Source organism: Rutidosis leptorrhynchoides, unplaced genomic scaffold (assembly GCF_046630445.1).
Source record: "Rutidosis leptorrhynchoides isolate AG116_Rl617_1_P2 unplaced genomic scaffold, CSIRO_AGI_Rlap_v1 contig403, whole genome shotgun sequence".
Lineage (NCBI taxonomy): Eukaryota > Viridiplantae > Streptophyta > Magnoliopsida > Asterales > Asteraceae > Rutidosis > Rutidosis leptorrhynchoides.
In genome coordinates, this window is record NW_027266636.1 from 1 (window position 1) to 70,065 (window position 70,065).

General features: G+C 33.8%; 11 protein-coding genes and 1 pseudogene across 11 annotated transcripts in view; 8 read left to right on the plus strand and 4 right to left on the minus strand.

The window, feature by feature from the left end:
- Positions 1-7: 7 nt before the first annotated feature.
- LOC139883452 (LEAF RUST 10 DISEASE-RESISTANCE LOCUS RECEPTOR-LIKE PROTEIN KINASE-like 2.4) lies at positions 8-1,965 on the plus strand (the record flags this gene model as incomplete). Its single annotated transcript, XM_071867628.1, has 4 exons — positions 8-192; positions 384-571; positions 712-750; positions 836-1,965. Coding segments are annotated over 4 exons (1,542 nt in total), but the record flags the coding sequence as incomplete, so codon positions are not given.
- Positions 1,966-3,059: 1,094 nt separating this feature from the next.
- LOC139883453 (LEAF RUST 10 DISEASE-RESISTANCE LOCUS RECEPTOR-LIKE PROTEIN KINASE-like 1.2) lies at positions 3,060-6,794 on the plus strand. Its single transcript, XM_071867629.1, has 3 exons — positions 3,060-3,597; positions 5,484-5,783; positions 5,869-6,794. Exons 1-3 carry the CDS (start codon positions 3,060-3,062, stop codon positions 6,792-6,794), a joined length of 1,764 nt encoding a protein of 587 aa, XP_071723730.1.
- A 973-nt stretch (positions 6,795-7,767) lies between these two features.
- On the minus strand, positions 7,768-10,348 carry LOC139883454 (protein SAR DEFICIENT 1-like). The gene is made up of 7 exons (XM_071867630.1): positions 10,248-10,348; positions 10,076-10,151; positions 9,381-9,924; positions 8,613-8,773; positions 8,315-8,500; positions 7,989-8,085; positions 7,768-7,856 (listed from the first exon to the last, which is right to left on the minus strand). Exons 1-7 carry the CDS (start codon positions 10,346-10,348, stop codon positions 7,768-7,770), a joined length of 1,254 nt encoding a protein of 417 aa, XP_071723731.1.
- Positions 10,349-12,759: 2,411 nt separating this feature from the next.
- LOC139883455 (glycosyltransferase BC10-like) lies at positions 12,760-14,960 on the minus strand (annotated as a pseudogene).
- Positions 14,961-16,564: 1,604 nt separating this feature from the next.
- On the plus strand, positions 16,565-18,220 carry LOC139883464 (U-box domain-containing protein 38-like). The gene has a single exon (XM_071867639.1). It carries the CDS (start codon positions 16,565-16,567, stop codon positions 18,218-18,220), a length of 1,656 nt encoding a protein of 551 aa, XP_071723740.1.
- A 1,199-nt stretch (positions 18,221-19,419) lies between these two features.
- LOC139883456 (photosystem I chlorophyll a/b-binding protein 5, chloroplastic-like) lies at positions 19,420-21,681 on the plus strand. The gene is made up of 6 exons (XM_071867632.1): positions 19,420-19,637; positions 19,770-19,902; positions 20,915-21,027; positions 21,125-21,232; positions 21,341-21,429; positions 21,536-21,681. Exons 1-6 carry the CDS (start codon positions 19,420-19,422, stop codon positions 21,679-21,681), a joined length of 807 nt encoding a protein of 268 aa, XP_071723733.1.
- A 6,749-nt stretch (positions 21,682-28,430) lies between these two features.
- Positions 28,431-34,357, plus strand: LOC139883457 (zinc finger protein BRUTUS-like). Its single transcript, XM_071867633.1, is given in 14 exon segments — positions 28,431-28,787; positions 29,067-29,276; positions 29,582-30,153; positions 30,418-30,646; positions 30,891-31,059; positions 31,162-32,400; positions 32,506-32,677; positions 32,823-32,937; positions 32,939-33,045; positions 33,125-33,262; positions 33,501-33,735; positions 33,817-33,876; positions 34,032-34,103; positions 34,214-34,357. Coding segments are annotated over 14 exon segments (3,819 nt in total).
- A 1,250-nt stretch (positions 34,358-35,607) lies between these two features.
- Positions 35,608-37,488, plus strand: LOC139883458 (uncharacterized). The gene has a single exon (XM_071867634.1). The coding sequence runs from the start codon at positions 35,608-35,610 to the stop codon at positions 37,486-37,488; it is 1,881 nt and encodes a 626-aa protein (XP_071723735.1).
- A 5,264-nt stretch (positions 37,489-42,752) lies between these two features.
- LOC139883459 (protein AE7-like) lies at positions 42,753-48,008 on the plus strand. The gene is made up of 6 exons (XM_071867635.1): positions 42,753-42,849; positions 46,240-46,351; positions 46,677-46,772; positions 46,863-46,975; positions 47,604-47,636; positions 47,905-48,008. Exons 1-6 carry the CDS (start codon positions 42,753-42,755, stop codon positions 48,006-48,008), a joined length of 555 nt encoding a protein of 184 aa, XP_071723736.1.
- Positions 48,009-60,490: 12,482 nt separating this feature from the next.
- LOC139883460 (uncharacterized) lies at positions 60,491-61,231 on the minus strand. Its single transcript, XM_071867636.1, has one exon. It carries the CDS (start codon positions 61,229-61,231, stop codon positions 60,491-60,493), a length of 741 nt encoding a protein of 246 aa, XP_071723737.1.
- Positions 61,232-65,579: 4,348 nt separating this feature from the next.
- On the plus strand, positions 65,580-68,041 carry LOC139883461 (uncharacterized). The gene is made up of 10 exons (XM_071867637.1): positions 65,580-65,597; positions 66,063-66,149; positions 66,646-66,741; positions 66,912-66,996; positions 67,088-67,209; positions 67,320-67,344; positions 67,457-67,540; positions 67,654-67,683; positions 67,778-67,883; positions 67,978-68,041. Exons 1-10 carry the CDS (start codon positions 65,580-65,582, stop codon positions 68,039-68,041), a joined length of 717 nt encoding a protein of 238 aa, XP_071723738.1.
- Positions 68,042-68,849: 808 nt separating this feature from the next.
- Positions 68,850-70,065, minus strand: part of LOC139883462 (small ribosomal subunit protein eS7z-like) — a 1,268-nt gene continuing 52 nt past the window's right edge. Inside the window, exons 1-5 of the mRNA XM_071867638.1 lie at positions 70,043-70,065; positions 69,875-69,948; positions 69,658-69,781; positions 69,057-69,239; positions 68,850-68,966 (exon numbers count right to left, since the gene is read on the minus strand). The exon at positions 70,043-70,065 is cut by the window's right edge and continues 52 nt beyond it. Coding sequence (XP_071723739.1) covers positions 68,850-68,966; positions 69,057-69,239; positions 69,658-69,781; positions 69,875-69,948; positions 70,043-70,065 — 521 coding nt within the window. The remainder of the gene's footprint in view (positions 68,967-69,056; positions 69,240-69,657; positions 69,782-69,874; positions 69,949-70,042) is intronic.

Genomic DNA, 70,065 nt, shown 5'->3' on the forward strand with positions numbered 1-70,065 from the left:
AGAGAATTGTGGCAACTTGGGATTCAAACTCACCTGCCAAGAAAACAACTACTCTGTCATAGAAATCCTAGGATCGAAATATCGAGTCATGGAAATCAATCAAACAGCTTATACAATGAGAATCGCACGAATCGATCTATGGAAATCTCCATGCTCCAATAACGGATATGGGAATACCACTTTGGACGATAGGTTTTTCGGTTATGTTGATTCCGCGGACCAGAACCTTACTTTGTTCTACAACTGCTCTAGTTTCCAGAATCTAACTCTAAACGCTTTTAACGCTCCGAAAATGGTCAGAACAGTCGAAATCACTACTTAAATGACTCACTTCTCAAAAGTTATCGACAAATTGACTGGTTTGATGCTTGTTGCGCGGATAGCCTCAGAGTTCCTATTCTTGACACCAGTATGAACTTGCTGATCTCTAAAGGGAATCTCCAGGAATCTTTGAATGAGGGGTTTGATATCGAATTTAGTGCAATTGGGCAGATGTGCCGTGACTGTAAACATTCTGGTATGGTTTGCATTTATGAAGGAATGTTTCGCTGCGTTCCTTTGGATGGATTTGGTATGTGAATTTCTTCCCATCCATGACTCTTTTTTAGTTATGTCTTCAATTCCACTAGTTAAAAGTACAGGGTTATATGCCACATGGATTATGTCTGATTGAAGCTTAGTTGTCATTTAATCATCCGATTTCTCATGCAGACTTTTCGTCTTCAAAACGGACAAGAAACCTTGCAATAGGTAATATTTTCATCAAAAGTATTATGAAAGTTCGTTTTTCGTTTTCCTTTTTTTGCCCCCCTAAAAAATATATTGAATTATGCAGGTTTGGGTGTTGGCTTGGGTGGCATTTTAATCAGTTGTGCGGCTTATTTTTGTATTACAAGGCTGGTTTCATTAGGGACATTGTTGTTTTTTTGGAAAGAAACAGAATCAGGTCGAAAAGCTGAGGCTGTTTTGCGCCAGCACGGGTTCCTAGCTCCGAAAAGATTCAGCTATTCAGAAGTCAAGAAAATGACCAATTCGTTCAAGGAAAAACTTGGTCAAGGAGGTTATGGTTCCGTGTGCAAAGGAAAGTTTCATGACGATCGTCTTGTAGCCGTAAAGATATTGAATGAGGCCAAAGGGAATGGAGAAGAGTTTATCAACGAGGTTGCGAGCATTAGTAGAACTTCCCATGTGAATGTTATCACTCTTCTAGGATTTTGTTTACAAGGACAAAGGCATGCACTGATTTACGAGTTCATGCCAAATGGATCCCTAGAAAAATTCATATACTGCGAAACTCACCACTTGGGTTGGGAAAAACTTTTCCAAATTGCGACTGGCATAGCTAGAGGACTCGAGTACTTGCACCGCGGCTGCAATACTAGGATTTTACATTTTGACATCAAACCTCATAACATTCTTCTAGACGTCGACTTTTGCCCAAAAATTTCGGATTTCGGGTTGGCAAAACTATGCACGACCAAAGAGAGCAGCACTATATCGATGCTAGAGGCTAGAGGAACCATTGGCTATATCGCGCCGGAAGTGTTTAACCGTCATTTCGGAGGTGTTCCGCACAAATCCGATGTTTATAGTTATGGAATGATGCTATTAGAGATGGTCGGAGGAAGAAAAAACTTTGACATAGGAGCCGATCATAGCAGTGAAATATTTTTTCCCCAGTGGCTTTATACGCATCTTCAGGGAGACGTAGAATTTCAATTGAGTGGTGGTATGACAACCAATGAAATCGAGATTGCCAAGAAAATTATTATGGTAGGTTTATGGTGCGTGCAGACAATTCCATCAGATAGGCCATCTATGAGTAAGGTGACTGACATGTTGGAAGGGAATTTAGGAGCCCTGGAGGTCCCACCGAAGCCTTTCCGAGAATCTTCTCCTTCGATTTCATCTATTCCGAGTTCAATGTCGGATTCTTCTTCTACTCCATTGACATCAAGTTCATGACTCCATTTTGTCTCAAGCTTGATTGGTCGCTAGGTTAACGCGTGAAGCAGAACAATTCCTATGTACATAAATAAGAACATACCAACAATAAATTTATGTTACAGAAGTCATGAATTTGTATAACTTTTTTTTTTTTTTGAAGTTAAATTTGTATTACTTGTCCAACAAATGTAACATGTACTGATACATACTAGGGAATATACAGAAATGCATATCCATGGTTTTTGAGTTGACAGAATGTTGTTAGTAATATTTACATGACCTGATCAAACACCCAATACTAATAAAATCATATCCTAACCCGAATTTCCAACCGGTGCATGACCTAATGGTGATGCATTTCCTCCATCGTGAAGTCATGGGTTCGACTTCACGGGGAGGGGACTTAGGATGGATAGTTTGTATTAGTAATTTATAAAAGAAAAATTATATTCTAACCTGAATTAGAGATCACCGTGGTTTGCGATTGCGACCTACCATTGACTGTCATCTAGGAAAAAGATAATGTTTTTTGAAGGAGCAGAATGTATTTTGTGAAAAACAGAATGGGGCAAGGAGTAGAAAATGTTTGTGCAAGGGAATTATTCTTTTTTTTTTTTAATTTTATCCAAAAAAGTAATAATGAAGCTTAAATTGAATTAAAAATTACCTAGTCAACAACATCCATCTCCAATTGTTATTTTTTATTTTATATAGATATACATCATCTGGCATTTGCCAACCTTTCTTAGTCAAAATTAAGACACTAAACGAAAGTAAGTTGTACTGTCTCTTTCAAATTCATTGAATATTTATTAGTCTCCCACAATTTTCTTCTATCATCACCATTATTAATAATTTCTTCCTAACAATCTCTTTCTCTCTCACATGTTTTGTCAGCAATGAAACTCTGTATCTCTCTGTCAACAATCTTCTTCATCCTAAGCTTACTCCACGAATCCATCGCCAAAGACTATGAAGAGTGTCGGAAACCTTATATTTGTGGAGAAATCACGGTCGGATATCCTTTTCGAGGAAATAGTCAACACGAATTTTGTGGACATCCAGGTTTCAACCTCACCTGTGTAGGAGAAGAAAATATTACTTACATCGACATGGAAGGATTGCGATTTCGCGTGCTGTATATCAATCCGAAACATTATATGATGAGAATTGCTAGAAATGATCTCTGGGGAAATCTTTGCAATCACAATGGATATGGATTTACAAATCTTGATTATTCGCTATTCGGTTTCGTCGACAAAGCCAACAAGAATCTCACTTTGTTCTACGACTGCTCCGATTTATCGGGACTATTCTCTGTCGCGTCTTTCAAGTTCAATTGCTCGGTAAATGGTGATGGGGTTTATAGTAAAAATTACTTTTTAACCGACTCACTCGTGGACAGTTTTAGAGGGCATTCCTGGTTCGACAAATGTAATGAGAAGAGTGTCAAAGTTCCTATACTAAATATTTCTAGTGAGCCAATATTAAGTGTTCAAATGGCTTTGAATGGAGGGTTTAACGTCGAGTACAGTAGCATCGGAACGAGATGCGAGTTTTGCCAAGAATCTGGTCAATTGTGCATTTTCGACGACAACGAGTTCAGATGCGGACCATCGGCTAACTCCACTGGAACTGGCAGCACTAGTGGTACGCAAATTCTTTCCCGACTATAGTTAAATTCATATTTAGAATGGTAGGAGGATCGATTTTGGTACGTTTCTTCAATATTTTGCAAAATTCAATTGATTGTTTATCCTAGGATTCAGTAACAGAATAGAAAGTTTTGATTTTTGAATCAGCTGATTCGTTCCTGAAATTTTTGGAACCTACGTTTACTTTTCTTTTCTTTTTCTGGAATCGAAATTGTCCAAAGCTAGATTAGTTTTCTTTAGAGAAAAAATAGATACTGAAATGCCAAATTTTTAAATTTAAGGACCAAATATAAATATTAATAAAACTTGAGGACTGTTTTGTCAATGACAATCTGTGAACTTATCTACCTAGTTGACTTGCTACAGATCGTTGACCAATCAATCATCTGATCTAACTACATTAGGCTTAAACTTAATTTAATCATGATTATCCCATACATGGACCTCATGGTTACAACTTTTTATTTTTTAAATTATTATTCTTAATTTTAGTACTACATGCTCAAGTAGCACTTCTTTGACCACCAATCCTAATAAAACCAAATCCGTAGTCAATTTTTCTTTTAAAATTCACTAGTCAATTTCTTCTCTTAAAATTTTTCTTTTAATGAAAAAAATTAAAAATAAAATAAAATTTATTATAATTTAATTAGAAAAAAATATTTCGTTTGAATAGAAAAGAAAAAGAAGATGTCACCGCTTTAATTAGGAATAGAAAAATATATCTATATATATATGAATTTTATTATGAATAATTTTTTAAATAATAGTTAGAAAATTGATTAGGATTAAAATTATTATATTTATTTTATCAGGAAAAATTAACTGGTAGAATTTTATTATAAATCATTATATTTTTATTGTATTTTGCTTTCTTAATTAGAATAGAAAAAAAAATATCATTGATTTAAAGTTATAACTTGCTTCCTAATTAAACTCAAAATTCTTAAAATATATATGTCAAATTATTATTCGTTAATAAAACGCCACGTGTCCGATATTGATTTGACAATAAAATTTGTAATTAAATTTGTAATTGGAATAAATCGAAAAATCCTCTCTGTATATTAGAAGATATTTTCTTTCAAAAAATTAGACATGTCAGTTCAGAGAAGCAGCCTAGCAATTTTCCTGAATATTTTCTGCTTTTGAATAGTATATATAGTGAACCAACTACTTCCTAAGACTATGACATGTCAATGGCTACAACTTTGAGACTTTGCGATTTTTAAGATTATTTTATTATAGATTCTGTCATCAGAGTAAATATAAAAAGATCAACGATTTTAAACTACACAAAAAAACTAGTCATATCTCGATAAATAGTTTCTCTATAAGTTTTGAGACCACTAGTAAAACTCATGTACCTTACATCTCATCCATGTAGCTTCAAGGTAGTGAGCTGTTAGGAAAATATGTTAAATGGGTTGTGAACCAAATGATATCTATTTTTCGGACAATTTGTTTGGTTCAATTTAATTTAAAATGATTTCTGGAAAGAGAAAGGATACCTTGATGACCTTTGCTAGAATTATTTATCTAGAAATTTGTTTCTCATTTCCTAGAAGTTGATTTTATTTTCCTAGAACTGCATTTTAAAATTCTGGGACAAAAATGTAGAGTTAAAGTGGATGAATTTCAAACTACTGCAACACCATTCACATTGGTTTCTAAACAAGGATTTCCTGGAACAGCAGCCAGTCCAGTTTCTAGGAAAATTCCTAAACATCGACCGATTCACAATTTCCTAACATTACAGTGTTATGAGCGCGAGAAGCTCAAATGACAATTAGAAAATGCTAATGTGCTCTGTTTTCCTCTGTTGTTTGAATTCTTAGAATGTTCCATTAGTGTTTAAATTTCCTAATCTGACTGTTGCAGGCGATAACAGCCTCGGAAGGAGGGTAGCAATAGGTATAGCTGCAGGTTTCACTGGCGCATTGGTGACTTCCCTAGGATTCTGGTTATATCTGCGTCGCAAGAAGAGCGTAAAGACTAGATCCTTGTTACTCTCTCGAACCTTTTCTTGCGATCCTTCTTCAAAAATTGGCGTCAACAAGGGAGATACCTCATTTGGTCTTGGAGTTCAAGTCTTCTCCTTTGAAGAACTTGAAAAGGCCACCAATTATTTCTCCAATAATCGAGAACTCGGTGATGGAGGCTTCGGCACTGTTTACTATGGTAAGGCCGATAAAATACCAGTTTAGTTAGATCTCTCCGATTGATAAAGATTAGTATTAATTTGTGTTTGTGTTTGTGTTGATAGGGGAACTTGAAGATGGTCGGGCAGTGGCAGTTAAGCGGTTATTCGAAAGCAACTACAAGAGAGTAGAGCAATTCATGAATGAAGTTAAACTTCTAGCTCGCTTACACCACCAAAACCTCGTCACGCTTTATGGCTGCACTTCTCGACACAGCCGAGAACTATTACTCGTCTACGAATACATTCCTAACGGAACATTAGCCGATCATCTTCACAGCACCAACAAGCCTGGATCTCTTCCTTGGCATACACGCCTCAAAATTGCTATCGAAACCTCTAGAGCTCTGACATATCTCCATTCTATCGATATCGTCCATCGCGATATCAAATCCAATAACATCCTCCTCGACAAAAGTTTCACCGTGAAAGTAGCCGATTTTGGGCTCTCACGCCTTTTTCCGACAAACGTCACACATGTCTCAACAATGCCGCAGGGGACTCCTGGCTATGTCGATCCTGAGTATCACCAATGCTACCAATTAACGGATAAGAGCGACGTTTTTAGCTTCGGCGTGGTCCTGATCGAGTTGATTTCGTCCTTGCCGGCTGTCGATATCGCCAGGCATCGTCATGAGATTAACCTGTCGGCCATGGCTATTAATAGGATCCAAAATCGTGAGTTGCACAAACTCGTGGACGCGTCTCTAGGATTTGAGTCTGATCCTGAGATTAGGAGAATGATAACTGATATAGCAGAATGTGCATTCCAGTGTTTGCAGAATGAAAAGGATATGAGGCCATCAATGTCAGAGGTTTTAGAGACTCTAGAGAGAATTAAGAATCACGAGTTGTCAAATTCCGGGAAGATTGATATTCCAGGAAAAGATGACGTCATGTTCTTGAACAAGGATCAGCAGCTCGTTCTTTCGCCAGTTTCCGTGACGGCAGAATGGACTAGTACAGCTACGACCCCAAATGTTAGCAGTTAAGGATTTTCCGATGACATAGAACAAACAATACGATCTTTGTACGGAAAGAAAGTGATGTACATATTTTTTTCTACATGATAGGAAAATGATGATAGGAAAAAGCCTTGGAGGAATTTGGAACTATCATCCTTTTCACAATCGAAAATCATCAGTTCAATTTATTTAAATTATGAATTGGAGTTTCGACGTTAAGAAAGTTCCAAACTTTTTGAGTAACAGAATGAATATTTTTATTTGTTTACTTTGGGTAAATGCGAATTAACTATTAAGGTTCAAAAATTAAATTGATATCGATCATGCTTGTGTTGTTTGCAGTTGTTGGTTGAGCTTTGCGGAGAGAAAGAAACCTGATTGTGTTCAAGGGAAGGCTAATTCAAGATGGGAGGATTTACTCTTTGTTATCATGTATGCGGGCGTGTGCTGGTACAAAGCGGTCAATAAGAATTTATGCTAGTCGGCTTTAAACTATAGTCTCTCCGGCTGAAATCTAGCTTTGGTCAAACAAGAGAAGATGAAGTTATTGCGACGACCTTTATTTTGCATTTTCCCATAGTAGACTTTGAGTCTTTTCTATTCTTTTCATCGCAGATGCCTAGGATGCTTGTATCCATTACTAAATACTCTTCCATTCTCTTCCTCTATTGTAATTCGACCCAATAGGGATTTGAGGTTGTGACCGGAGATTAATTAGATTCGGCCATTTTAATCCGATAAAGAAAAGGAACCATCTTCCGTCTTGTATTGTTACTGGTCGTAAAGATTACATGCCATTCTTCTTAGAAAATAAATGTCTGATAAAAAAAAACAAGGCAATTGGTGGGAAAAATTGCTTGTATGAAGCAAAATATAATACAAATTCCAAACACCAAAACTGCCAAAAACATAGTATCCCACCCCTAAACTAAGGATTAATTAAACTGGGTCCCTCCACCTTCTTTAAAGTATATATTTAGGTCCCCCCAAGAAAATCTATTTACCAATCATCACACCCCGTATGTGAAGTACTTGGTAGGTAACCCATTATTGTTTGTTGATTAGGATATTGATCCACTTCTTCTTCACCTACAAATGTTTTCAGAATAGTAATTATTAATTCATTAGTCAATTTTCTTACTAAACACATCATAAACATATTATTTTATGAATATTTGATTGGAAAATATTTTTAGAAAATTGTTCATAATAATTAATTACCTGAGGTTAGGAGGCCACTATCAATGAAAGGTCCTTCAATCTCCTCCAATGAAGACCAATTTTCATATGCTTGTTTGACCAAATTGTCAATATAAATCTGCAAATTTTCATATATATGTATCCCACAGATATTAATTTTACCATAAAATTTGAATTTGTATGAATATTCGAAAATAACTACTACATCTTTCTTCAGATGTCGTTTTATTTTTTAGGTTCATTAAAAATCGATATATTATGTTTAGATATATCGATTGAACCTAAAAAATTACAACAACATCTATTTAAAGATGGAGAGAGTACACCGAGGCGTATTTTGTGCTTACCCTGTTAAGATCATGTCCTTGATGAAGATGGTGGTCAATCTCGGCATGAACAACTTGACAAATAGGGTTTAACACAATTGTGCAATTAGGTCCTCGTAAAATATATTGTCGGTTACCCAAAATACATGTCCTTGCATGTTTCATGGTTACCCCCCACATTTTATCAGACATCCCAGGACCTAGAATCTGTTGAAAAATTATTGACACAAAAATAATTATTATATAAGTAGTACGAAAATAACATTTATTTGGTTCGATTCGGTTCAAAACAAAAGTCGCAATTCCGATTCGTACGTACCGTCCTAAGCCTGGAAGTGTCAAGAGTGGACAATTTCAAGAAGTCTTGAACTGTTTCTATCCCTACAGATTGTAACTTCTTGTGGAAAGCTCCATCTTTTCCAATCTTCTCTAGACGCCATACTTCATCTCCAAGTGATGGTGGGTGGTGCTTCTTGTACACTAATATTAATTCATACAATAAATTAAGGCCAACCGCATTAATTAGGAGTAAAAATTAACAATCCTAATCAGGAAGTTTTGTTTTGTGTTTAAATGAAATAAAAATACCATTTTCAATGTTAATAAATGACAAATATATATTCATGAATATTCTATAGTTATCTAAAAAACCTTATATCATCTTTCTTTGCTCTAAATAAAAACAACCAATTAACATGCATGTATGTATATGTCGTTGACCGTAACAGTGAAAGTTTCTGAATGGAACAAGAGAAAGACAAAGTGTGAAATTAAGTTTTTATGATTAATGAGATGTCAATTTTGGTCCCAAAATATGCTGACCAAAGTCAATTGAAATGGACAGCTAAATTATTTGAAGAAATCCAACTGTAACCACACATCAAAGAAACGACACTTTAATTTTGTATAGCAAACAAACGTGTAAATAAATTGTAAGTTGTATTTATAAATACTAGGGTGTTTTATATATAACATTAATTCATCATATTTTGTTAGGAGAGACAGCTCCAGACTCCGAACATAAATAAATTTTCGATAAAAATTGATGACATGAAATAAGGAGTAAAAATAATTTCAGGGAACTTACATTCTCCTCGGTGATCTTTGACAACAAAAGCTTCGGTCATAGCTTCACAAATCCGAACACCTTGATAACTTCCCGTCGCCACTTTTACACCAATCCTAAACTTCCTGCTTCGAATCCAGCTCGAATTATCGGTGAATTCAATTTCTCCAATCAAAGCAAATCCATTTCTGATCATCACACTTAACTCTCCAGCGAGTAGTGGTCGTTTTCCTGTCCTCTCCTTCACAATGTTATTGTCAAACTCTTCGCTAGTCCAGCTATCTCTATTTCCGGCTGGAAAATCACCGTCTAGGACGACGATTTCCACCTTTAACGGATGAGGAAGTGATGTATGTGGGGCTTCACCCCTTGTATCGACGATAATAATTTGGGGTTGAGAGTTATCGATGTCGACAATTTTTGATCCGGTGAAAATAGGGAGGGATAGGGTTTTAGTGAACATCAATTTTAGGCTTGATGGTCGATCAATTGCTTGGATTCGCAAAGGTGACCGGTTAAGACGGTTCATATTGTTAGCCAGAATTCGTTCCATTTCTTCATTGACCTATACAATGAATTTCCAAATAAATTAAATTAATCAATAAGTACTTTTTTTTTTTATATCAGTACTTACAATTGTACCAGAATATAATTTAATTACTTAATTAGTATAGTATAAGTTATCATATATATATATATAACTCAAGTTGACGTACCACTCTTCGAAATAATGGCTCGATGGTTGAGGACAAGTTTTGCAACGAATTTATCATGACAACCTCTCCAATTACGCTGTGTAAGAAAATTTATAATTTATAAATTAAATATTACATGTATAAATAAATATCATTAAGAATAATTAATAATAAGATTAATCAAATCCCATACGATGCTAATGAAGGCCGAGTTCTGATTCTTCTTTCGTTCAGCCGGTTATCTTCCTGATCATCAGAACTGCTTGATTCCTGAGAAAACCTCTTAGCCGCCATTTTTGTAGCTCTAGATATAAATCTCTTGAATTAATAGAAATTAAGTGAGAGAGAGAGAGAGAATTGGTTAGGGTTAAAAATTTTTATGTGAAATGGTTATAAAGGCTGAACAAAAGAGCAAAAGTAGACAAAATTATAATAATATACTAAAAGTAGAAGGTTCGTTGAATGATAGTAGGAAATGGGGAGGTAACATCTTCAATCAATTTAAGAAAGGGTAGTGAAGTGACGTGAATCGTGATGTAAAGACTTTGACGTCAAGATTCCTAAGTCAATATATACGATCCTACCAATATATATCTTCTCTTTTGCACTTTTATCATTTTTTGTTGATCGTAATAATTAATTCAAATAAGTTAATTCTACAATATTAACTTTATATGTATATTTTCATTAATATTTTTATCTTGTATTTATGTAAAAAATAAATTAATTAAACCCGCACTAGAGATCCCAAACTTTCATTAATTATGTATCATGAGTATATATATATATGTATGTATTTTTGATAATAAAGAATATTATTAATTTATTTATAGATGAGTCAAAATTGTGGGATATCATGACGGATAAATTCTTGAGTGCATTTGATGTAACACGTCATCATAATCTTGATTTTTTTTGAAAAAGTTTATTTTTCCCTGATTCGATCATATATTTTTTTAGCGAGTGCATATTTGGGTACATCATACATATATTATTAGCTAGATATATCATGACTGTACATAGCCAATTTAGATTATTTCTTCTAAAAAACTTTTAGGCAAAAGAAACTAAAAAAGTATGGAATCGACAAAATATTTGATGTGAAATGTGAACCCTTCATTCTAATTAACAACGTTTTTCTATTATTTTCAGATAAAAAGCTTAGTATTTATTCACACCATTTTATTTGTGAGAATAAGACAGCCATTAAAGACATCCATTAATTAGCTAGGTATCATAAAAAAATTAAAAAAAAAAAAAAAAGAAAAGAAAACGACAGCCATTAGAAGCTTGTGAAGAATTCTTTTTTCTTTTTTTTTTATAATGCTTATGTAGAATTCTATAGAAATATATATATATATATATATATATATATGTTTAACAAGTAACTGGATCATTAAACTGTGACTAAAAAATGTTTTATATTTCAACTCAGCTCATACTTTCAAAAGAATATTTTACATTACTCCATTGTTTTTATATGTTCAATTCGAGAGAAGGGAATGGACTTGATTTTCTTTAAGAAGAATTCGTCGATCAATTGATCATGATCGAGAGGTTACTTCCCAGATGCTTCTCGTCAATTCAATATGAATATATATATATATATATAATTAATTAATACTAATATATAACTGCATGCTAAAACTAAAACTTAGATCGATGACTATTATGCAGTGTTGGAGCTAACAAGAATCTCCTTGTCACTTTCTTGGAAAGTTTGGTTTCATTTCCTAGCAACTCGATTCAGTTCATCACTATATCACTAATTAATTTGTATATGTACTATGTGAAATTAACAGTTCCAATTCTAAATTTATTCATCTTTTTTTTTTTAATACAAGGTTACTTTTATTAATTAATTATGGTCGAGTTCGTTAATGCCGGCTATTCCAATCCGTCAAATGAAATTTGAAGGGTTTGGACATAAATCTGCTGATCTAGTCTAGCTAAATATTCAACTAAATATTAGCTTTTGTTTGAACCGAAGTTTCGAACTTTTACTTCTTCTGAATTGATTTGGCAGAATGATTTTCATTTAGATTGCATTATAAATGGTGATCACCAGGTAGTTGAAATTTTTAAGTGTCCAATTAATTAATTATTTATTTTGCTATGGCCCCTTTCAGGTAATTATTATTCATTTTTGAATAAATATTATAATTTTTTGATATTTTGAAGAGATACGAGATTGTACCTCTAAGAAAAATAATTGAGCCTATATAAATCGACCGGTGATTTAATGTAGTGATTAATGTAGTGAATTCTTTAAACAATGATATGTGGCATAAAAAATCTTGAATTCTGATTTTATTTTCTTAAATTCAAAATAAAAACAATTAAAATATTATATTTAGTGATGAGTCACTACATTAAGTCATTATCCCAAGCACTATAAATATACGAGACGAGACGATAGCTGCTTAGTTTCAGGTTACTCCTACTACCTCCATTTCAAAATAGTCGATGTTTTGGGTTTCAACGACATGTGTAATTAATAGATGTGATAAAGGTATTTTTTTAAAACAAAACATTTCTTAAACTATGCATGTTGTTTTACTAAATTTGGAAAATGTTGAGCTCTTTTTTTCTTTACAAAAATATCATCGATATACCTAATTAATTACACATATCATTAAAACTCAAAACATCAACTATTTTGAAATTGAGGGAGTATATTTTAAAGAAAAATGTTTTTTAAAAAATTAAATGTATCTTTTGAGAGAATTTCGGTTGAAATGCATGACCATAGGAGCAAATTTCAACAGCCTATATAAAGAATCAGCTCCAAATTTCCTTGCAAACAAGTAACAAACATCGGTACTCTTCCCATTGTACTCACACCGATTCTAATCACTCCTCAGCCTCTCCAACAAATCGACCGTCACGCCCGTACTCGTAAAATGTGTCGGGTGTGACCCACCCTTCTCCCAATCGACCCAGGTCAACGTCTTGTTAGAATTACTCCTAGGAAATTTGATCTGTATGAATGTAGGCAAGTAATGTTCGTCGCTAAAACAAGAGGGTTTACAATGTTTTTTGAATATCGAGGCATATGTCGTGTCGGAAACTACTTCGACGGCTAAGTCTCGGTTCATTTGGAACCATTGTGAGCCTTTTCGCCATTGGCCTGGCCAGATGAGAGGCCGCATTTGACGATTGTAGCGGCCTCGACCCACCTGGCCAGGCAAGCCGTAAGATTCCACAAAGGATTTCGTCGAATGCACGAGGTATTCATAGATTGTGGTGAAGTTCAATAGAGGTATGCATGATTCGGATAGGAGAACGAAATGTTGGTTCGATATGTCGAGTAATGCATTTGCTAGTAATCTTCTCTCTGCTTCAACCATGTTGAACATCCCCCATTGCACCTCCTAAGGAAAGAAATTAAATTCAATAAATTAGAATAATAAGAAGCAAAAAATCTAATGCGTTAGCAAATTGCGGACAACATCGTATAAAAATTGACATGTGATAATTGTTAATTTTTTTATTTTTGTATAATTAGAAGGACGTGTTTGATTTATGACTTTATTTGATGTTTTACATAAAAAATTCACCAATTAATACATCTTAACCCATAAAATAATATAAAATAAAAATATATTATATTATATTTTTTCATCTTATAATATTATATTAAAATTATTATTAAATATAACAAAAAATAAAATTATATGCCAAACTTAACCATAAAACTTTTAAAAAATTAACAATTGTCAAATATCTACGGTTGGTTGCAGTCCAACTTGCTTACACAGTTTTCCCCGAATAAGAAAGTTTCGTGGATGAATCATAGTGAGGAATTACAAGAATGGAAATTGCAACTATTGTTGACTTTAAGTAAATTATGTACAAATTATGTCTCATAGAATAATTTATTTCCACGATTTTCTCATCAATCAAGCATTAACACGTTGAAAAAATTAATTATATGTCGATCGATCACGAAAATGGGAATCATTAGCTCGCCATGACTAACCACGAACAAGCCAAAATAAAGATTTTCTATCACGATATTTATTGTGATCATCAATAAACATTTTAATATTTGATTAAATATTCTTTAATTTTGCCAAGTGGCATTTTTTTTCCTATAGGGAAATAAAAAAAATAAAAGCTAAACAAGGATCGAAGTAAACGAATTGATAATTACGAGGAGCTGACTGACCTTACTAGGGATTCTTCTGTTATAGAAAACTGAACTTTGATTCAGCGATTCATAAAAATCCGGACTTGAATGTACATAAATGGAATAAAATCCTTTATTAATCCCATTGAAAAATTTCTCCCATAGAGGAGCTAAAATTACAGACCCTTTCGTCAAGAACATGAAAGCCACTTTCTTCACGTGCTTGAATGGATAATTTCTTACCCTGGGCACCATTGAAGCTTTCCACAATAGCTCTTCATCATTCATATCATGGTTTACGCTCGGAGGCTCTAAGTATGGAGTCAATCCGATCCGAGAGGAGGTTCGTGGTGGTGAAGGAGGAGGAGGAGGAGGAGGAGAGGATGGAAATTGGTTGATAGGAATTGATGATGATGAGAATTGGTTGTGTTGGAAGTTAAAAGAGATGTCTTTTAGGTAGAAACTGAGTGAGGTACCGAATATTAAACCCGACCCGAATACGAAAATGTATGAAATGAGATTTTGGAGATGGATTTGAGTTGTGGAGATTGAGATTTTTGTTGTTGTTGTTGTCCGTATGAATGTTTCATTGTTGTAACGGAAACATAAAAAAGAGATATTAGAGATGGAGGAGTGTTGAGTATAATACTTGAAAGCTTGACTAATTTTTCTATCTATATAAAAAAGTACCACTCATATACACAACTGTATATATGCATGCTACTCCTCTGTCCATATACAAATACACGACGTTTTTGGAGGTTTTTTTGTCATTAAATAGTTGACGTTTTGAGAAAATCAATGTATTTTTCCAATTTTTATCCCACTGCTAACTTTACACACACATACAATTAATATTTTAATAGAGAAAGAGAAAGGATAAAATTATAAAATAATGATAATTTATGTATTGGAATTACTGATATTGGTATGCGTAAAAAATGTCAAAGTATCATCTATTAAAATACAGAGGTAGTAATATTTAAGTAAATAATAAATATTGATATTCTTTATTTCGTTTTGAGAAGTAATTTTTCCTTTGACCCGTTTAAGTGTCTCGATTTAGTCCATTTTAAGAGTTATTTTGTGAATTCAAGACATTTTTTATCAATCAATTTTTGCCAATCATACGACTATTAAAATGGACTGGAGGGTGTATTTTTTTCCAAAGAACGTAGCTTGGAATTGAAGTATGAAGCTGAATGATGTGAATTTTGTTTCCAAAGACTCTCATAGAATGGCAGTGAACTGGGAATTTAATTTGTGGAAGTTTGATTTCCATTTTGGGATTATATCTTTGTTACACTTTGTTCATTTTACCCTACTGAGTCCCTAATCTTTCACTTTCTCCCAACAAGGCCTTTGAATCGGTCGTCCTTTTACTTTGGGCCTTTATGAGCCCACCAATACAAGGTAAGGATTTGTGAATAAGTAAGCCCACCACTCGACCTTAAAGTAAGATCTTCTATTTTTTATTTTTTATTTTGATAATGAGATCTTCTAGTTGAAAATGAAATTTCACTGATTTTTTTTTGTTATTACTAGTATTATTTTTTGGTTTTTTGGGATTTTTTTTTTTGTTATTATTATTATTAACTATATAAAACATTCATCAGAAAAACTATATAAAACAAAGTTGAATAAATCTTCTAGTCAAAATCGATGTGTTTCTAAATTAACGTTTCAAAAATGAAGTAAAAGAAAAGGTCAACAGTCAACTCAAAATAAAAGGTCATAATTCTATTACTGGAATAAACAAAAATTCTTATAAATTCATCATAACAGTAGTCAGTAGATATATATTCTTATTATTCTAACATTATGTTTGAGATTAAATTTTCATCGCAAATGGGAGTGCGATTCAATGATTAAATATTTATTATCATATATTAAACACTTTAATTCAATTTCTTCTTCTTCTTTTTTATAATTCCTTAATTCAATTTCAATCATAAATCAATTCATCGAAGCATAAATTTTTATATGTTAATATAAAATTTTCAATTTTCAGACTTTTTTTTTTATGCAGCAATTTGAGAACTTTATTTCATGCAGCATTTTCGTACTGACAGCAAAAACATATATTTAATTTCCACCTAATTAAAAAAATACCCAAACTGCAAATCCGTGTTTACTTATTCTTTCTTCTTCACTAATCAGTTTTTGCCAGTAAGAATTTTAATTAAAAATCATCATCTAGAATTTTAATTTGTGGAAGTCTGATTTCCATTTTGGTATGTCATAAGCAAGCTCTTCTTCCCTTAATCCTTATCCCTTCCATTACAATTATAATACAATAATAAATAATAATAACAAAGTTTCAAGCTTTATATCCAACCCACCAAAACCCTATTTTTTAATTCTGATTCTGAGCAATAATGGGTGGCAATGGAAAGCATTCGATATGGAAAATCTCTTTCTACCGCCGTTCGTCTTCCAAAAAGCAACCACCCAAAGAGTTTCACTGTCCAATTTCCGGGTCATTAATGGCTGACCCGGTCGTCGTATCTTCGGGTCAAACTTTCGAGCGTAATTCCGTCCAAGCGTGTCGCGAATTGAACTATATACCCGAATTGGAAGATGGGTCGAGACCCGATTTCTCCGCCGGTCTGATTCCGAATCTTGCTCTCCGGACGGCAATCGGCACTTGGTGCGATGAGAACAATACGGAGCGTCCGCGCGTACCGGATTATTACTCCGTTGAGAAGGCTGTCAGGGCAATGATTGGAAACGATTCGAAATCGATTTCTGATATTATGGTTTCGGAAAGGGAATTGTTGAAAGGAGTAGCTGAGAATCCTCCGGTGATCTTCTCCCACGCGGCGACTGAGTTGGGTCACCGAGTTAATCATTTCCAGTTCAATTCGAGCTCGTCGGAGGAGTCTGTGATCGTCGGAAGTGAAGCTGGAACAGCGTCGGCGACGGCGAGTCCTCTCACTCCCTTGCCACTGACGACTCGTCCGGTATGTTACTCTTCTTCGTCTTCGTGTTCATTTGAGAGCAGCGAAACCCTAGCTTTTGATCACAATCGTAATCGGAATTCCTCCTCGGCTGCGCTTTCCGGCGAAGAGGAGGAGATATTGTCTAAGCTAAGGAGCAGCGATATTCACGAACTTGAAAAGGCTGTGATTTCTCTGAGAAAAATAACGAAAACTAAGGAAGACCTTAGAATCTCTCTGTGTAACAATTCTCAATTGCTCTCTGTTTTAAAGCATCTAATCGTTTCACGATTTGCAATCGTGCAAACGAATGTTGTAGCTTCGATAGTCAATCTCTCACTGGAGAAATCGAATAAGATCACGATCGTGCGGTCAGGTTTCGTTCCTTTGCTGATCGACGTATTGAAATCGGCAGCATCCAACGAGTCACAAGAGCACGCTGCCGGCGCACTCTTCAGTTTAGCATTAGAAGACGAGAATAAGATGGCCATCGGTGTTTTAGGCGGTTTGCAGCCGTTATTACACTCATTGAGATCGGAAAGTGACCGGACATGGCAAGATTCTGCACTTGCACTGTATCACTTGAGTTTGATTCATAGCAACCGAGTCAAACTGGTTAAACTCGGCGCAGTCCCGAGTTTATTATCAATGGTGAGGTCGAACGAGTTAGCAGCAGGTCGGGTTTTGCTTGTTCTGTGTAACTTGGCCGCTTGTAATGAAGGACGATCGGCGATGCTGGAGGCAAATGCAGTAGGCATTTTCGTCAATTTACTTAGAGAAGGGAATCTTGAGTCAGAAGCAACCCGGGAGAATTGTGTGGCAGCATTGTTGGGACTGAGTCACGGTAGCCTTCGATTCAAGGGATTAGCCAAAGAGGCAAGAGCAATCGAAGTCTTAAGAGAGATTGAAGTAAATGGGAGTGAGAGAGCCAGAGAGAAAGCTAAGAAGATTCTGTTATCACTGAGAACAACTAGAAATTCAATTGCAGAGTTCGGAAGTGGCAAAGAGGAGCCCGATTGGGAGGCGGCTCTTTTGAGTTCTGGTGGAGTGAGTTGGGCTCGCCACCGTGCCGGTGCAAACTCAACTAACTTCTGATTTGTGTATAAGTAGTATTTTTTTCCCGGCATGTCGTAGCCGGGTGTATATTTATTGGTAGTAGGGGGGTAAAAGTTGATTTTGTTTAGTTCTGTTTTCAGTTTGTTATATTTTGGTAATATAATTTAAAGATGGAACTTTTGAAGGACTTGGCTGCCTGTAATTGTATATTATTGTGACAATTTTGTATATACTCATAAACTCAGGATGATTATTTAGTTGAACTTTAGTGCTATCTCCGTCCCAAATTTTTACATATATTAATAATAAATAAGTGTACTTTTACCTTTTTATGTCGGATTCTGTTTGCGTCATGGTTGGTCGGAACAGTAAATGAAGGTTTCTGGACCAGGTTCAGTGAACCTGACAGACTAGCTGAGTACTTGAGGTCATGGCTGGGTTTTGTGGAACTGCTATTGCACTTCTACTTAAGGTTAAAAAAATGAGACATCTGACTCATCTAACTGAACTTGGTTCTGAGTTTAAATTAAAATTAAAAAATATTATTAGACGCATTTATTTTATTTATTTAATTTTTCCATTTTCATGTTTCTTACAAAAGAAAAAAAAAATCAATTTTTACAACTGGTTGAAATTTTGCAATAGAATTGTTCGGTGAATGTTTCATTTGTTCATAATGAACGTTCAAACGGACAAATTTAACTACCTCAAATGAGAGCTCTACAAACGAAAAGCAACAAACATTACACGAAAATTTAATTTAATTTAATTTAATTAAAATATGAGCTAATTTATTTTTCTCCCAAAAAGAAAAAAAAAAAAGACGTGAAATAAAACTAAGTAGTAGCATCTTCAATCTTATCGACCAATGGATCCCGACTTGTCTGGCTTGCCGTCTTCGAAAGAAGCTTCTGTATAAGAACTCGACAATATACGATTATAGTTCTTATGATTATACTCTTTAGTCCTTATATTTCTGTTTAGGTCTACATCATCCCTGTTACATAGTCTAAATTGAAAATCACAGTTTATACAGTAATAGTAGAAATTAAGAGTCTTTCAAGTATGAAAATTTTCTCATTTTTTTAATTTTTTTATGCAAGCCGAATTCAATTTTGGAACAAGATCCTTGACCATACATATTTACATGGACCCAATTCTAATCTACAATTTTTCATATTCACATATATACACGTGGACGTTTTATATGCCTTGAATTTTGATAGAAAGGAAAAAAAATGGCGATTTTAGGAAGAACCTTCCTGGTTCTCTCATCTTCTTCATCTCCATTAACTAAAAACACTCGTAGAAGCTTATTCCCATTTAGTCAGAACAATAATGTTAATATTTCTGGTGTAAGAATAGCTCCGGCTCGGCGGACTGTGGTGGTTCAAGCAGTGGAACACCGTGCCACGTGGCTCCCCGGTCTCGACCCTCCACCTTATCTCAATGGCACGTGAGTGAAACACCTTCCACCTTTCATTTTATTTAATTTAGTTTTCTGCTGTTAATTGCAATTATATATCAATTAAAAAAGGTGGTAATGCTTGTTGTTATTTATTTATTTGTTTGACTCAAATTTAATTAGTCTGGCCGGAGATTTTGGGTTTGATCCATTAGCACTTGGTGAGGATCCAGAAACCCTAAAGTGGTATGTTCAGGCAGAGCTTGTGCATTGCCGGTTCGCCATGGCCGGAGTTGCCGGAATTCTATTCACTGATGTACGTAATTAAACAAACCCTACTCATCTTTTTAATTAATCTATAGCTAATTAATTCCACTTTCTGTTTCTTTAGCATGCTATTATTGCTATTATTGCACAAAAATTTCTATTACCAGAATATAAATCAAACCGAAATAAATGAATGTCGGTTTGGTTGGTTTGATTCTAAAAATAAATAAATTGATGAGATGTTGGTCAGTTCGGAATGTCTCCCACATATAATAATTTCTATAATTTTTCAATTCACACCATTTGTGTATTTGGTGTATTTTTTATTTTTACAGGAGGGAATATTATTAATAAATAATACCTCCGTTTACGTTTACATAATATATTTTTATGGTTGAGACGGAAAGAGTAATGAATAATATTTTTTTTATAAATGAAGAATTATTATTATTTAAATTTATATGTGATCGAGTCATACTGTACTAATCATCGATAATTTTCGGATGAAAACATAGCTTTCAATAGGCCGAAACACAAAAACCGAGGATATTGTCGATAACATCACAATTTGACTATTGGAGTGGATTATGGCGAAAGTATTTCCCAAGAAAAATAAAAATACAAAAGTATATAATAAACATCATACGAAATAAGAATGTAAAGGTCAAATTTTCGTTTCTTTCCTTTGCTTGTCCAAAGATGAATTTCAGCTGAAGATATGTAACCAAACAGTCGTAGAGTATCATAAGCTTATGTTATCTCCTTTGTACCAATATGCGTCCCGATGTTGGTGACGAAAAGTAAATCCGATTCTGATGATGGCCGAGACTGTAAGCGTATGAACAAAATTTGACAGCTTCGGTAAAGTTTTAGAAACCGTGCTTATCTTTTAAGATTCCTGAACAAAATTCTTGGGATGATTCATTTCTAGCGATTTGGCCATTGAGATTGTAGCTTCCTAGCTGAATCGATGAGCCTTTTAACACCACACCAATTCGCAATCCAGTAATGAATAATATTAATTTGTGTAATTTGGTTGATAATGTAATTAATTTGTGTAGTTGCTGAGAGTGACTGGAATAAGCGACTTACCAGTGTGGTATGAAGCTGGAGCTGTAGAGTATAAGTTTGCTAGCACACAAGCTCTCTTCATTGTTCAATTACTCTTGATGGGGTAAGTCAATTAAGATTATTGAAATTAATTAATTAATTATAATTTGCATATAATTGTGGTTTAATAATTAGTTATTTGTTGGCAATGGCATTATTAGATTTGCAGAAACAAAAAGGTACATGGATTTCAAAAGTCCTGGTTCTCAAGGTAAAGAAGGGTCATTTTTCTTTGGTATGGAAGCTTCATTTGCTGGTCTAGAACCTGGGTAAGTATCGTTATGAAATCGATGCGTATATGAACTACACTCATTAATTGTATCGATTGCTAGTTTACAATTTAACATTTTCTATGTTAATTGAATGCTAAGTAACAGATACCCTGGAGGTCCACTTCTGAATCCTCTTGGTCTTGCCAAGGACCCTAGTAATGCTCAGGATTGGAAATTGAAAGAGATTAAGAATGGTAATTCTTTTTTATATATGTGGACTAATTCCGATCGATTAATTCTTCGTAAATTTCTTTCTTTCTAATTCGCGATTTCTTTTATTTATCGAAATGGAAATTGCAGGAAGATTGGCAATGGTAGCCATGCTAGGATTTTTCGTGCAAGCGTCTGTGACACACGTAGGTCCGATTGACAATCTTGTAAAGCATCTTTCGGATCCATGGCACAACACTATTATTCAAACTCTCATCAATTCCAGTTCTTCATAAAAGATCTTTCACTTTCATTTTGCAAGGCCGATATCATTCGTCATGACAACTTGAATCGTGATTGAATGTTAATTTTCTATAAATGATGTTATCGTTTATGTCTTTTGCTAAATCCAGATGTTGTCGTATTACGGATTTATTTTCAGACCGTTTGCCTCACTCGTGGTGCGACTCCTCTACTGTTATTTGCTTGCATTCCCTAACCTCTATCGAGTATTTAAACTTTGCCAAAAAGGATACGAAGTTCTAAAAAGAACAAAAATAAAGGGGATCGATAGATACTCGATGGACAACATGAATATCAAACATGCTGGAGACAGAAGAACGAAATTATATATGCAAGTCAGCAAGTGATCAAACAAGGGAACCTATAAATCTCATATTAGTACGTAATTAGGGAATCTTCTTTTGAACCGGAGAGATATGTTAAACCCTCAACACAACAACGAACAAAATGCAAGTGTAACTATAGTTTATTCAAAGCAGAGAAACATTAAATTAGGGAATTCTTACATTTCGGACAAATGAGGTCCGAATATTTTGAATCGTCTATAATTTTAGATGAAAATGATACTATCTTCTTTTTTCAATTCCTACTTAGAGTTCAGCCTTGATGTACACAATCAGGCGTGTCTCCTACACTAGTCCGTACGCCCTCATACATATTTTGTATTATAAGGAAATATATCTGCCTTATCCAATATAAGGAGACCCAAACTTGTATACCTATTTACATGTAACATTTACTCACCTAAATGATTATAATCTTATAGACAATAGAGAGACTTTTTCAATTGGTCCCAATTGCAATTCAATTTCAAATTTTATTGTTAAATCAAAAGTCGATACATGTTGTTTTATTAACGAATAGTAATTTGACACATGTATATAAGAACTTTGAATTTAATTAGGTTTCAAGTTTCAATTTTAAGTCAATAATATTTTTTTTTCTTTTTCTAATTAAAAAATCAAAATACAATAAAAATATAATGATTCCTAATAAAATTCTACCAATTACTTTTTCTATTAATAATTTTATTTCTAATCAATTTCCTATTCATTATTTTTTTAAAAAAATCCTAATAAAATTATAATATACTATATTTTTTTTATTAAACAATTTTTTCTAATAAAAAATAATTATATTCTTTTTTTCCATTCCTAATTAAAATAGACACATCTTTTTTTTTCCTATTCAAACGGACATATTGTTAAAAAAATTATTCCTAATTAAATAATATTATTTATTATTTTTTTCTAATATTTTTATTAAACTATATTCCTATTTTAAAACTTTGATTATAATTAGGTTTCAAATTATAATTTTAAGTCTATAATTTTTTCTATTTTAATTAAAAAATCAAAACACAAAATACAGTAAAAACATATTCTTAATAAAATTATACTACACTATATTTTTTTTCTAATTTTCCTATTTAAAAATTTTTCCTAATTAAAATTCATTATATTTTTTCTATTCTTAATTAAAACAGGCACATCTTCTTTTTTTCCTATTCAAACGGACATATTGCTAAAAAAAATTATTCCTAATAAAATCCGCTATATTTTTTTCTATTATTAATTAAAATGGACATATCTTATTTTTCAAACAAAATAAATTTTTAATTCTAATAGAATTGTAGATTTTGAAATAAAATCAAAATAATTCTAATTGATTTAAAGTTTAAATAATTTCCTTTTGACATAGATTTAATAATGTTTAATACAAATAATTATTATATAATTTTTTGTAATATATATTTAAACTATTTATTTTTAAAGATACGAATTTTCCGTCCAACGGACGGACCCACTAATTAAATGACGCATTTCCAAAGGAGGGACAGTGTAATCTTGTTAATTAGTGCATGAATTCATAAAGAGACTCGAGCACATTATCTTGCAAATTCAAAGTGGTACGTACACTTTCACTGTTGGGATAAAAAATGGTGCAAATCCTTATAAGAATGCTTATCATCATATCCAATATTAAATATTGTTCGTCTCTTAGACTCTCTCACTTTGTCAAAATGGAATGCTTATTCATGACCTTCTTCTATAGTATACTCACAAAACCAAAAGCACTTAATTTAGACATTTTGGTACAACCACTACATCCAAACTTGATAAGACACCAGGTGAACTTGATTAAATGTCATAATATTCACTCGATCAAATGAAAACGAAGAAAGTTTTGTTTTTTCATTCGAGACAACACAATCATAATCCGATCTTAACCTGGTGGGTGATGTTATATCAATCAATTTAGTTTTTGCCACATACTCCCATTTCCATCAGTCGGCTAAAGCTATCAATTTGGTCGTTTTCTTTTCATGCCATTTTAACCTAGCCCTAGCAATTACTGTGAGAGTCAAAAGACAACTAAAGTTAGCTGTAATAATAATTTCATGTGTTTTGTCCATTTCATGATCATGCATTCTTTCATTGCATTGCTTACTCTACAAACACAATTGAATGTCATTAGTACTATATGTCTCCTTTTACCTACAACTAAAACCAACTTTAATTCTACATAGTAATCAATCTATAAAAATACATGGTATATAGCAAGTGTGAGGATATATATATATACATATATATACATATATTTGAAGTAAGAATACATTCAGTGATGGAGTTAGGATCCGAGTCTTATGGATTAAAATTTTAAATTTCAAGTAATTAACTTTACATGCATTTGAAAAAATTATAAGTTCAAACTATTTTTTGAATGGGTTCAATCGAAATATAATTATATATATATAAAGATTTTCAAAATCTAATGAAATCATTGAATTATAGTATGCGGCTCCGTCATTGTATATATTTTTTTCTCTTTGATATAAATCATCAATAGAGGCTACATGGTTAAGTGAATGGAGGGTAAATTGGTTTTCTCATGACGTTTAAGATTAGACAACGAATGAACTACAATGATCTTTTTTTTTTTTTTGTTTTTTTCTTTTCCTTCTTCACGTATGCAATTGAATTGACAATTCAAGGTCGTGATCATATACTTTACCCAACGTTGTGTCTGCAAAATGACTTCCACAAAGACATGCATATTTATCTGATGATCTTTTCGTCACTTTTTTCTTTTTCCTTATCCCAATTTCTTTAGCTTCCTATTCCATCAAGAATAGCCATTTATAAGGTTTTCCAAAAGAAAATGTCGATGGTCATCAATGCGTTTGTTGAATGTATATTATTACTTGTCGTGTTTAGGGTTTCGATCATATATAACAAACTAATATATATTGTCTGATTTAACTATCATATATATTACAATTTTTCCACCGTAGGATTATCCGACATTTTTGTTAATCGTCTCTCATCAGTCATACATCATGAACCATCTTAGCCGTCCTTTTTCTTCAGAGAAAAAGAAAAAAAAAAAAGCAAAACACATTTTGTGGAAACAAAAGATTGGATTGTGCATGTGGATAGAGTTATTGATGGTATCTCCAATTTAAGTGGAGCTAATATGTAACACATATTTCGTCAAAAAGGAAAAAGTGAAAAGAAAATATTGAAAATAAATTAAACAATGACATATTTGTCAATCAGTAGTAGGAAAAATTAATATGAAATAAATTATGCACATGTGTTTGATTAATTTTAGGCCGATTGACCGCGTCATAGCGAATTAGACCTAAATATTACGAATTAATTACACACAAAAATTCATTTATTTATATATTTTTTTTGTGTGTATTGAGATGAGATTCGATTTCTCTAATGAAAATTTAGTTTTAAATACATTTCTCTAATATTGGTCTACGTAGATAAATTATTAAATGACGTGTTCATCGCTCAATTAAAATTCCAACATTGAATGGTGTAATTCTGTTCATACATACCTACAGATATTGGAACATTTTTATATGCTTCGGTCTTCGGTGCTAATAATTCTTAAATAGTGTTTTCTTTCCTAATAATTGTTAATGTTGTTCTATACTATGTTAATTGTCATGTGATATTTTTATAAATTAGTACATTACTATCTGTAAATTAGTAATGATATTAGATTTTCTTTTTTAATACATGCTAAAGTTTGATTAATTGATTTATGATTTCAATTAAAGAACAAACGACCTCGCCTAACTTTGTAGAAATTATTATTCTTATTATTGTTATTATTATAAGTCAAATACAATAATCTACTTTTTCAAAATTCATTTTTCATAAATCGAATTTATGATGATAACCTCTAAAAAAAATGTTTTGAATGTTGATTTTTTTTTTCCTAGGAATTCAACTAAAATATTATTGATGAACTCATAAATGGTCCCACGAGGATATCAGGAAGGTATATGATTTAATGTAGGCCAATTTTCATTTATGAAATTAAATTAATAAATTGACAATATTGAATATTGTTGAGGAGCCAAGACAAGGGGACACGAGTTAATGAGGCGTTTAACTAATTCAAGGCACACTCCTCGCACAATTTATCGTGTGCCTTTTTTAATGCCCTAATTTGTTTAATTTAACATTGCCGTTTTTTTGTTTGTTTGCCTTTCTTTTTCTAAGTATCTAACTCCGGCTACGACTATTGTTCGATCCAAGTATTTTAATCTATGCTTCTTAAAAGTGTCTTTAACATTTTTCTCATCATTAGCAATCGGAAAGCTATACTCCTTCCGATCCAATTCAAATGTCGCAATATGATAAAATTTATTTTATCTATTTAACTATAATTTTTTAAAATCAATATATATTTTAACTAACTTTTCGATCATACCCATTTAATTTTTAGATTCACTATATTAATATAAAAATATGTGTACTCTAATAAATCATATACCAAATTTCAGAAAAATAAAAATAAATCATGTACTAATTAATGAAAGTATATGAATCATTATTTTGGTCTACTCAATTTTGTTAATATTTACGATTTTTATTATACGATAATCGAGGAAGGAGTATAATGTATTATCGGCAATAGCTAATAAAATTGTTTCATGAAAAAAATAGGTAATATTAGGGATAATATTCACCCAAGGTATTTGAAATCAAATCCTTTTAATAGAAAGCTATCTCGCGAGTTTTTCTGACGAACTCATACCTATTCCGTTAAATTCTTAACAAATTCATACCTACCGTTAATCTTATCTAACGAACTCATACATATTCTGTTAAATTCTTAACAAATTCATACCTACCGTTAATCTTACACCACAAAACCACTCCGAGACCACCACCGTTCGCCGAAAAGTGGCGGCGTCCGTGGTCGGTAGTCACCAGATTTCAGCAAATCTTATATGACCGGACGTGTTTCGACGAGATGAACGCCGTGGTGGTGTCAGATTTTTCAAATTTGAGACCAATTGGTGTAGGTCTAAGCTTAAATGTGCGGCGGTCGGACCTTTAAGCTTAGATCTACACCAAATGGTTTTAAATTTAAAAATCCGACACCACCACGACGTTCATCTGGTCGAAAACAAGTCCGGCCATGTAAGAATTTCTTGTATCCGACGACCAACGACCACCGGTTCCGCCACTTTTGGCGGTGCCGCCGGTCGTTGGTCGTCGGATACAAGAAATTCTTACATGGCCGGACTTGTTTTCGACCAGATGAACGTCGTGGTGGTGTCGGATTTTTCAAATTTGGAACCGTTTGGTGTAAATCTAAGCTTAAAGGTGTGATGACCGAAACTTTAAGCTTAGATCTACACCAAACGGTTCCAAATTTGAAAAATTCGACACCACCACAACGTTCATCTCATTGAAACGATTTCGGCCATGTAAGATTTGCTGGAATCCGGTTACTTTCAATTTTTTTAACGGTAGATATGAGTTTGTTAAGAATTTAACAGAATAGGTATGAATTCGTTAGCAAAAAATCGCGAACGAGGTAGTTTTTGTTAAAAAAATTTGATTTCAGATACCTTGAGTGATATTATCCCGCAATATCAATATACGGTAGCTGACAGCTAGTAGGTTTCTATTTATGTTAAATGGTTCAATATGACTTATATTTAGATTCGACCAATATTCTTTCAATCGTTTACTTAATTTTCTCAAAAAAACTTCACCATCTTTAGAGTTTACGAGCAAAACTTCACTCTTTCCTTTTCCGGTGATGATAAACGAAAACCGTTTACGATTTGATTGCTTGATGAGTCCGATTTTGGATGAGTTAAAAAATCATGCCTCTATCTTTTTAAGGGACCCAAAAGAAAATATTACAAACTCTTTATCGTGCCACGTAAACACACCGGAAACAGCTTAACAATTCCGTTAGTTCAACGTCAGCACGGTTTGGACCCAAATACTAGATGGATCATAGTTTAATTACCCAAGTGTTAGTTTTTCAATAGTTAAAAGTCCAAAATGTAATTCTCCCTAACTTCATTCATAAGTGAACGTAACGCCCAATCAGACAGCCAATTACTCCCTTTTAACAGTTTCGCACACGCGCTAACACACGCTCCCACGCGCGCACACGCTCGCCTTTTTTATATTTCTACAAGCCACACGAACTCACGTGACCTCCTTTATACTTCCCTCATTATCTACGTGTCATTTTATGCCACCTGTCGCCACGTGGAATCCCGACCAGTATATAAATTAATTATTACCCCGTTCTAATCGTCTTCTCCCCTCCCCCCCTTATCAGCTTTTAATTATATTCAGAGAAAGAGATATTTTTTTCTCCGTCACCGGGAAATCGAAATTACCGTTACAACGGATTTGAAATTTTACAGAGAGAGAGAGTTTGTGACGATATTTATCAGTTGTGGATGGCTACGCCGTTGCCGGAGTTACAACGAGGAGGTGAGGGAGTAACGGCGGCGGCGGCGGTTTTGGCATCGCCGTCGTCCAACTCTATGAAGGATAATAATAATAATAATAATAATAATAATAATAATAATAGCAGTAATGATGAAAATTCAAATTCGCCGGCTTCTAGCGAGCAAGAACAGTCGCCAATTTCGATTTTCCTCTTCTTTCACAAAGCGATTCGTAATGAGCTGGAATCGCTACACCGATTGGCTATGGATTTCGCCACCGGTCATCGAGTTGATTTCCGAGCTATAGTCGAACGGTACCGTTTTCTACGAACTGTTTACAAGCACCACTCAAATGCCGAAGATGAGGTATATTTTGTGCTAGGTGTGCGTTTTTGAATTTGAATTGTGAAAGTTTAAGACGAATCGGAAAAAGTTTTGAGCTTGATCATCAGCTAGCTAGTACTCTAGGCAGTTGTTAACATTTCCATGTTTAGCTTAGAGCTGTGTTTTCTGAAGTTCATTTTAAAAACTGTTTTAAATAGCCGAAAACTGTAGTAATCGAATTATGCAAGTTGTATGCGTAAAGTGCGAAGCTTTGTAGAGTGAAGTTCCATATTTTATCCATAGGAATTTTTGGAATTGCAGGTTGTTTTTCCAGCTCTTGATATACGTGTGAAGAATGTAGCGAGGACCTACTCACTTGAACACAAGGGCGAAAGCAGTCTTTTCGACCATTTATTTGAGCTACTAAATTCTTACAAGCAGGATGATGAGATTTTTCCCAAGGAGTTAGCATCTCGTACAGGAGCACTTAAGACGTCAATTAGTCAGCATCTAGCAAAGGAAGAGGAGCAGGTAATTTTTTTTTTATAGCACGCCATGTTTTTGGCTAACCTTTGAGGTAGTGCGGAAAGTGTGTATTGATTAGTGGGTAGGGTACTAGCGACTGGCAGCTCTTTGATATTGAAACCAGACATCGTTATAACATACCAATAGAAGGAACTGGTCAAATAATGTATAACTTCTTGGCAATTTAAGTTAGATACGAAGTGCGAAGTGCTTATTTATTCTGATTTCATAGTAAAAGGCATCCATATGTATGTGGTATTGAACTGGTGAAAGAACTGCTTTGATTAGTTTGTCTTTATTTGTCGTGCCAGGTATTTCCTTTGCTTATAAAGAAGTTTTCGCTCGAAGAGCAAGCATATTTGGTGTGGCAATTTTTGTGCAGTGTTCCTGTGATTATGATGGCAGAGTTCCTTCCGTGGATTTCATCCTCCATCACACCCGATGAGTATCAGGATATGAAGAAGTGTTTAAGCAAGATAGTCCCAGAAGAAAAACTTCTTCAACAGGTCATTTTTACTTGGATGGAAGGGAGAAATGCTACACACCTGGTTGAAGCCTGTACTGATTATCATCCGGTCAAAAGTCGTATAGAATCTCTAGATCCCTCTGTAAGCACCTCAACTAATCAGAAGGACAAAGTGAAGTGCGTATGTGAGTCATCCAAGACTGGGAAAAGGAAATTTATAGAGGCACATGATGAAGTTTCTCAAATTACCGAGATTTATCCAATCGATGAAATATTACTTTGGCATAGTGCCATTGAAAGAGAGTTGAATGAGATAGCTGAGGAGGCTCGTAATATACAGATTTCTGGAGATTTTACTAATTTGTCGGCCTTTGATGAACGATTACAATTCATTGCCCAGGTTTGCATATTCCACAGGTATCCTTCTGAACTTTCCTGTGTCCTTTTTGTTTCACTTATGCACAATAATTTACAAAAAAAATCGTCTTTTTTATTTTTCTTATCGAACGTGCTGATTCATCATGTGGAAGATTTTTTTAATCTAGTAGTAATGTTACTAATGTATAAATTGTCAGTGATCATTTTCAATCTATTAAAGCTTCATTTTCATTCAATGCTCAGAAGTAATCAGCATGTTGTAGTTGAATATCTATCTTATTCGAATGCATTTTCTTGTTGCAGTATTGCTGAGGACAAGATTATATTCCCTGCAGTTGATGGGGAGTTTTCTTTCACCCAAGAGCACGCTGAAGAAGAAAATCAGTTCAATGAATTTCGATGTTTGATAGAAAGCATGCAAACTGCAGGAGCAGTATCTGCTACTGCTGAGGAATTTTATGCAAAGCTGTGTTCACACGCTGATCAAATAATGGAAACTATTGAGAGGCACTTCCACAATGAAGAAGTTCAGGTTAGTTTTTCTTTTTACCCATTTTCCACCACTCTCCCTCTAAAGATTGTTAAGTCGAAACAAATTGTGTTAATGCCCACAGATGTGAATGAATAATTTCATGCTTTCATTCGGGCAAATAATCATGGACCTTTTAGTATTTTTTTAATTGATTTTTTGATCAGTGTTGCATGGTTTGAACCTGTTGCACCATTGTATTGCCATTTATTCTGTACAACATCAGCTAAACCGCTTTCTTGTCTAGGTTCTTCCACTTGCCAGGAAGCACTTCAGCTTCAAAAGGCAACAGGAGCTTTTGTATCAAAGCCTATGTGTGATGCCCTTGAAACTGATTGAGCGTGTCCTCCCATGGCTGGTTGGGTCATTATCTGAAGATGAAGCTAGGAATTTCCTAAAAAACATGCAGTCCGCAGGTTGATCTTCATTCCTTTTTGAAAAACACGAACTGGATACAATTATATTAAATTTTATGTTACTTGGACCAGTTCGAACTGACATTTCATATCTTGATTCAGCTCCATCAGCTGACACTCCTCTGCTCATGCTTTTCACTGGTTGGGCGTGCAATGGTTGTAACCAGGGTGTGTGTTTGTCTTTGAAAGCGACGGGCTGCTGTCCTGTTAAAAGGTTCACCGATATCGAAGAAGATTGTGTTCCATCATGTGGTGCTTGTACGTCGTTATTGTGTACGAAAGACCATAGGTTATCAGTTTCTGGAGATGTCAATGAAAGACCAGCCAAACGAAATAGCTCATCATCGTGCTGCAGCGGCAAGTGTTCCGATCCCTTAGAGACTGTCGACTCCCATAAACCCTCTTGTGGCGATCGGTCTTGCTGTGTCCCTGGCCTTGGAGTGAACAACAATAATCTAGGGTTGAGTTCGTTATCAGCAGCTAGGCCTTATCGATCACTTGCTTTCAGCTCCGGTGCACCATCTCTTAACTCTAGTCTCTTTTCCTGGGAAGCAGATAACAACTCTACTGTTGTCGGTTGTTCTGAGCGACCGATTGACACAATATTCAAATTCCATAAAGCTATTAGTAAGGATTTAGAGTATCTTGATGTTGAATCTGGAAAGCTTGAAGATTGCGATGAGAAGATTCTGAGGCACTTCATTGGAAGATTTCGTCTTTTATGGGGTTTATATAGGGCTCATAGTAACGCCGAAGATGATATCGTTTTCCCAGCATTAGAATCTAAAGAAGCTCTTCACAATGTCAGTCACTCATACACATTAGACCATAAACAGGAGGAAAAACTCTTTGAAGATATCTCAAATGTTCTCACTGAACTTTCACAACTTCTCGAGACTTTACAAAGAACAGATACACCAGATGTTTCAACTGAAAATGGCTTTTCCTGTCTTAACGATACTCAAATTGATTGCTTGAGAAAGTATAAAGAGTTGGCCACTAAGCTTCAAGGAATGTGCAAATCTATCAAAGTTTCACTTGACCATCATATTTACAGGGAAGAGCTCGAGCTTTGGCCCTTGTTTAGCAAACATTTCTCCGTGGCAGAACAAGACAAAATTGTTGGTCGTATTATTGGTACAACAGGTGCCGAGGTGCTTCAATCGATGTTACCCTGGGTGACTTCCGCACTAACTCAGGACGAGCAGAATAAAATGATGGACACGTGGAAACAAGCAACAAAAAATACGATGTTTAATGAGTGGCTCTATGAATGCTGGAAAGAACCTTCAGAATCAGCTTCGAAGATCGAGGCACAAGAACCTAGCAATGCTCAAAAAGGTAAATTTTACCTGTTTGGTTTTCCTTTTACAATTGAGGTCCAAGCATTTTAATGTTAACTGAAAAGGTCACTTCTTTCGTTGAAACAATAATTTTTCCTTGTAGACATTGGTTTTGAAGAAAGCTTGGATCAAAGCCTCGAGATGTTTAAGCCTGGCTGGAAAGATATATTTCGTATGAATGAGAATGAACTAGCATCTGAGATTAGAAAGGTATATGGTGACCCTACCCTTGATCCTAGGAGAAAAGCCTATCTTGCTCAAAATCTTATGACTAGGTAAATACAAGTCATTATACTTTGGATTATTCTTTCATTCTATTTCCTATATTTAGCTAATTTGTTCCCTTTTTTATTCGTTTTGGACATTTTTTCTTCACTTCTATGGATATTAACTAATTGGCCAGATTATGTTTCCTTTCAGTCGCTGGATAGCTGCTCAGCAGAAGCTACCTCAAGCAACTTCTGGGGAAACTTCCAATGGCCATGAAGAAATGGGTTGCTCGGCGTCATTCCGGGATGCAGATAATCAAGTGTTTGGGGTGTGAGCATTACAAACGTAATTGCAAACTTCGTGCTAGCTGCTGCGGCAAATTGTTTGCTTGCAGATTTTGCCACGACAAAGTTAGTGACCACTCAATGGATAGGTACGTGTTAAAATGACTCTTATGTCTAGTGTTATACATTTCTGTACCCCAAAAAAAAAAAAATTGTTCCTAATTGCAGGAAGACAACAACAGAAATGATGTGCATGTGCTGTTTGAAGATTCAGCCTGTTGGACCTGTCTGCACAACTCCTTCGTGTGAGAATTTTCCAATGGCAAACTATTACTGCAACATATGCAAATTTTTTGATGATGAAAGGTAAATGTATTCTCTGGATGTATATTGAATTATCAAAACCAAAAAGATGTGATTGAAAGAATGAAATTTATAATTTTTCTATAAGCAAAGAAATCCAATACCAATAACTTTGTCAAACCACAAAGTATTTTTTCTTCTTTAACTTGCATATTCCTTAATATTGTGACAATACTGGTGTGATTTTTTCTTCTTTAACTTACATATTCCTTATTATTGTGACAATACTGGTTATATACAGGAGTGTTTATCACTGTCCATTTTGTAATTTATGCCGAGTTGGGAAGGGTCTCGGAATTGATTACTTTCATTGCATGGGATGCAACTGTTGCCTTGGAATCAAACTAGTGAACCACAAATGCCTGGAAAAAAGTTTGGAAACGAATTGTCCCATTTGTTGTGATTTCTTATTCACATCAAGTGCAACTGTTCGTGCTCTACCTTGTGGCCACTACATGCACTCTGCTTGTTTTCAGGTGCCAATTTATTTTCCTCCTCAAGTCTGTATCTCCATTATAGTTGGCTTTATGTAATCATATTTTGTTGGTTCTTACTAGGCATACACTTGCAATCACTACACCTGTCCTATTTGCAGCAAGTCGTTAGGAGATATGGCGGTAATAAAAAATCTGCTCTTGTGGTTGTATTGTATTTCGATTTTGTTTAGAGTAATAATGCATCATGAACCGAGATTTTTGTTTCTTCATACTGCTGACCTACGCATGCATGGATTGAAATTTATAATCTAAACGATTGTTTGTCACCAACTTAGGTTTACTTTGGAATGCTTGATGCGCTATTGGCTACCGAGGAACTTCCAGAGGAATACAGGGATCGCTGCCAGGTACAAATAACCACATACATGGCTATTTATTGCGACAATTTACGCATTCATCCCTGTATTTTATCTTTTTTCATGAAAAGGTTATTTACTTTGTAAATGTGCCAATGCAGGAGATACTTTGCAACGACTGTGATCGGAAAGGCTCCGCACGCTTCCACTGGTTGTACCATAAGTGCGGAATATGTGGGTCTTACAACACTCGGGTAATCAAAACCGAGACAACAATGAACCCCAACTGCACAGTTCCACAGTGAGGAAAAGTTTTCCCTTTTTTGATGGAGGATTTATTTATGTTTCACTTTGTACATATGCTACTCTTGTAAAGGCAATTCAAAATTTTCCCAGGCAAATGACACCATAGTCGCCTCTCAAAAACATAAATTAGTCTTATTGTTTTCTACTTACATAGCATCCTTGATAGCTATAGAAACTTCCAGTGGTTTACTTCTTCCGGAAGAATTCGTTTTCAAGAAAGCGTCGCATGGCTGTCTATCGAATTTTCATGTTTTTACGACACCGACTTGGGTGGAATTGTTGATTGATGTATTGTAAGGATGGATTCGCCGTGTGCTGGAGCTCGCTCCGTTTGCTCGAGACATCTTTAGATTGGAGTTCAAATGATCACAATTGCTCGAGACATCTTTAGATTGGAGTTCAAATGATCACAATTGAACCCTTTATTTTGTAGTCACAATTTCGTCAGATTCTTGAGAACACCGAATATGTTTAACAGAGAGTTTATAGTTTCTGCATTCTCCTATAGAAAGATTGCAATAAAGATGTTTGTTTTCGGCACTCTTTTCACTTTTCATAAATTACGAAAATTAGTACTGCCTTATAGTAGAAAGTATAACGAAGTCGCAATTCAGATATTGCAACATTTTAAATTAAACAATATTTTCCTTAGAACAATTTGCTTTCAGTTAAAACCTAATATTAAGATTGTCGGGTTCGTAAAACCTAGCACGGCTGGAGAACTGATATCGAAGTGTAGCACCGGGTACGGAACGAAAATGAATTCTTGCTTCTTGTAAATCTAAGTTTTTTAAAAAATATACATATAGTTCAAACAAAATACACAACGATAATGAAAATAAATCTAAGTTTTTTAAAAAATATACATATAGTTCAAACAAAATACACAACGATAATGAAAATAAAATAGCAAATCGTAGTACAACAAATTCGTAAAAAAAAATAGCATTGTATTTCAAGTTTACAAAAGAAAGTAGTACAACAAGTCCACAAAAGAGGAAAATAAATCAAAAACTATTTTGTTCTCTCTGGAGAAATAAAAAAAAAAAAAATCGGAAGTGGGTCGGCTCTAGTTCCTACCGATCTTACGTTCAAACTAGACCAAGGCCCAACTTGAATATTCGGCCCAATTTTATTAAAAGAATAATATTTAATTTCATAAGTACATTTATGCAAAAGGCAAAATCAAAAATCCTCCTTAATCCTTATTTCATCAGTCTGGGGTTTTTTTCTCTCCAAATTCTGGAAAATGGAGAATGAAGAAGTCACAGTTATAGAAGCTTTGCGACTGAAATCAATAGCTGAGACTAAATTCAAGAGCTCCAATCTCAAATCAGCTCTCAAATATGCTAAGAAAGCTCAACAATTGTCTCCGGCACTCGACGGCCTCTCACCCATGCTCACCGCCTTCACAATCCTCCGCGCCGCTGATTCACCGCCGGAAAACTCTGATTGGTACGAAACCCTTCAGGTAGAACCCTTTTCTCACATCAATACAATTAAGAAACAGTATAAGAAACTTGCCCTTGTTCTGCACCCGGATAAAAATCCATACTTGGGATGTGAAGAAGCGTTTAAACTTGTCGGAGAGGCTTTTCGGGTTTTATCGGATAGGATTAGGAGGAAAGAGTATGATATGAAGCTTAGGATTAGGATGCAAGATGAAAAGCTTAGTGGGTTTTGTGTTGAGACGTTTTGGACGGCTTGTTCCGAGTGTAGGTTGATGCTTAAGTTTGAAAGGAAGTATTTGGGGCATAATTTGGTGTGTACTAGTTGTAAGAAGAGCTTTTTAGCTGTTGAGGTCGAAGAAGGAAGCGGAAATGATGGCGTCGGAGCTGATGAGAGTGATGATGATTTCAAAGATACGAGTTTGAAGGAATTTATGGGGAAAATGGGATTGAAGAAGAAGAGAGTGAAAACTCGTGAAGACGGTGATGAGGAATCGGAGAGGCAAAAGAAGGCGGATGGTCTAAGAAGTGAGGACTTAAATGGGAAAGTGGACGGGGGTGGTGGTCGGAGTACTGAGCTGGCTGAGGAAATATATGGCAGTGAATGGGGTGGTGGGAGATTGTGGAATCGACGATCAAGTCAGAAGACGAGTACCGTTGCAGAGGTCTTGGCTAGGTCAAAGGAAAATGAGAAGGCCGAGGTGGAGCCGAAAGCAAAAAAGGCAAAAATTGGAGAGGAAACGATGACATTAGCAGAAATGCAGTTGAGAATTAGAAAAGGAGTGGTTCCACAGAAGGAGAAATCCAGAAATAAAGGGAAAAGTGTAGAAGAAAAAGAGAAAGAGACTGATGAAGATGAAGAGGAACCTTTGATCAAGTTGAGGGAGTTCAAGATTAGGAAGAGGAATGTTCCAAAGAAGAGTGTAAATATAAGAACTGATAGTGATGAGATGGGGAAGAATGCTAAAAGGAAGAATGTGGTTTTCAAGAGCGAGGAGTTAGAGATTATGGATGTGGATGATTCAGATTTTTACGATTTTGATAAGGACAGAATAGAAAAGAGTTTTAAGCAGGGGCAGGTTTGGGCTGTTTACAACGATGATGACGGAATGCCAAGGCATTATGCTTTGGTTGATGAAGTTTCTGTGAATCCCTTCCGTTTGGGGTTGAGCTGGTTGGATCTTATGAACAACAGAGATAATTGTGAGAATATGGGATTCCATGTTTCTTGTGGAAAATTTAAAGCAGGAGAGAAGGATTCTACCAGTTCTTTGAACATCTTCTCTCATGTGGTTGGTTGTGAAAGAGCTGCTAGAGAGATTTATAGGATATATCCAAAGAAAGGTTCAGTCTGGGCAATTTATGACGAGTCCGAGTTGAGCTCTGAAGCCGGAAACTCGAATAGGCGATTTTACCAAATCGTTGTGTTATTGACGACTTATACTGAGATGCATGGATTGAGCATGGCTTATCTTGAAAAGGTCAACGGATACAAGACTGTTTTCAAGAGACGAGAGATTGGACGCCATGCTATAAGATGGCTTGAAAAGGATAATTTCCGATTGTTTTCGCATCAGATTCCGGCAAGGAAGTTCACCGGGGACGAGGTCCCGAATGATTTGAAAGACTGTTGGGAACTCGATCCAGCTTCACTTCCTTCAGATTTGCTCAGCATTGGTTGAGGGAATGTGGATGAAAATTTCCCCTCTGATATGTCAGGATTAATGTTTAGAATTAGGGCTTTGGTTTAGGAGTTCCTACATAGTAGTTATTAGTATGCTTTGTTTCTCAACAATGTATAACTTGTGACTGATGAATCAATTAGTTCATGTGAATATAACAGCTCAAAAAGTTCATGTGAATATAGGAAAATAGTCCCTATATTGTAGCAGTTTCTAAGAATTCGTCCCTATACTTTCCTTTTCAACAAGTTCGTGTTTCAAACACAAATGTGAAGTGTTGCGATAATCACAAGCGTCAAGTTAATTTACTGACACGAAGTTGTTTTTAACAGTGTAAGAAAACCCTATCTTTTTACCCTTCAAATAAATTACTACCACATTTAGATAAACTCCATTGACGAGTCGGTGGAAGAATTTTCAGAAGAAAGACTCTCTTTTTTACTTTTACAAGAACATTCCAACTGGGAAAAAAGGTATGAACTTTTTTATCTCATACTGATTTTAAGGTTATTTTAGCCTGAAAAATACGATTTTTAATTAAAAACCCCATTAATATTAATAATTTAGGAATCAGTTTTCAAGAACACGACGTGGGGTTTGATTAAAGGTGGTTAATTTTGTCCTAATAATTCCATATAGATGAAAAATTAACTGCTTAGTTGTGGAACTGAACTGATTTAGTTCATATATAGATTTAGTTACTGAAAAGGTATGTTCTTTTCCAACTTAAGTGGTTATTTCATTTGTTAGGTTCTTCATCATGGCACGACAAATTGACAAACTTGCAAGCTTGAATCCTACGAAAGACGATTGGAGAATACGAGTGCGTGTTCTTAGGAAATGGAGCATTCCTAACCCATTAGCTAATGTTCCGTGTTTAGAGGGGTTGTTTTTTAACTTGGATGATGATTTGAGTAACGAAATGTTGCTTCTAGATGAAGATGGATCAACCATTCAAGCAAGTGATCCTATCTTAATCTCTGAGTTCTACAAAATTATGGAGGGCAATTGTTACTTCATTACCAATTTCAGAGTTGTTGAGAATAGTGGAGACTAGAGAGCTACTCGTAATAAATATGAGTTGAATCTTATTTCAACTACTCGTGTCCAAGAATGTCCTGATGCTACAATGCTGCCGATGAATAGCTTTGATTTTGTGCCTTTTGGCGACATACTTAGCCGCAGTATTGAGAAATGTTATATGATTGGTGAGGATTATAGCTATTTACGTTTTTTGTCATTTCCTTTTTTTAGTACAAATAATGAATTAGCAAGCCGAACCTCGACACAACCGATTAACGTTGCTGCCTGGACGTCATGGAAACAGGATTTGCAAAGGGAAGGCTGGCATCCTCCCCATACCCCAAGCCCAGAGCCTTGGTGCACGCACTGGGGTTTACTGTTTTTGTATAATGGTTAAGCTGAAAATTTGTGTTTTTCATTTATAGATGTGATGGGAGAGTTGCTAGGAAGAGGGGAAATCATACCAACACAGTCAAATGGGAGAGACTCCAAAAGAATGCGCATCGACTTGCAGGATTCCAGGTTTATGCATTTTTAAACTAACTTAATTAGGTTCAGATTTGAGTCCTGTCTGGAGAAGAACGGACTTGCTTCATCTTACATTGATCTTTTGTTGTTTCAGTTAAGAGGGAGTAGTTTAATACTTTGTTTCGTGATTGTTTATGCAGAGGAACTAAGATTAAGTGCACTTTGTGGGATACTTTCTGTGATCAGCTCAACTCATACATTGAGAATCATCAAAGTAACGAGCCTATAATTCTGATTCTTCTATTAGCAAGGATTAACGAGTACAAAGGCAAGAGATCTTTTCCGACATATTTGCTGATTATGTTTAATCTGATTTCATATTTTATGATCTGTAAGTTTTGTTTTTTATTCCTATCTATAAGTTTCATCAGTATTAACAACTCCTTCTATAGTTCCACCTTGTTAATTAATCCTGAGATTCCAGAAGTTGCCAATTTCAGACAGAGGTATTCATGACTATTTTTATTGGATGGATCAGTTGTTGTATAATTTCTGTGTGATTGATTATTCCCTTTACGATTTTTTGCAGTCTCGATAAGAATCCAAGTTGTTCTTCAAAGAGTTTTAAAGTTGAACATTCGCTGATAAAAACAACCTCTTCTTCTGTAGAGATCGATATACCGACTGATTTACTCATCACCGGAGAATTCAACAATCCTATTGCCGACATTGTTGATAGTACTTATCCAAATTTGTCTCAACGAATATTGGATGAGAACTACATTTCAGAAAGAGCAATACTCACTCCTACACAAGTACTTTCTTCTCAACCTGACGTCGTCGAACGGATAAATGATTATATTCTTTCGAAACTTCCAGGCGAAGCAACAACTTATTTGAGCTTGGATAGAACAGATCAAGGAAATCAAGATGATTTGTTTCCTATGGAGTTTCTCAACACTCTAAAATTTCCTGACTTGCCAAATAACAAATTGACATTTAAAGTCGGTGTTCCAGTTATGCTACTGTGTGATTTAGACATTTCCAGAGGTCTTTGTAAAGGTACAAGATTGATCATTACGAAATTGGGAAAACTTGTTATTGAAGCTAAAGGAGTTTCAGGAAGGAATCTTGGGGAGAAAGTTCTCATCCCTAGGATCGATTTTACCCCTGCCGATTCAAAATCATATCCGTTCAAATTGAAGAGGAGGCAGTTTCCTTTGGTCGTCGCTTATGCGATGGATATAAACAAGATTGATCATGGAGGAGAAAGGTTCAGGAATGTTGGTTTGTATATTCCTCGGCCGGGTTTGAGTCATGGACAGTTACACATGGCGGTTTCGAGAGTTGAGAGCAGGAAAGGGTTGACGATTTTGAATCTTGATCAAGATGGGAATCCTTGCTCCAAGATCAAGACCAACAATGCTGAATTCATACAAATACTTCAAAATATCGTATGAATTTATGAAGTTGTTTTCACTTGTATGATCCTATTTGGCTCCGTGGATTTTGAACAAGTATTTCATGGAGCAAATCCATCGTTGTAACATTTGGATTTTGAAATGATCACCTAATTAATCACTGCTCGATCAAACCTTTGAACAAGTTCTTAGATTTTTTTGAGAAAATTCAGGGTCTTGCACGATTAAACATATAGTAGTATTACATATAGTCAACTAGTAAAACTATAAGAAAAATGATTTAAATGCTTATAAAAATATATGCATAGATTTGGTGATAGCTACATTATTAAAACTTTCATTAGAATCCCAATATGCTCTACTAGTAATTTGATATCTTTACTTGATATCTCATCTATGGACAAACGAAAATAAAATATCATTTTATAAATCATTTTATAATTTCGTGGAGAATGCAGAAATTGGAGACGTAGACAGTTGGCTATCCACCACTCCGTCAACTTTGACCCGACGACCGCTGCTACTAGTACTTTGACTTTGCAATCTCCAATACCATCGTGCAACAAAAGAAATTAGAGATATAAGTGTATTAATTAATTTAATAGTGTAGAGGGTAAAAACTAAAGCGATATGAGGGTAAAAACTAAAGCGCACCTTTTAAATTTAATTAAGTAGTTTTAAGCATCATTTTTCTGATATATTTTTGCATCACATACCCATATCGTTATTATTTGTCATAACATTATTACTTTTTAGTCTATGATACCCCATCGTTATAATTTAAATCTGCACGAAAAAATCAATTGATATGAACATATAAGACACACATAGATTTCTACAGTTCCACTTCTACATCTAAAGTTCATATTTTGATTTTTGGATGTTGCAACATCAAAGACTAAACAAACAAAATTAATTATTTTTCTAGACATACATATGAAATTTGTATAAGATAAGAATATATATTATAGAATAATACAAATTAAAACAAAAAAGAGATAGTAGAATATGGGGGAAGACTTACGTACGCTACGTACGCTTCTCTGCTAAAAACAGTTGTATTGTCGGTCAAACGTACAACCGTTTAAAGCAGAGAAACGTACGTAGCGTACGTAAAGAAGCGTACCTAAATTTATTCCTAGAATATGACGTAAATTCTATTTCAATTCTTAACCGACTCTATTAAAGAAAAAATATGGAATCAAAACAAAATGTTAGATATAGATCTTTGTAAAAAATTTAAATATTCATAACACATCTGTTTTAATCTAAGTATATGATTTGATGTTTTGGTCTTCCATCTTTATTATTTTTGGATGTATATTATTTGTTTTCATTTTTTCTGTAATATTTTTTTATGTTCAAATTTAAGTGTCGAATTCTCAACTAGCTTTTTTATCGTTTACACCAATAAAACCATCATACACAAATAATAATTAATTTTAAATATCTTAATTCTTACTAAAAGATATTATATATATTTTTTTCTATATTCTTATGTATAACAATTTACTTCCCTAAACTAATTATTGATTATTTAGTCCAAGGTTATATGTTGTTCGGTCGTCCTTCAATGAAATCATAGACCGAACATAACAAAAATTAATTGTGATAAGTAAATTCATTATAAATAAGAATATGAACGGAAGAAAATGTATATTTTTAGTTAATAAAGACGATTATATTTAGAGAAAATTAATACTCACATTTGATGGTTTTGTTTGATGTGTAGACGATAAAGGATTTAAGAGCACGTCTTCGGTGCTTTGGCTTCGCTCATTAATGAAAAGTATAAAAAAATTTAGAAACAAATAGTGTACATTTTAGAGAGAGGTAGTGAGGAAGGACTACAAGCGAGTAGCGACGAATATAGGTCTAAAAATTTTTTAAATTTAAAATTGTTATTAAGTTGGGACAATCAAAATGGAAGGAACAAAATTATGATAGGCCGCATATCATATTTGCATTAAGAACATTTTTATAAAAAGATAATCTTGTATTTTTAAATTTAGGTTATAAAAAATGAGAGAAAATAGATCGAATTTTCAATTCATGAAATCTTCCTTAAGTTAGAGATTGGCTTATCACTGTGTTTCTCATCCCTTGGTACACATCTCCTCTCTCTGCCAATCTCCTAATTCAAATTAAATTTTAAGTCTGATGTAGTTGATTGATTCCCAGTAAACTGTAGCTAATAATTTCGGTTTATTTTCTAGCCATTTCATGCATCGTCACGGACTTCATCTTCTACGAACGACGACGACTTAGTTTTCACTCGGTATAGCGTTTTACAGTCAGAATCTTTTCGAAAAAGATATTTTCAGCGCTATAGGATGGATTCCGGCTGCGAAAATGATTAACGCCATCGAAGAAGTTACAAGAACGCTAGGTAGGACACAGCCTTTAATCGCTCTTTGTAGAGCCAGGATAAGAAAAAGGCTAATGCAGGGTACCCTGCTAGAATTGGGGTTAGGAATTCGCTTATGATTTTTGGGTGGAGTCAATTTCATAGGAATTGTATTTTTACTTCGTCGGTTCCTGAATCTAAAGGAAAATCGCTCGAAGAATGTCGAATCAAAACGATGATCAGAAATGCAAGATCAGACCTGGGAAGAGAAAAAAAAGTTTCGACTTTCTCGACAACTCTAAGAACTAAATTTTGCATAATGATATTTTGGCTCATTTGTTAAAAAACAGTGTATCCACACTAAATAATTAATAGATCCAAACAACAAACTAAATAATTAAAATGTGAAATAGAGCAAAAATTACAGTCAAAGCTCAAGTAATAAAAACAAATGGCTCCAATAATTGATAAAAAAATTAATCAAACTACTGTACCTCTTGCAGAAAGCGAAAGAGTGTGCTTCCATCTCCAAGTATCACTCAACCATGCCAATAAAAATAAAAGAAACGTAATTACTTATCATATAACAAAAAAAATGGAAAATACATAACACGGAGGAGAAAGTTCCGGAAGGAATCTTAGGGGAGAAAGTTCTCATTCTTAGGATCGATTTACCCCTGTCGATTCAAAATCATATCCGTTCAAATTGAAGAGGAGACAATTTCCTTTGTCGACCGGATTTGAGTCATGGACAGTTACACGTGGCCATTTCGAGTGTTGGAAGCAGGAAAGCGTTGAAAATTCTGAACCTTGATGAAGATGGGAAACCTTGCTCCAAGATCAAGACCGACAAGGCCAAATTCATGCAACTCCTTCAAAATATTTTCTTTTCAAAAATAATTTTCGTTGAGCTAACGCTTGATTGACTCTTTTCTTTTCCAAAAAATTATCGGTTATCTAATGCTCGGTTGTTTAGGTCTGCTGTATGTGGTAGTGGCGATTATTTGCGGTTTTGTTTATGGCATATTTCTCTTCTCAATTTTGGTAAAATGCTATTTTCGTGAAATGCTCAAGTTTATTGTGGGTTCTTTTTCCCGCTATATGAGGTGTCTCTAGCTTTCTAGTTTTCATAGAACTCGATGGTAGATAAGCCACTATCTGGAATCGAAAGGTGTCAGAATTAGAATCAAATTGAAACAAAAAATTTTATAATTTTACTAGTCAGTGGACCCGTCCGTTGGACGGAAAGTCCGTATTTTTAAAAATTAAAAAATATATTATATAAAAAATTATATAATAATAATTTATATTAAAAATTATTAAATCTATCATTTTTTTTTTAACTTTACATCAATTATAATTATTTTGATTTGATTTCAAAATATACAATCCTATTAAATTTAAAATTTATTTTTTTCAAAAATAATAAACATAATGAAAGGTAAGAGTTATGTATCAAGATTTCATAATAAAATTTATAATTTCATCTAATCAATTTAGTTATTCCTATTGTTTGAAAAATAATATGTGTCCGTTTTAATTAAGAATGAAAAAATATATAACGGGCTTTTATGAGGAATAATAATTTAAACAAAAATAATATATATTATAATTTTATTAGGAATGATGTTTTTTTCATAATATGCCCGTTTGAATAGAAAAATGATAGATGTACTCGTTTTAATTAGGAATAGGAAAAAATAATATGAATTTTATTAGAAATATTTTTTAAAATAATAGATGAAATTGATTAGGAATAAAATTATTATATTAAGAAAAAAATAATTGGTAGAATTTTATTAGGAATCATTACGTTTTTATTGTATTTTGATTTCCTAATTAGAAAAGGAAAAAATGATAATATGATTGATTTAAAATTATAACTTGATTTCTAATTAAACTCAAAGTTCTTAAATACATGTTCCCCGTCTATTGGATGGAAAGTCTGTACCTTTAAAAATAAATAATTGAAATATATATTACAAAAAATTAAAAAAATAATATATATTTTAATTTGATTAGGAATAATTTTTTTTAGCAATATGTCCGTTTGAATAGGTAAAAAAGAAAATGTGTCCGTTTTAATTAGGAATAAAAAAAAGTAATATTATGAATTTTAATTAGAAAAAATTGTTAAATAAAAAAATTAGGAAAAAGATATGGTGTATTATAATTTTATTAGAAATATATTTTTATTGTGTTTTGATTTCCTAATTAGAATAGGAAAAATCGTAGACTTACTATTGTAATTTGAAATCTAATTAAATTTAAAATTCTAAATGAGGAATATAGTTTAATAAAAAAATTAGAAAAATATTATATATTATTATTTGATTAGGAATAATTTTTCTAACAATATGCCCGTTGGATAGGAAAAAAAGATGTGCCTATTTTAATTAGAAATAGGAAAAAAGAATATAATGAATTTTATTAGGAAAAATTATTTAATAAAAAAATAGAAAAAATATAGTGTGTTATAATTTTATTAGGATTTTTTTAAAATAATGGATAGAAAATTGATTAGAAATAAAACTATTATATTAAGAAAAAGTAATTGATAGAATTTTATTAGAAATTATTATGTTTTTATTGTATTTTGATTTCCTAATTTTGAAAAGGAAAAAAAAATAATATCATTAACTTAAAATTGTAATTTGAACCTAATTAAACTCAAAGTTCTTATATATATGTGTCAAAAACTGTTCGTTAATAAAACGCCATGTGTCGAATGTTGATTTGACAATAAAATTTACAATTAAATTATAATTAGAATAAATTGAAAAAATCTCTCTTATATTGTCTATAAAATTTCGATTCTTATTTTTTAAAATTTATATAAAATCAAATTAAAACAGTCTAAAATCGAACCTAAACCATTCATTTTAAAAAATTTACGACTTTAGTTTGATTCTAAAATTTAAGAAAAATTTATGGTTTTAGATAAGTGGTGAAATTTAAGAATCGTTAACAATGAATTTTACGATAATCCTATCCTCAAAAAAAATTTTACGATAATCCTGGTCTTATAATTTTATTAAAAAAAATCTAAAACTCTAGGTGGCCCAGTTTTCTAGAGAAAAGACATACATGGGCCCAACTTTAAAATAAATAAATAAAAAAACGTCAAAAAATTAAATAAAAAAACTCAAAAGGAAATTTCTTCACCAAAGTTCACCACCACCGTGCCTCTGCCTCCAATTCTGTTAGAAGTTGTCGCAGTCGACCTTGAAGCCGTCGAGTTCAACCCAATATCGCGGTAGCCTGACCTCCATTTCTCCGCCGTCAATTCGCAGTTGTTTTCTGGTAAATCAACTATCTGGCGAAGATTATAACTAATTCTGCAAATTTACGAATTTTTTTATTGTTCTTTATCTCGAATTGGGAATTAGAAATCTGTTTTGAGGCATTTTTAATTTGGGATGATGGGTTCTCCGATTTAAAGTTGGAGTTTTTATGTATTTTTTTTGTTTTATGAATTTCCAGCTTGAGCAGTGAAAGGAAAAATGGTGTCTTCATCCGGATTGATTAATGAAAACCCCACTGTGTATGAAAAGAAAGAGAGGCGTACTCGAGCTGCTCCAAGCTCTTCTGCTGTTTTCGATGAATACGCCGTCGAATTAATTGATCAAGAAGAAATTTTTGATATCCTTTTTACCAGTCTCATTATATTTGGTTTTGTGTAAGGAAAAATTGAGGCTGCGTATAGCCGTATGCGTCAATGTTTCATTATATACCTGTTAGAACACGTGTTTTGGCCGTATGTATGTATATTGATAGGATTGAAACTTGTTGAGAAGAAAGTTAGGATAAATTAAATTGATTGTATGCCTAGTTTCATATTTAGGAATATTCTTCTAGTACAGAATTCGGTTATGTATCACAGAGATATAGTTTTCTTGCTTCCTTGACGTTTTCGCAAATCATATTAGAGATATAAAGGATCCTGAGCACCCTTACTCTTTGGAAGAGCTTAATGTTATAACAGAAGATGCTATTGAAGTGAATGACCGTGAAAACTACGTTAGGTACAAGTGACTTTTACTTTTTGTGCTGTACTTTATTGGTTTCTTGTTTCATGCATAGTCTAAAAAACGAGGTGAACTGATTTGATTTAGGGTCACCTTTACTCCAACAGTTGAACATTGTAGTATGGCAACCGTTATCGGCCTTTGCTTGCGGGTGAAACTTATGAGGAGCCTGCCTCCTCGATTCAAGGTATGCTTTTCTGGCGTGTAATTGCTTAAATGTAAATATATTTACAGTTACACTCGATAATCCAAAGAACCGTAAATTACTAGACTTGTGCAAGCTGAAATGAAGTCAGAGTTTTTCTCATGAAATGGCTACCCATACATAATCACCCCTTTTTCTTTTTGGTGTTATTTTGTTGATTTTTGATATATGATCCCTTTTTCTATGGCGTTAACATCTTTGTTATCCTGCATTATGTCATTCCTAACAGTACATGAATTTGTTCATTGTAAAATGGCCGACACATGTGAGTATAGTTGTTTCAATTGGGCTCAGATTTATCTCATACTGGTTATGAATGATAGATTCTGTCGAGTACTGTCTCAATAGTGAACTGATGTGATCAGTCATCTTGAATTGTGGCTAATACTGCTTCTTTTGTTACAAAGTAAAATTTTAACTCCTGTGTGAATACATTATAAAAATTGTGCGCTTTCATGGCATATTAAAAAGGTAGCAACTGGCAATGCTGAAAAACTCATATAAAGGATAGTTTTGTTGCCACGAAACCCATGTTACTCAACTTTACTTCCACTGAGATTTCTTACTTCATAAGCAATTGAAAGAGTTTTTATTTTAAATTTTTTTTAGGTGGATATTAAGAGTAGCTCCTGGAAGTCATGCAACTGAAGCAGCAGGTTATCTCTCTCTCTGACTCTCTTTTTCTATGCCTTCAATCCATTAGTATGCATAAATTTCCAAATATTTCTGCTTCGAGGTGTTATCATTGCAAGGATGTATGTGAAATTCTTTTTGCAACATTTATACCTTTTGCATATATGTATACTATGGTCTATCGAATTCGACTAATTGGTTATCACACTTATTGCCATTTCCAGCTGCTTTTCATTATTACTTCCATCATTCCCTTGTAAATAGCATTGTTTTTAATTCTTGTTTTTGCAGTTAACAAACAACTGAATGATAAGGAAAGGGTGGCAGCTGCCTTGGAGAATCCAAACCTTGTTGATATGGTTGATGAATGCCTCGCTCCATCTTATCAAGAATAAACTAGTCGCATATTATGTGGAGAGCAAGAAGCTGTTTATAAGTTACAGTTTTCTGTCTTAGCGTGCCGTTTTCATCTTGGGGTGAACTGTAATTTCATGCTACAACAGCAAGGAGCAAATTATACTTACAGTAACACTTTTTCAACTCTCCTTTCTATCAAGCTGTTTTAGGTCTTTTCTGGATTGTATTCTGGGTATAAGTTTTCGAAACGACCATTGTCGTCGTAAAATTACAGTTTTTCAAGATTCCTTATTTGTTTGCTTGCTGAATAATAATTCCAGATTTAGTGGTACTGCATTTTGATTTCAGTTCTGTAATTAGATTACAAATTGGTATGGAAAATGCTTCTACATGGGCTGTAGAGGATTTTACTATCAGTCTATCAGCTACACCCAATCGCTCTGAGCTAGAATTTGATCTGATTTTTGACCGAATCAATTGCACCTGAAAATTTGAATTGCGAAAACCGAATTAATTGGTCAAATCATTCGAACCGATCAAATCTATTGATGTTTTTGTTTTCTCAATTAAGTTGTTTTAAGAAAACTCGGTCAGAATTAACGTGCAACTGACAAACTGCATTACAAAATTTACAATATGTTAGAGCTCCTGAATTTTATTCTAACTACGCCATTGTTTTAAAGGGTTTGAAAATGCCAAAACTTGGGGGAACAATTCGTCTGGTTTCTTGAAACACTTCCAGCCGCTTCCCATGACAGACGACGTTGGTAGTTTGGTCTCTTTGTCTCAACTCAATCAGAGCTAAACCCCGATGCGTGTCAACCATATTCCTCTTACCATTTCCGCTGCTTGTCCCGGAAGAAACCTTTTTGCTACCGCTTATCCTCGGTAAAAGTACCCTGTGCTCTTCTTGCTCCTCGCGGCAAAGAGACCTCAATGATGCCGCATTTGCTGATGTGGCAAATGGATTCCTCCTGTTGTCTTGCTTGGTGCCGAAGAAACCTAATTTGACAGTGGCTGCTGATTATTTATATGTTAGTATGGCTACACCACTGCTTTAGAAACTAACTCAAAGGTAAATGCTTATACAATTGAAATTAGGACGATGAATTGCATCGTTTTCGGATATATAGTTTCTAGGAGATCGGAAAACAAAATAATGATTAATAACTACATAGTAAAAAAAAAAAAATTAAAAAATTCTTACTCTGATAAATCGTTAATTCGATCGGAGATTACAAAGTTAAAGGAAGAAGAAGCATTCCATTTGTTTCGATGTCTACCAATTATTTGGTATATTTGCATCGGGACAAAGGCAATACTAATCAATTTTTTGTTGAAAAATAAAATTCATTGAACACCTGGGATGCAAATGATGAAAATTAAATGAAATTGTGCATTTAAATTGTGGAGGTTCGCCTTTCTTCCCCCTTATCACACCATATTTATATTGGTATGATTTTATTAGGGTTTATTTCAATAAACTTTTTTTTTTTTAAATATTTGACAATTTTAGCCTACATATGATTCGATTCTTACATATTTGTCAAATTATTTACATTATTTATCTATAGAGGGCGAATAAAATTGAATAAAAATAGATATATACTATAAATATAGTTAGTTGATATTTTCACTTTTTAATCATTGCAAATTTGGTGTATTTAGATAATAATAATAATTAGATATATTAATTTTTTAATGAACTTAAAAATGAAAACGTCATCCATTTGTATACGAAGAGAGTATGAAACAATAAAAGACTTAAATATAAGTTTCATGACATCATCTTCTAGATATTTTTGTCCAAAATACGTATCTTTAGTCTAAGAAGACTCAATTCAATTGGTTTGTCAGGTTTGATTGTATAAAAAATAAATCAATCACTATTTAGCCAGTTTAAAATTTGAAACTCTTCTTTTAAATTAAATTAGAATTGAATAAACCGAATCAATTAAAGAATTGTAGAAAAATTCTAATTAAAAAGATTGAAGGAGAAGAAACGAAATAACAGAACTTGAGTAGTGTTCAACGGGAAATTTAATGTAAAAGGGATGCTATGACTAAAATAAAAATGGTCAACACTTCAGTTCTTGATTTATCCTCGTCATCAAATCAATGAGTAGCCTTTCCATTATTAATGTTGTTGCTTGTAATTGGCGGTGTACAAGCCCCCATATGACTCAGAACTCAGAATTTTGTTATAAACTACGTATTAGTCATCGCTATAAAGAGGAAAAAAAATCAAGTTGGCTAGATGCGATGATAAGCAAGTTAATTTTTCTTCAAAATATATCTCAAGATCGGAATTATAATTAAACGTACAGTACTATACGGAATAATTAAATAATCGTAATTCCTTTTTGAAGGGCTTTTCCTGATCGGACTATGACTAGGGTTTTAATGAAACAACCTATATATATACATTAATGCAACTCCTCACAATATTATCAAACGCACTAATTAAGTTTCTTCTTCTTCAATATTCGTTTCTTCAACAATTAATATCGTAGCAATTAATTAATGGCTCGCAACGACAATCGATCGTTGATGCAACAGCTTGTGGCCGAGAAGTTGTTATTACGAGAAGACCGTATAGTTCCTCGTAGCATTGATGCTGATGATTCTGATTCTGATATTGTTGACATGATCTAATCGGATAATGACATCAGTGATGACGATAAAGATAGAGAGTTAGCTCTTTTAGAAGCTGAGCTTGAGCAAATAAAGAAAAGAAAAACAACAAAAGAGGGATCAGGGAGAGTTGGAAGTGATCAAGAAATCTGATGATAAGATGATGTTAAGAGGAAATCCGACTCGTAATTGCAAAGTAAAAGGAAGGTGGGACGATGATTTGGTATTCAAAAACCAGGCTCGTAGTGATCAAACCAAGCTGGCTGCTAAACCTAGCTAGACCTATATTTTATCAATGACACCATTCGTAATGACTTTCACGAAAATTCCAAAACAAATACATGAATTAATTAGTTATATTTACTTATTAATTATAATACGTTGCTTAATTATATATGTTAAATTTAGTTTCAAATTTATTTATGTATGAATTTTTCTTTGAATAATTAGCTGCGTGATACTGTATATATATGTCCATAGTGCTTACTTTCATGTGACACTAATTTTTCTTATGTAATTCATGGGGATAGGCCAACTGTGGATGATTTTTTGTATGCCTCCAATCCATTTATATTGATTAAACATGTGCGTGCAATGATCTTACGTTGCTATCATCAATTAGTACGCATATATTTCCAGATATTACTGCTTCGAGGTGTTATCATTGCAAGGATGTATGTGAAAAACTTTTAGCAACATTTATACCTTTTGCATATATGTATACTATGGTCTATCGAATTCGACTAATTGGTTATCGCACTTGTCGCCATTTGCAGTTGTTTTTCACCATTATTTCCAGCATTCCCCTGTAAATAGCATTGTTTTAAATTCTTGTTTTTGCAGTTAACAAACAACTGAATGATAAGGAAAGGGTGGCAGCTGCCTTGGAGAATCCAAACCTTGTTGATATGGTTGATGAATGCCTCGCTCCATCTTATCAAGAATAAACTAGTCGCATATTACGTGGAGAGCAAGAAGCTGTTTATAAGTTACAGTTTTCTGTCTTAGCGTGCCGTTTTCATCTTAGGGTAAACTGTAATTTCATACTACAACAGCAAGGAGCAAATTATACTTACAGTAACACCTTTTCAACTCTCCTTTCTATCAACCGTTTTAGTTCTTTTCAGGATTGTATTCTGGGTATAAGTTTTCGAAACGACCATTGTCGTCGTAAAAATTACAGTTTTTCAAGATTCCTTACTTGATTGCTTGCTGAATAATAATTCCAGATTTTGTGGTACTGCATTTTGATTTCAGTTCTGTAATTAGATTACAAATTGGTATGGGAAACGTTTCTACATGGGCTGTAGAGGATTTAACAATCAGCTACATTCAATCGCTCTGAGCTAGAATTTGATTTGATTTTTGACCGAATCAATTGTAGCTGAAAATTTGAATTGCGAAAACCGAATGTTTTTGTTTTTCAATTAAGTTGTTTTAAGAAAACTCCGTCAGAATTAACGTGCAACTGACGAACTGCATTACAAATTTACAATCTGTGCATTACAATATGATGAACTGCATTACAATCTGTTAGAGTCCTGAATTTATTGAACTCCTGAATTTTTGTTATAACTACGCCATTGTTCTACAGGGTTTCTTGAAAACACTTCCAGCCGCTTCCCATGACAGACGACGTTGTTAGCTTGTTCTCTTTGTTACTGCTCAACTCAAATGGAGTGTAACCCCGATGCATGTCTACCACCATTTCCGCTGCTTGTCCCGGAAGAAATCTTTTCTTGCTACTGCTTATCCTCGGTATAAACACCCCTGTGCTCTTCTTGCTCCTCGGCAGCAAAGGGACCTCAATGCTTTTTTTTGATAACCGGGGACTGTAAGCATCTGATAAATCGTTAATCCGATCGAAGATTATAAAGTTGAAGGAAGAGGAACCGTATTCCATTTATTTTGATGTATGCCAAATATTTTGTATATTTTCATTGAGACAAAGACAATACTAATCAATTTTTTCTTTACAAAAAAATTAAAGATCATTGAAAATTGAATGAAATTGTATATTTAAATTGCGGTGGCTCACCTTTCTTCTCCATCATCACAACATATTTATATTGTTATAGTCTCATTAGGGTTTGTCCAAAAAATATATTCTTGTTAAAATATTTGACAATTTTATCCTTTTAGGTTTTCTTAATTAGGGTTTTACTATAATATATCAATCAATTGTACATGTGTAATGAATGTTACACTTGATATATTTAATCATTTTTTGCATAAAATATTGAGTAATTAGGGTATTTAAAACATTTAATAATCGTCTATGAAACATATTTAGGAAAAAGGGAAAAAAATATTTAAAGGATACCGTGTCAATGGTTTTATACTTCAAATCTAACTAAGATACTCGTTTCGATAAAGAAAAATACATTGCATGAGATGTCTTATAAAATTAGTGAACCTGAAATCATGTTGATTAAACATGTGCGTACAATGAACATTACGTTTCTATATATTATTGTCGAATCAATAGTTGACACATGGTTTTTTATTGATGTGAAATTTTTATCGATACCCTCTTGAGTTCTTGACTACTTTGGTGTCAATCTCTAATTCAGAGGACTACTCCTTGTTTGGGTGAGAATCTGGTCGGACGTACCCCGAAACTTTAGGTTCTTCACACATCATAGGTCTTCCTTTAACTCGCTTTTTTGAGAGTGAACTCCCCCGATCTTGGATTTCAGCCCCCCACTCATTCAATCACTGTCTTGTGATTGCAGCCATTCCCTGAAAAGGGGAGACGAGGGAATCGTCCGCTCCCGTTCATGTGACGAACCGAATATGTATCGTTCTTAAAAGAAATTAAACATCCGAGCCCGTCGTACTACTTATTCATGATCCTTAATTAAAGAATACTAGAACTTTGTAATTCCTTTTTGAATTAGGGCCTGTTCTGGCTATGACTAGCGTTATTACGCGTAATTAGGCTTCTTTTTCTTCTTGCCGAGAACGACAACTTTTTGCCGAGAAGTTGTTATTACGAGAAGACCGTATATATAGTTCCTCGTAGCATAGATTCTGATGATGATTCTGATGATGATTCTGATATTGTTGACATGATCGAATTGGATAATGACGCCATCGATAACGATGAAGATAGAGAATTAGCTCTCTTAGAGGCATGAGCTTGAGCAAATAAAGAAGGAAACAAAAAAACAAAAGAGGGATAATCAGGAAGAGATCAAGGAATATATGATGATCAGATGATGCTAAGAGGAAATTTCAAAGTAAAAGGAAAGTGGACGATGATGTTGTTTTCAAAAACCAGGCTCGTAGTGATCAAACCAAGCTGGTTGCTAAACCTAATGACTTTCAACGAAAATTCCAAAACAAATACATGAATTAATTAGTAATCTCTACTTGTTATAAGACGTTGCTTAATTATATTTGAGAGTACGATCCGGCCTGATTCGACAGATAATTGCAACTGTGCTCGCAGCGGAAATTTAACACAGAATAAACGAGTGTGCTAACAGGAACTTGTCAGCACACAATAACGAACAGTACAATAAAGTAAATAACACAGGGAATTGATAACGCAGTTCGGTTTCCCTACTCTGCGAGGCCACGCCCAGAGGTAAACAGCATTCCACTATACTTGAAACAATAGGACAATACTCGTGGTTACAACTCGCTCATCTATAACCTATCTCCTATTTTCCTAAGTGTACTCCTTGCTTACCTATACTGCCTAATCTCCTATTAGGACTTACAATGTTGCCTACTCCCGCCTGGAGAGGACTTAACGCAACCCTCTTTCAGATATACGCTACCACACCAGCCAGGTATGGATTTCACGCCTTATCCGCCTGACAAGGACTTGACGCAACCCTTTTTCAGATGTACGCCGCCACACCAATCGGGTATGGACTTCACGCGACCCTTTTTCAGATACACGCGGGCCTAACACTCCACTATTCTCGTAACTCGCCTAGCTACTAAGTGATCTTCTTAACTCTCTTTAAGAAGCGTGAAAGGATCATCTAACCAATTATGTCTTCTGCCTTTTATACTTGATGCAGCCCCATTATGAATAAGACTCCTTAACCAAAACGGCAATCACATTCCTAATCGGAATAGGTCTTCTCCTCCTTCATTAAATCGGAAGTCAATCCCTTTAAAATAGAAACTGTATTGACTTCTTTACTGAATAGGAATACAACTCTCTTTTTCTGAAATCTACTCCTTTTTAGATTAGGACATGTCCTGCATAAGAATCCTCCTTTTAATTTAATTCCTTTTTAGATTAGGAATTAAATAAGTCTTCTTCATGGATTAGGAAATCTATATTTAAATCAAATCAAATCATATCACCATAAGGATTCTGTAATTTACTGGTTTCCACACGTGGTTTGTGCTGTAAGAAGGAATCAAATATTCTGCATAATGGTTTTGACGAAAATAGCCAACTTACACAAACTGCTGCAGACCTGTGCTAACAGGATCGGGTAACACGGTTTTCTTCACACAGACAGTTTGCACCAACAATATTAAATTTATTTCAAATTTTTCTTACTGTATCTGTCCATATATAGTGCTTTCTTTCATGTAACACTTTTATTTGTAGTTCATCCGATAGTCGTATTATGGATGGTTTTTTAGTTTGGAGATTAGAGTTTAAAATATGGATGGAGTCACTTGTAGTGTTAGGGGTCTTTGGCACTCCCTAATAAAATTTCCAACCCCGAATTTTATAAAATTTTATTAATAAGCGCCCCCTGATTCAAATTTCGATTGGTCCTTGTTTATATATTTTTTTTAAAGCTTTTTATGTATATAAAAAGATCAAAATACATCCTAATTAGCCAAGCAATATACATTATGCACCCTTAGAAAAAAAATTCTGCCTCCATCCCTCGGTTAAGCAGAAAAAAAAAAAAAGAAAAAAAAAGAAGAAACTACGCGATACAGATTTGGCTTGATTTGCAATCCTTTTTCCTAGATACATATATTATTACTTAGATAAAGGCTCTCCGTTCTTTGTGGAGTATTCCACCACAAAAGTAGGCAATATATGGACGATATCAATATGGTTTTTGATATGGAAAATTGACTGTCGAAGTTGATGACAACAGGCGGGCTGAAAATTTAAGTAGTTGAGTTCATTTTTCACCCTTCTACCGTATCTTCTCCATGACGAGATCTACAGATTCTTCGAGACGATTCAATTTTGAAAGTGTTTGTGGAATCCAATTTTAAAGAGGCGATATAGAATACATAGAACTTAATTAAATAAGTGGTTGATGAATGTGTCCCTCATAAACGCCTCCACAAAAATTGTAGAGAATCGAATTGAGCATGCTCTAGTAGAAACTCTTGCTATCATCCGGCAAAAAATACGTGGCCTAAAATCAAAAAAACGTGATGAAAAGAATAAATTATATATTTTTTTTTGTTTTTGCCACAATTTGAAAAACGTGGAATCTACTGTCGTGAGATTATATCGGGAAATTATAATTGTATAATTTTTTTAAAAAAGTGGCCGGAATAATGAGATTTCGGCCGGAGGTGGACGAAAATACATATCCCGGATTTGGCATTCCCGGATAATTAATGCTAATGACGTAATTAGTGATCCCGAGTTTACCATTCACGGGAGTCACTCGTCCCGAGTTTCCCATTCACGGGATAAAAATGACATACCCGAGAATGAATTATCTGTTTTAATAATGACTTCATCTGATATATATAGTACAACACATGTTTTGTTTCTTTAATAATGTTCTATAATTAAAGGCATTAATTAATAACTTCATCTGATATATATAGTACAACACATGTTTTGTTTCTTTAATAATGTTTTATTATTAAAGGCATTAATTAATGACTTCATCTGATATATATAGTACAATACATGTTTTGTTTCTTTAATAATGTTCTATATAATTAATTAGTGAATGCTGAATAGTGGGAAAGCTACTCCCGGTTTTGGGATTCACGAGACAAGCTTTCCCGAGTTTCTCATTCCCGGAAATAGCTAGTCCCGGTTTTGAGAAACCCAGAATTAGACTTAATTAATGACAATTAACACTCCCGGTTTTAAGAAACCCGGGAATAGTAAACGCTGTTCACGTTTAACGGCTCCGTTATACAACAGTGCCGTGCTCGAGATTATATACTCTTACATTTTTTGGTCAACTACCACCACCGAAGTAAAGATCCTGGCATATACTTTTTTCGCCATGTTTTTTCAGGTCAATTACGGCCACAGTTCTATGTTGTTATTCCACTTTTATTAAAATATATGTACTTACTTAACATTACGGTTTTGTGTCTGTGACCAATTTTATATTTACTTTTTATACAAAAAAAAAAGTACAAACCCACACAAAATTAAATAAGAAATTGAAAATCCAGAATATTTTATTGATCATAAACAAACAAATTCCATACAAATTCTATTAACAAATTAAATACAACATATAATGGAGTTTGACACTAAATAAAATTTAGAAATTTCACAAACACATCCACCTATAGATCTAAAACTGTAGCAAATTTTCAAGACAATAGCTGAATAGGATTTACCCTAAATTTTTTAACAATAGATCAAAAGTTGAAATTAAAGATAGGTACCTCTTTGCACTATAATTTATTGGTCATTCAAAATAAACAATCAGACTATCGTCAAATCAATTATTTTCTTAACAAAAATCTGAAGAATAAAAAGTATTATTAGGTATTTCCAATAATTCTTGAACCCAAAATAAAACACAGCTAGAAAGTAATGAGTTATCTCATTTTGTGCACTAGCGGTAGATCCGACCTGTAGATATATATTATAGTTAGAATTTTGGTAACAAGGATTAAATATGTATAAAACATAAATAAGGAGTACTGAATTGTTGCAACTGAAGGCCACGAAGTGAGTTTAGGACATCAAGATCTTTTAAACTATCATCTATTTATTTTACTCAATCTCTGCCCTTGTTCGCAATAAATTCATTACTTATCCCATCTACAATTACTCATCTGAACATATCCCAATTTAAGCATAAAACCGTTGGAATCTTGTTTGCAAACTTATTATGAAATTCTCACAGACACATAATGATGAATAGATAGTGTATAATGTCTACGTATGTATAAACGACCATTTGCTATCTGACGAAAAAAAGGTTGCACAGTAAGAATCCTTTTGCATGAATGACTAGCGTTGTAGTTAAGAAAGACATGTATCTGGGTAGTTGCAACCTCTTCAACGGATTGGAATTGTGAATTTTATTTGATAAATCGTTAATCCATTATAAAGTTGAAGGAAGATGATTAATATTCTATTTGTTTTCATGTCTGTCAATTGTTTTGTATATCTTCATTCGAATAAAGGCAATATTAATCATTTTTCTATTTAAATGAAAATTAAAGATCATTAAATATTTAGGATGATTAGGGTGCAATCATGAAAATTGAATGAAATTGTGTATTTGAATTGTGGTTGCTCGCCTTTCTTCCCCTTCATCACACCATATTTATATTGTCATAATCTCATTAGGATTTCTTCAATAAACTTTTTAGTTAAAATATTTGACACTTTTATCCTTTTAAGTTTTCTTCATTAGGTCTTACTTCTAATATATATCAATCAATTTTATGCATGTAATGAATTTTACACTTGATTTATTCAATTTCTCTTTTCTTTTTTTTTTGACATAAAATATTGGGTAATTTGGAAAATTTGAAACACTTAATGACCACCTATGATAGTCAGAATATATATAGAGATGCATATTAAAATGATATTGTGTCCATCGATCATTATATTTCAAATCTAACTTAAAGACTCGTCTTGATAAAGAAAATTGTGTTGTATGAGATATCTTATAAAATTATGTGCATGCAATGATCTTTATTATCACCATGGTTTTACATAGATTTTATTAATATAGGGTTATTATTTTTTCTTTACGTATTTAGTTTGCATTCCTTCTTTGATTTAAGATGGAATTATTTCTCTATTTTTTCTATATTTACAATCATATAATTGAATTCAACTCGGTCCAAATAAACACAAAAAAAATCGATGGATTAGAAATCAAAATTTGGAACGGATACACTCAGTTTTCACGATTAGAAATGGCTAAAAAAATTTGAACTCGCCAGAAATTAAAAGGAACTTTAACGGTTAAAAAATAAAATTTTGAAACAATTCAATTTTTAATTTGAAATGGAAATAGTTGTGTTTAAAATGTTATTGTATTGATTAGAAACTGATTTATCTTTTCATTTCAAATAATTTAACAAATAAAACATCAAACTTATGTTTCTATGAGTAGTAATGGAAAACGGGTTGTTCGGCCCGGCTCGACTCATATTATGTCGAATTTTGGATGATATATATTTTTAGTTTGAAAGATTATGATTTTATCTTGTGATATTTGTAATTAATACGTTTTGATGTTCCTCGGTAAAAAAAATAGAATAAAATTAGCTGCGTCATACACCTTTTGCTTGATTTGTAACCCCTATTTTTCTCCTACATACATATATCATTACTTAAAATATTCCTTTAGGACCAATATCTTAATGACAAAAATCAAAGTGGGTGAATGCAATAATAATAAGTAGGCAAAGAATTCTTGTGTCCCCACGTTGAGTAAATTTTGAACGACTTTTACCTGAAAGTTTCTATTTTGAATTAAACTTGAGGTCCTCTGTGACATAATCCTAATGCCCTTCAAATATATAGCTTGTGTTTTATAGGTGACCAGAATTTATTGATTTCAGGCATTAGGAATTGGAGAGGGGACGTGATAAATTAATTTATAAGGATCCAATGCTACCCTATTTGTGAAGTTGAATTATTGTGACTAATAGTGAATATGGAAAATTTTTAACGAATCTGTCGAGAATTTTGATTATTGAGCTAGTTACAGACTATTCCTTCCGATACTTTTCAATTGTCACGTAATAAAATTTGTATTGATATATTATATATTTTAAATATCGTTTTAAAAGTCATTATTTGAATGAAATAACCAATTTCAAAATATTCATAATTTTTTGCGCCATACTTGACGCGGACCAAGAGGGGTATTTGGAACCGATTCGTACTGTTTAGAGGATTTTCTAATAGGTTTTTGATTAGTTTATTTTGACAACTGAATTACTTCTAGATCAAAAGTCCATCTCAAATTTTAATTTGAAATGAAACTCAAGTATATAGCAGAATTTTCATAAAAGACGTTCTCGCAGAATTAATTAATTAATTAATTATTACGATATTTCAGGGCGATTTTGACTTGAAAGAAAAGACGTTCTCGCACAAACAAACAAAAGAGCAACAATTTTCAAAAAAGATTAGCAGAATTAATTAATTAATTAAATATAAAAACTACGGCCAAAAGTTTAGTTAAACGAAAAGTATTGCGAATTAGTCTAATCTAACCTCAAATAGGAGACAAGAAAAAGGAAAACCAAAAGACAAAAACCAAAGGTAGCCATGAAAAAAGGGTTACCTGTTGATATGTCCCCTAGCTTTGTTGACAATTTAAAATATGCAATTCAAACTATTCAATGTAAAATTTCGCTAACGAATATGTCTATTGAGATATCTTAGAATGGACAAATTTCCATGTGTTAAGATTTTTCGTTTTAGAGGAATCAGGGGAGAATGTGTTGGAGATATCCTATTCGATTGAAATACATAATTCAAAATCCTCACTGAAAAATTTAGAAGAAATTCTTGATTCTAATTAGAGATAAACTTTTGATTAGTTATAAGGTCTTGATATAATTAGCATCTCTCGCTGCATTACAAATTTACAGTATTTCAAAAAGAAGAACAAATTTAATTTCCGCCTACAAATAAATAAATTTATAGGAAATATAAAAAATGAAATTTTGTTTAATCATGAAACCAAAAGAAATAGATTTATTTTTTGTTCTTTTTATCTTTGCGTAAAAGAAATCCAAAACCTAGGAGATTGGCAGCACCTTTAGAAATGTATGCTGGAGGAGGTACATTCAAAACAGGACTAATTTTCATTCCATTACCAAAACTTGTATTCTTCGACAATAGAGGCTTTTGCATATTCGACAAAGACGACGACGAAGATGACGACGACAAGGAGGATCGAGCCAACGACGAAGGTTGCTTAGACAATTTCTTCAAATTTTGTGAGGATCCTGTCGAATGGCTACGCGATAAGATAGGAAATGAAGAAATTATGCTCTTCTTATAATTAATAGCATCACATTTTAGGCTACTACTTCTCTTGAACTTCCAAAATGACTTATTTGAATTAGTATTCGCCGCAGCTGCCGCCTTTTCTTCGTCGATTTCTATTTCCGTGGGAGGAGGAGAAGGCGGTAGAGGGGGTGGCGGAGCTGAATTTATGCTGCTGTTTCTTTTAAGTTGTGCGATGGTGTTGACGGAATTTCTTCCTTGGACCGGAAGGATCATTCCGTATGCAAAAAGTTCATCGGCGGAAGAAGATTGCTGGTGATATTGATCATCAAATTTGCTATTGTTGTTGTTGTTGATGATGAATTCGAAATCAGAATTCGAATCCAATAACAATGTATCCCTTCTCGGTATTTGCATTTGCGAATCATCAATTCCGGGAAGATCATTAGAGAAGGAAATTCTAGGACTTGACTGATCTGAACACATATTGGACGTTCGTCACCAATAATTTTTTTCTACTTTTTTCTTTATAGGGAGACCAAGATTTTCAGAATAATGAAGATGAACAAGATTTTCAAAGATTTAGTTTTAAGGAGAGAGAATCATAAATGTTTGACAAGAAAGAGATGAAGAACATAAAGTCAAAAAAAGAAAAATCTTTGTCAATGTCTTGGAATAATGCAGAGAAAAAATTATTAGTTTTATGAATAATTAGGTTGCACTTTTCAAATTTTGTGATTTTCTTTTAGGACTTTTTTTTACGTTGATGGGAGAAAATAGAAAAAATGATTCAAATTAAAGAAATCTTTAAATGGAAGAAAATTGAGAGAGGGAGGTGACTTGAGATAACTCCAAGCTATTGTTAAGGCACATTAAAAAAAAGAAAAAAAAAAGTCTAGCTAGACTCTTTCTATAGTAGTAAATTCCTTACGTACAAATTAGCTTGTCATAGTAAATAAAGTTTGGTTATTTGTCCTTTCATTATTAATTTGGTGACTTTCTTAATTATGTACGATATTCTTTGATCATGTTGACCATACGAATCATAAACATTATTGAAGAATGAGACGATTTCAAACTAAGCCTTATTGAATTAGCCTAATTAATCAATAATGCTGACCATATTTGACTAAGAAGAAGAGCTAAACATCTTTGAATCCGTACAAGCACTCCGAATGGAAGTGCAAGACATGGCAAATTTTTAGCCATTAGATTAGCATTCTCATATTTGAGATTTTAAATTCCATCGTTATCCGTATAAGCCGATTTCATCATGAAAGTTGAGACATCGATTTTTCATGAAATTATGTTTTATAAGTGTTTGGGTGGGGGAAAAATATTCTATTTTTGTAGTCCAAAAAACATTTTAAAGCTTATGATATGTATTCAAAATATAACATTTTTAAAAAAACATTAAAGATTCCTAATTTTAGATGTTTAGTAAGCCTTAGTTCTAAATTTTCGACGATTTTTTTTTATATGTCTAATACAATCTATCCATTCAAAATTCGTTTTTTCAAGACTCAAACTCATGACATCATGAAAGAAGAAATGATTTAGACGTGGTCGGGAAATTCTCGACGATTACTAAGCTTGGTTTCCAAGCAAGACTTCATGAAAATGGACTTTAGTTTCTAATTATGATCATTTTTAAGATTTACATGTGAAAGTAGATTTTATATCATATCACGTACTCTTTTTCAAGTGGCCTGGACCAGACTAGCTAGCCTCCAATGTTATCCTCTTCGTAAAAAGAAAACCACAGTAATCATCATCATAAAAATAGACAACCAACGTAGTAGTAGTAATCTAAAAGAAACCCCATTTCGTATAAAATAATTCATGAAAGATATTTGTGGGGGAAGTCTAGTGTTGAACTAGCAACAATTGAACCAAACCACTAGAATTCCCGTTCAAAACCAATTCACCAAAATGTTGGACCGCTAATCTGCGATCCAAATGAAAATAAGCTCAGACCAGTGTTTTTAATATTGCTTTTGCATGTAATTACTAATTAGACACCAATGTGACACAATATGGTAAGCTAACTTTTGTAAGACGAGAGAGAAAACAACCTTTAAACGCAATTAGTTAGGCGGTCTTCCCTCTACATACAGTGTTAGATACAAGATAGATCTTCCAAAGAATAAGACTTTTTTCGAATAAGTCAATTTATTTGGAACCTTGCTATCCATCTCAATTCATCCTATTTCATTAGATTCAAGATGTTATATGGATATGGACAGTTCTTGTGGAAAACTCACATTGACATACATCGACATTGGCACATCGCTTTACATGACTTTCATTAATAAAATCGAATCGATTTACCTTCAAAAACATATTGAGACACAATATGGGTATCACTTTATTTTAGGTATGATTAAACTTAACATGAAGGGAATGAATACAAGGTACGAGGGCACATGCCAATAATACCTTATCTTTATATCCCTATCTAATAAGTGGAGTGGAGGTAAGCTTTTGGGTTTGCTACCTAGCATCACACTATGAAATGCCTTTCAAGGGAAAGGAAAAAAAAAAGGAAGAGATAAAATGAGAATACAAAAGTAAAAACCCCATTTGCAAGAAAAAGTATACCCACCAAAGTGGAATTAATGTGTCTTAGATTGTTGTTTTTCATCTTTTGCTTTTTCTCATTGGAATTATTCTGACCCGAAGGGTCTTTACAAGATTCCTAAAACATGCAATAGCGTTTTTTCTTTTAGGTTAAACTAGGATTGTATTAAGATAAGTCACGAATAGCGACATCAAATAGGTTATAGAGACCTCTCGCCAATTACTTTTCGAATTAGCAATATACGTAAGGTAGTGTTATTATTTCCCCAAACCAGAAAGAGGAAAGGGTCAATATGTAGAAATTAAAATAGTAAGGATCGATAGACATAAGTCGATCAACTACAGCTGCCTAGGCAAATGTGGAATACGGTCAACAAAATTGACCTGTTTTTTCAAGGTCGTTTTTTTCAAGGCGAAAACGTTCCGAAACGGATCGTAGGAATGTGTTAGGTAGGAATGGTAGGAACGCCGTTCTTGCATTACGTTCCTTAATCTCTAATTTTCTTTGGATTTTGTACTAAAACGACATACTTTTGGGCTTACGTATTTTTTTTTTTTTTAACTATAAGGATTAAATTGATTAAATTCTTTAATCATGACGTCTTCATTGAATTATTATGTGTTGAATCATATTTAATTAAATATGTTTTGAACTTTATGATCATGATCAAATACTATTTAACTTATTATCATTTGATTTGAGTGTTGCTATTAAGTATTTGTGATTCAGAAATTAATTATAATATTTTTGATATCCTATACATATATTAATTTTTTTTAATATTAAGATAGGAACTACGTTCCGTTTACGAACCCACGTTTTACGTTCTTACGGCACTTCATCATTCCGTACTAAGAACTGCGTTCTTGACAACTTAAAAGTACGTTTAAGTTTTCAGTTTCGATTGGGCCACAGTTTGGGCTTCTCTGTCTTCACAGTGGCTGATTAATGGGCCATGAAAAGCCCAAAAGATCCATTTATAGTCTTTCGTTCCAAAACCATATTGTGATCAAAAGAGAGCACCGAATATTCGCGAACATTTGGAATCCATACGAACATCATTTTCCCTTTCAACGATTTTAGTTAGACGGAATTTGTGAGTTGTTTCCGAGTTGTAGTGTTGTTTGTTGCGCTTTGCGTGCTGTTTCCGAGTTGAACTCTTGTTGGTTGTGCTGAACGAGTTGTTGTCTTGTTGGTTGGACCTATTGGACCTAGCGAGTTGTAGTCTTGTTGCTTGGACTTAGCAAGTTATTTCCAGGTTTGTAGTCTTGTTGCAGAATTGTTTTCGAGTTTTAGTCTTTTTGGTTAGGCTTAGCGAGTTGTTTCCGAGTTGTAGGGTTGTTTGTTGCGCTTTGCGAGCTGTTTCCGAGTTGTAGTCTTTGTTGGTTGGGTTTAGCGAGTTGTTTCCTGGTTGTACTGTTTTTGGTTGGACTTGGCGAGTTGTTTCCGTGTTGTAGTCTTGTTGCTTGTACTTAGCGCGTTATTTCCGAGTTATAGTCTTGTTTCAGAGTTGTTTCCAAGTTTTAGTCTTGTCTTGTTTGTTGGGCTTAGCGAGTTGTTTCCGAGTTCGAGTGTTGTTGGTTGGACCTAGCTAGTTGTTTTTGAGTTGTAGTGTTATTGCTGGGTTCTTTCTTTCTTAGTTGTAGTCTTGTTGGGCCGTGCTTGTATTGCCGAGTTATAGTCTTGTTAGAAAATATGAGAAAGAGAAGATATGATATAAGAGATGAGAAAGGCAAATTTTGAAGTATATCCAATAACCTCGAATAACATGGCGCCATCACACTCTGTTAACTCGGAATTGTAGGAAGGATAAATAGACTATTTGTGCCTCAGACCACCGGAGAAGGCGATGAATAAACGTAGGACAACAAAAGAGACAGAATGAGCAGCCTGAATCGAACGGCCCAGATTATGACACACAGTCAAACTGGTCAACAACATCAACGGCCATATGTTGATTTTCAATCCTAAGAGTGCCACATGTCCCAAATTGTCAACGAAATGAACGGACACGATACATGATAGACAAGATAGGACGGCCAATATTTATGGAGAGCTAGTGAATAGTAATATGAGCCTCAAATCCATGTAAATGCAACTGTGAATTCCTTAATAAATAAAATAAAGAGACGAGAATTAAGATATTATTAAGCTAAATATTTACCCTACTTCTTTATTGCATCGATCACAACACTACACTACAATTATGTGTAGTATTTTATTTCCACAAAGTCTCAAACTCCCATACCACACATGGCTATGATGGAGACAGTGTCTGTCATAAATTATACACGGGACCATGTTTTTCAGTCAGATACATTTCTTTCTTCAGGACTCATTGAGCTGATTTTTGGACTTACTTATACATGAACTCATTAAACTCATCAATTATAAAAATATCAAATTTCTAGGAGTTTGGCAAATTTTTGTGTGAGTTCATGGGATAGTGAGTCCATTTATCATTCATGTTTCTTCAGACATGATTTCTTACCACAAGAGGAAAAATCACAAAAAGCCCACAAAACACTCTTCCATTTCATTTCACATACACACACACATGTATACACACTGATCAAACAAACTGTGTATATATAATTTTCTTTGTATAGAACAGAAAAAAGATTGATTTTTGATACATACATCTGTCAAAAGAAAAGGATTTTGATACATACCCAGATGAACTTGAAGATCCATTGAGATTCTTTCATTTTTACTTTTTTCATTTTGTGGATGAAGCCAAATTGGGAACTCAAAAACTGTTGTCGCCATGAGCAAGTGGTGTTTCTTGTCACAGTTGGTGTTTGCACGGTTGTCATACTTGCGGTTTGTCTCTTAACTAAATCTTGTAACATTTTGTGTATATAGATAGATCATAGATAGAGATGTGTGGATTAGGTTTGTGTGTACTGTTGCTATTTGCTTCATTAGAGGCTGTAGAGTAGAATGGTTTGTGTAAGATTGGAAGCTCATTGACAGAGGTGGTATTTTCATTCATTTTGCAATCCTTTTGTGTTGGGATATATTTTCAGTGAGGCCTTTTCCTATCAACTTGGTTTTTACTTGAGCTTAATTAGATTGGATTGACTAGTAATTAAATGTGTTTGATATATCTTGTTGATGTATGTTTAGAACTTGGTAAATATTGAGAGTTGAGTGACATGACAACTAGCTGGCTTCATCTGCCTTGATTGCTAATTTGCTATTAGAAAGGACGTTACCCTGATTTAGTACTACTTTTCAACGATGTCGGACATTGAGCTGTAGTAGATTTGGATTCTCGTTATGTTAGTGAGCTGGTTTTGTTATGTGATTATTGTAGCTATGGAGGACAATACTGCTGAGACCATTCAAGTTAGTGACAGTATTTATTCATGAGGCTAGCCATGCTGTCGCCTGTAAACTTACTTGTGGCCATGTAAGTTTCTAATTACAATTTCCATTTTTCTATGTAATACTGTCTTTCTATAGAGTTTTTGGTTTCGGTAAACTCTCACGAGTTTGCGAGTCGAGTTTACTGAGTCAACTCTACATAGACTCTCGAGTTAGAGTTATTTGCTCTAAGTTTCTAGTTCACCGCACATATAGGTTGAAGGAATCCAGGTCCATGCAGATGAAGGTGGAACAACGCAGACACGTGGCGGCATTTATTGGATAATCTTACCAGCTGGATGTAAGTAGCGTATTCAATATATCCTTCCTTGAACCATTTCTAAAGTGTTCGTGGAAAATGCTCATGCTTAATATGTTCTTTTCTTTTGTAGATCTTGGTTCATCCTTCTGGGGAATGGTTTTGATACTTGCATCAACCAATCTACTTACTGCCAGAATTGCAGCAGGATGCTTTATTGCAGCGCTACTTATAGTTCTCTTGGTTGCCAAAAATGTAAGTAGAAAAACGTCATCTATTCGAAGACGGTGGCAGAATTTTAACTAAACTGTATATGCTTGCACCGCGTTTATGATTAATTATTTTTTACTACTTATTTGTTACAGTGGACACTTCGAGGACTTTGTATAGGTACGTCTGTCTTATTGGAAAATAAAACCACATGATTTTATAATCTAATCAAAATCATAGGGAATGAATGATATTCTCACGGATATGTATATTTATGTATTGTCCCCGTCAGGATTTATTGTATTTCTAGCCGTTGTTTGGGTTCTGCAAGAAACCACAAAAGTGAAGACACTTCGGTACATCATTCTCTTCATTGGTACAAATATATATACATCTTTTTGTTGCATATTGTCCATGAAACTTCATTTTGTTTTTCTTTTATTTTCAAGCCATCTTACTCGAGAACTGGTTCAATTCATCAACTTGCAGGTGTCATGAACAGCTTGTTTTCAATCTATGGTATGATTTTCAAAGATGATGCATTGCTAGTAAATTAATATAATATACTATATATTATTCGATGATTATACATATCCTGTTTTTTATTGTGCAGATATATACGATGATCTAATATCTCGTAGAGTTCACTCGAGCGACGCTGAGAAATTCGCAGAAGTCTGTCCATGCCCATGTACTGGTGCTGGATGGGGTTTAATATGGTGAGCATTCTAACCACGAGGGAAAAAATGGTCTTTTTATCTCCTCCTCTACGTCCTATTTCCTAACGCTGCCACTGGATTCTTCTAACTTCAGGGGGTTAATATCGATAATGTTTCTTTCCGGAGCAATGTACCTTGGTCTTGTCATATTGTCTTAACTAAGGTACATTTCTTGTGTTCTAGAATTCAAAATATTAACGTTATTTGTCGTCTTGGTAAACTATTTCATGACAGGATTTTTTGAATGACAGCTGCAAGAAAGACTATTCCTATGGAGAGAGGAGGATGCTTGAAGAGGAAGGCACAAACAACGAACGAACGAATAGTGATTTCATCCATTTGATGACATTCATATTCCTCAGATTCTAACGCAAAGCCTTCACACGACTCTCAGATTCGTCTGGAAGCAAGATGATCCTATATCAAATTCGAATTCTTTCTCGAACAGTAGTAGATTCATTCTGACAAATTGAAATTACAAAATTGTAGTGTTACTTTCCGAAACAAAGGGGTTGATTGTCGAAAATGCTTAAACTAAAGGGGGGGTTTTGTATTTTCTTTATTTTTTTAAAGTCCTCGATTAATTATTCTTGATCAGAAGAATCCTTTCAATTTTGGATAAAATTAAATTCCACTCTGCTTCATCAAATCGTTGAAACCTCGAATTGAAACTTCTATATCGATAAAATCTGTCATCTGTAAATGAGCCTTAACTATAGAGCTACTAATTCATAGTAATGACGCAATGACGGTAAAATTTATGAAATCCACACTTAACAAAACCATTTTCATAACATTAGGAAAATCCATAGCCAAGAAAAAACAAGTACATAATAGTTTTGCACAGGCTGCTAATAAAACTTCAAAGTCAAAACTTCAAACTGTGCCGGCTAAAAAGCAGTTCTCATAGATTAAAAAGAAAAACATAAAAGAGTTCTTCAAGAGCACTGTTGTGTTTCTATGAAATCATTCATTCATTGGGTACTCAAAAACGACATCTTTGCCTGAAAGCTTCCTGTAAACAGCCGAGAAGCTCTCGAGCTTGTACTCAGTGTTGTTTCTTTCCTTGGGGTCCAAGAACACCTGCCCAAAGAGAAGCTTTTATGTTCAATGTTGAAAAAAATTAAGTTTTTGATGTTCAGAGAGATTAAAAAAAGAAGTAAAATTTGTTACCTTCATGATCTTGGAGCCATCGAGTCTGTATCTGGTACGCTTTCCAACAATTTCAGCTGGCAACACAATGTCTTCTAGTATCGCCTCGTGAACAGCAGTCAGCGTGCGAGTTCGAGGCCTTTGGGCAGCAGAACCTCTCTTTGGAGGTCTCACCATTCTTCTTGAGGCAACAAGAATCACATCCTAAACACAACAAGAGTAAAATATGAGTTCTAGTCATTAAAAGTGACAGGAAAGCATAAAAATCCAGTGACCGTCAGCCATTTCATCAATCAAGTTTCTTAAAAGGTTAAAAGATCAATTTATTTAGACCCAACTTGGGAGGAAGCGAAATAATGAAGCACATCCTAGCACATAGACATACAACAAGAGTAAAATATAAGTGCTGGTCATTAAAGTTGACACAAAAGCAAAAAATATCACGACGATTCTCAGCCATTCTTCATTCAAGTGTCTCAAAGATTAATGGGGTAATGCTTAACATGAAGAAAAATGGCAAACATGAGAATATTTGAGGAATCCAAACTAGAACTAGTAAAAACATCAATGAATTTACACGCAACTTGGAAGGGAACGAAAAGAATGACGTCTATATAAATACCTTTCCACTGAACTTCTTTTCAAGCTCCCTCACGAGCCTAGAATGAATCTTGCGATAAGCTTTCCTTAGTCTGTAAGGAACATGAATGACAACAGCCTTGCGGTTCCCAGCAATGTCGATTTGACTGCAATAACAGGGCGACATTCATTTACTACTGGGCGATGTTAAAAATAAAATTTGTTAGTTAATGTTAATCTATATATCTATCTTTTCTTACGCTGCTGAATTGATGAAGAGATCCTTCAGTTCACTTTTCAAATCCTGGTTGCTGTTTTCCAAGTCAAAGAATGCCTAATTGGGAAGACAATGTCAGTCACGATTATAATAACAAAGCCATTCAATTCAGAAGCATTAACCAGAAAAGAAAAGGGAATAAGTACAGTACCTGTGCGACAGACACCTCGAATT

What these genes read in the sequence shown, in the direction of transcription:
- LOC139883453 (XM_071867629.1), top strand. Translation starts at nt 3,060, where the DNA reads ATGGAAGGATTGCGATTTCGCGTGCTGTATATCAATCCGAAACATTAT. An exon ending in TGGAACTGGCAGCACTAGTG is followed by an intron (nt 3,598 to 5,483) that starts GTACGCAAATTC and finishes TGACTGTTGCAG; the next exon opens with GCGATAACAGCCTCGGAAGG. An exon ending in CTTCGGCACTGTTTACTATG is followed by an intron (nt 5,784 to 5,868) that starts GTAAGGCCGATA and finishes TTGTGTTGATAG; the next exon opens with GGGAACTTGAAGATGGTCGG.
- LOC139883454 (XM_071867630.1), bottom strand. Translation starts at nt 10,348, where the DNA reads ATGGCGGCTAAGAGGTTTTCTCAGGAATCAAGCAGTTCTGATGATCAG. An exon ending in CAAAGATCACCGAGGAGAAT is followed by an intron (nt 8,774 to 9,380) that starts GTAAGTTCCCTG and finishes AATTAATATTAG; the next exon opens with TGTACAAGAAGCACCACCCA. An exon ending in AAGGACATGATCTTAACAGG is followed by an intron (nt 8,086 to 8,314) that starts GTAAGCACAAAA and finishes GAAAATTTGCAG; the next exon opens with ATTTATATTGACAATTTGGT.
- LOC139883464 (XM_071867639.1), top strand. Translation starts at nt 16,565, where the DNA reads ATGGGTGGCAATGGAAAGCATTCGATATGGAAAATCTCTTTCTACCGC.
- LOC139883456 (XM_071867632.1), top strand. Translation starts at nt 19,420, where the DNA reads ATGGCGATTTTAGGAAGAACCTTCCTGGTTCTCTCATCTTCTTCATCT. An exon ending in TTTGCTGGTCTAGAACCTGG is followed by an intron (nt 21,233 to 21,340) that starts GTAAGTATCGTT and finishes GCTAAGTAACAG; the next exon opens with ATACCCTGGAGGTCCACTTC. An exon ending in ATTGAAAGAGATTAAGAATG is followed by an intron (nt 21,430 to 21,535) that starts GTAATTCTTTTT and finishes TGGAAATTGCAG; the next exon opens with GAAGATTGGCAATGGTAGCC.
- LOC139883458 (XM_071867634.1), top strand. Translation starts at nt 35,608, where the DNA reads ATGGAGAATGAAGAAGTCACAGTTATAGAAGCTTTGCGACTGAAATCA.
- LOC139883459 (XM_071867635.1), top strand. Translation starts at nt 42,753, where the DNA reads ATGATTAACGCCATCGAAGAAGTTACAAGAACGCTAGGTAGGACACAG. An exon ending in AAGAAAAAGGCTAATGCAGG is followed by an intron (nt 42,850 to 46,239) that starts GTACCCTGCTAG and finishes CAGCTTGAGCAG; the next exon opens with TGAAAGGAAAAATGGTGTCT. An exon ending in TCATGCAACTGAAGCAGCAG is followed by an intron (nt 47,637 to 47,904) that starts GTTATCTCTCTC and finishes TTGTTTTTGCAG; the next exon opens with TTAACAAACAACTGAATGAT.
- LOC139883460 (XM_071867636.1), bottom strand. Translation starts at nt 61,231, where the DNA reads ATGTGTTCAGATCAGTCAAGTCCTAGAATTTCCTTCTCTAATGATCTT.
- LOC139883461 (XM_071867637.1), top strand. An exon ending in GTAAACTTACTTGTGGCCAT is followed by an intron (nt 66,742 to 66,911) that starts GTAAGTTTCTAA and finishes CCGCACATATAG; the next exon opens with GTTGAAGGAATCCAGGTCCA. An exon ending in GTACATCATTCTCTTCATTG is followed by an intron (nt 67,541 to 67,653) that starts GTACAAATATAT and finishes ATCAACTTGCAG; the next exon opens with GTGTCATGAACAGCTTGTTT.